Source organism: Drosophila sechellia, chromosome X, assembly GCF_004382195.2.
Source record: "Drosophila sechellia strain sech25 chromosome X, ASM438219v1, whole genome shotgun sequence".
NCBI classification, from domain to species: domain Eukaryota; kingdom Metazoa; phylum Arthropoda; class Insecta; order Diptera; family Drosophilidae; genus Drosophila; species Drosophila sechellia.
Genome location: NC_045954.1, coordinates 74419 through 135722, shown reverse-complemented (window position 1 = coordinate 135722; position 61304 = coordinate 74419). Strand labels below are relative to the sequence as shown.

The window sequence follows — 61304 nt, the reverse complement described above, 5'->3', positions numbered from 1 at the left end:
CAAGAGCGACGCTCTAGATAAAAATCTCAGTGTCTGTCCGTCCCATCAAAAGAAATAATATCTAGATTATATAGACCACCCTCCTAATTTATTCGATTGTAAAAGTCAAAAACGGGCTGATAGACAAATCTCTGTAATGGATTTCCATTATTTTGAGTAAATTAGACGAAAAGTAAACCCCCGTCCTTAAAAATAGCCTTGAACTCCGCAGCCATTTCACTTATGACAGTTCCAGTTAAGATACTCATCAAAATCAGTAGGCTTTTCAAATTATACGTCTGTCTAGATGGAATTTGATTGATTCTGATTGAGTCAGGCAACAACCTCTTCGCATACATTCTGCTAAGAAGATGGGCAGAGAACTTGGTCACCATTAAAGCTAATCAATTTCATCCGCTGGCCGTCCATCAAAATTTGTAACAAGCCCCGCGGGGCGTTTGCACAGTTGATGAAGATCAGGAAAGCCTTGGCTAGTGATTTGATTTGTCGATTGGTTGGCTGATGTTGGCCAGAAAATAAACAGCAGAAGGAAGAGCAGGAGAAGCTGAGCTCAGCCAGTATGATCTTCTTTTGACATGGCCTTATGCTCGACATGATTAACATGTTTTAGTCTTGCTAGCCGGCGAACACGGGTAACCTGAAGTCTAGACCGGCTGACCACTTGTCATGACGAAATCAGTCATTTAAAAAATGAATCAGAAAGGCCCTAGCTTGGATCCTTGGCATACGAAACATACGCGACGACACCAAAAATGCTTAATAGTACAAAAACAATGTCTTCCCCTTACGCATCTTAAATATTATTAGTAGACTTCGGAAGAACCATAACTCGTGAAAAAAAAAGCTTGAGTGGAAAGGAATGATTACCGATATGGTCAAATCATTTTGAAATTGTATCTCGTTGAGTAAAGAATATGTGATTGTCGAAATACTCAACAGGAAGCGTTTTCGGATCAAAAGCCGAGTCGATCCGGCCATGTCCGTCCGTCTGTCCGCATGAACGCCTCGATCTCAGAATTCAGAAACATAGACGCACCACAAGATTGTTTTTAAATGTTGCCAAGCCAACTACAACGTCCACAAACCGCCCAAAACTAACAATGATGTAATGATGTTTTAATTTTTTCTTTTTTTTAGTCTTGTAAATTTCTATCGATTTTTTTTCCGCTTGTGCATTACATCTGTTTGTCATCTCCCATCCTTGACTTTGACTCTGAAACTCCGAACAATTACATACAACTTAGGTTTAATTACCGGGTTCAGGAAGAGGGCCTAAACAAGACTGTGCCGCTATATGCACAATCAAGTAAAACAGAATCAGTGAAGATTCCCCAAGTAATGGGAAAAGAAATGGGAATGCGATATGGATTACGATGAAACGCGGCCACTATCCAAACGTTCCGCATTTAATTTTTCTATCTTACAAATGAAAGTTACCTTGACGAACGACCCATATAGCTACAATACCAAAAAGGGTCAAAGAAAATATGATGGCCCGAGTGCAAAGACCGAAAGCAGTGGGCGGCTGCTCGTTTTCCTTCAATATTAAATTATTGTCTTCCGCTCTTGTTTTCTTTAGTCTGTCTGTCTGTTGGCAATCATCTCTCTATGGTCATAGGGAAAAACACAGCAAAACGGGGAAAAAATTCAGAAAATATAACTGAACTCAAGCTCAAGGGTTATACTCCGTCTAAAGGCAAATCCCGCAAAATTAAAGAATCGGGTAATCAAAAATCAACTGCTTAAATGTCTACGCGGAGAAACCAAGATTTAGGAATCGTTAGAATGGGCGTTTCCAAAATATTTTTGTTTACCGATAGAAATTGACTAGACAAGATTGATCAAGACTTTATATAGTCGCAAATGCTTCCTTCTGCCTGTTACATACTTTTCAACGAATCTTGTGTACCCTTTAACTCTACGAGTAACGTGTATAATTACGCTTTAAATCGTTTAAAATAGACTTAGACCTAAAAATCAGTATTGAACTTATGAATGTTAATCAAATGCTTACTCGATATTATACAAATTATTTTATATAGAGCCCTTAAATATGCCTATTTTTTTCCCCACACTGCCCAAAAGTGAGCAACTCCAAATATCAACACGTTTGTAAATAGGCTCATACTTCTATATTACTAGCATAACATTAATAACATACAGTAATAACTTCAATATTTTAAAAGTATTAGGTTATGAAGCTGGGTTCATAGATAATATTGTCGATTAATTTGAAACGAGGACTTTTAAAGTGACCTTCAACAAAGAAAACGTCAATTTTTTGTACTGGTATTGCAAAAGAAAATGTAAAAATTGTTTCGGCCGTACATTTTATATTCATTCCGTTTTTCTTCTTGGGCTGGATTTTTTTACTTTTCTACCACTTGGTCAGCGTAACCATGGTGTTTCTGGAAAATTGCATCACAAACACGGAGTGGCGTATACAAAGCTACACTCGCTGGCACACTCACTCAATGGCGGCCTGTGACTATACAGTCACATGAAACAGAAAATGTTGATCTGAAATTCGGGGATTAACACATCCAGGGCGCAAAGATACAAAAGAACGGTATAACGACTTAGTTGATGATTAATTGGAACTACATTTGCGATCATATTCCCCAACAAATATCGTTTCGGTTTCACTTTTGGTTTGTTTAGGGAATCTTTCGGTAATCTCAACTATAAATTTCGCAAAACCTTTTCCATAAGCCAACAAAACATATTTTGATGTATTGCATCTCTATTTAATGGAAGTATTTCATATTTGAGTCCCGTTTCGGGCTGAAAGTCTTAGTACCAAGTCCCATAACACGTGAAACAATGATAAATGAAAAAACTTCCAAAAGTTCAAAATATCAAATCGAAAAACTTTTCTATATTTTGAATCTTGAAGGTTTCAAAAATAATATTATTTCTTTAATTGATAATATATTTTAATTCAATATTCAGAATCCCATTTTCTAGCCAATAGCATATGTTTCAAGAAGCGTGTATCTCAGTTTTTCCAATTGATATCGATTTTAGTCCGAATGAATGGAGTTTTGATTATTGCGACAGTTATACCAGGTGCTTGCCACCGTGTAGTCACTATTATTTGGGTACTTTTTATGCCATGCATATGCAAGCGAGTTCTGCCAGTTATCCGATCCGGTTACCCCACTCTTGACCAGGCTTTACTGCAGAGCAATCCAAAATCCAAGCCCAGATCACCTCTCTTTTGCGGCACTGACACAAACTTTCAGCTTTGCTGTTTACAATTGATCATCGTAAGCATTCGTTTGGTTTCATTTGGAGTTGGACGGTTGCAATTGCAGTTGTTAGGTTTTTGCAAGTGCATATAATATGACTACCTCTTGTTTGCTTCATGCCGCTATTTCACACACTTCGGCTGTACGAATCAGAGACTGTGGAAGTCTCTACTCTAATGGTTTAAACATTATATAGCCACGAGTCCGAATCCCAGACCGAGCTGCAACTACCAGAGTTTCCACTCATGGAAGCCAACGTTGGCGGCGCTTGATCAGTTGCGGTTTTTACTTTCATCGGTTCGGTTGTCGTCGTAGTTTGGGCCAAGATATCAGAAAAGATCTGCCTCCCAACGAAACACACTTAGGTTTGCTTTTTCTTTGCATAGGCTTGGTTTCGCTTGAATTGGCCTGACTGACCTGACACAAATGTTTATCCATCCAATTGCCACTTTGTGTTTTTTTTTTTTTTTTCGGTTGCTACCCTTTTTTTTGGAAACATGGAATTGAAATGGCACCAACTAAGAGAAGAATGTGTTGATATGTATACATATTGGGGGCTGACCTACCTTCTAATTGGGAGTTTATCGACACACTCAATGTTATGTTAGTTGTTTTAATACCTAAAGTATCCGAAATAGAAAAGATTGATGATTTATGTGAAACTATAAAAGAGACGCCTACGCTGTGAAAGATTGTTTCAGAATACCCCTCCTAACGCCCACAACCATCAAAACGTGTCAAAAAAACGTCAAAACTGTTGAAAAATTAAAACAAATTGTTTTTTTTTATTAATTGATTTGCCTTTTTATATCCGTATGCCTAAAATCTTTTTGGCACGCTTTAGATTCGCGTTGTTGAGTCAAAACCGAATTGCATAATGTGGTGGAAAGTAAGCAGGTAGTGGCTGTGATCATTGTCACACCATCTTGGCGAAATGATACGCGGAAGTTATATAAACAATGGTACCAATAACCTCCCGCTGCATCGACGCTTTTCCAGTTGGCCACAACCACGACTGGTTGTGGGCACAACACGTTTAACAAGTTTTTCTCTTTTGATTTTCAGGAAGTTGTTGCAGATTTAGCCGGTCTGCAAAAACAAATATAAAAAATATCGAACCATAAATAAGTGAAAACTACGAAAACAAAACTTTTATATTATCCAAGCCCAAGGTGTTTGTTCGCGGTCACCGAAATCCTTGGAGCCCTCATCCAGAATAAGCTATCGTTCAGTCGTATACCACAGTTATGCCAATGAACGAACTGATCAAAATATAATACTGCGACAATGTCAGCGGAGGAATACGAGACAGTATTCAACAGTGCGCAGAACTGCGCTCCACGGATAAACAAAAAATACCTAAAACAATGAAGGGTAGAGACTAGTCAAATATAGCTAGAGAGATACAACATCTACCCGCAGCTTACCACTAGATTTTTGGAAATTAGTTTAAAGTGGCAAAGTGGAAAATTGTGGGGAAAGCAAAACAGTGTCCCTTACCTAGTGGCAAATATGTCATACCTAAGCATAGCCGTATTGGCTGTCCTAATGCTCAACTTCAATTGTATCAGCAAGTGCCTTAATGAGACGAAAAAACTTGAACCTGCGCCCTTGACAGGACATCGGCTTGTAAGCAGGGATGGTAACACCACCATTCTGCATGAAGTGCAGAAAACGGAAGCAGAGTTACCGCTATTTTTAAACACTCACGAGATCCTGCCGCTCAAGCCGCTGAAGAAGAAACCTTATTTGCCCCTGGAGAAGATATTGCCCACCATTGAGTATGTAAAGCCACCGCAACCACTAAAGGAGTTGGAACTGCATCCGGTTACCTTTGACTTCAATTTGGGAGATTTAGAGGATTTGGAACACGAGGTTATTAAGAAGGGGGATCTGAACAATCAGAATCAGCATGTCCTGACCTTGGACACTAGCTACAATCCCTCCAATCCCGATGAGAACGATACTGTGGATGTCCACATCGGCGAGTTTTCCACACAGCCCAACACAGCCACTTTGCCGGGAACGTCGTCTACTCTTTCGGCGATGACCAGCAGTACTTCCAATACTCACATTCTAAAGATCCTGGGTAGTAAGCCGCTAATGGCACCAAAACTGAGTCGCGACCTGCTTAAGCAAAGTGGAGACAATGAAATGCAGCTAAAAACCTTGGGCAGTACCATTAATAGCATTCATCGTTATCTGGGGACGACCGCGAATGGAACAGGAAACGGCAGCGCAGTGGAGCGTCTCTATGGCCAGGCCAACTATTTCCAACTGGTGGCAAATCTCTATGACCACTTCTACTGGCAGATTTCTGAGATTCGAACAAACGTTCGCACAGGCTGCGGGCTCGAAATGCAAGCGTATTTGACGGCACTTCATTCTAGTTACGAGTGGGCCCAAAAGGGTAAGTCACTGCATGAGAATATCCATTGCTAAATTTTTAATTCCATTCCAATCTTAACTCTTCTAGCTTATGATTCATCTGGGCGCTACCGTGGCCAGCTTCTCTTTGGAAACGACAAGTGGCTCGGTCAGCTTTCTTTCTGTTATGAGCTCAATCGCCAGAGTTTGACTGAAGAGCGCCAGCACTTTGATTTGCAGTTCTATGTAGCGGATGTTGCGCTTCATTTGCCCAGTCTAAATCGATCGGTTGGTTCCTGATTTAAATTTCAGATTTCCAACATTTATTAACCACAAATCCCGTTCATTCTTCAGATGCTTTTGAGTCTGGGAGAGTGTTTACCCAAATCTTGTTCTGACATTGATGTCAAATCCATCTTGTCCCTTGATCCATATGCTCAAATGCTGACTGTTTTGGGCGCGCACAATACCTCGATGCAACAACCTCCGCTTCAGATCCTCCATGTTCGAACTGTGCCCGGACTTTATTCCCACTGGCGTCAGTTAAAGTTTCAGGTGTTCATGTAGGTTATCATCTTAAAAACAAATATAAATTTATTCAAATTGTTATCCCACTGTAGCAGCTTTATGCTCACTCTCGTTCTGGTGATTTTGGTTGCTTCCTATTATCAGCTCAAAATCGACGAACGTCGATTAGTTGTGGCACCTATTGCAGCCATTAGTGGCAAATGCGATGGAACCTCTGCCAAAAACGACGTATTTTATGGCAAGTCCTTCGAGCTATTTCAAATGCGCCCCTTGGGCTGCACTAGCTCTTCAACGGAGGGCCCCGAAGTAGATGTGAATGGAAATAGACAAAGGTGTGGGCACTCATCTGACGTGGAAAACGGTGTTCAACAAGAATTCGCTGACCCCAACACTTCCACATCAGTTGGGGAAAAGTCAGAAATGGGCGATTACCAAGTGGAAAGTGGGAGTTGTGCTGGAGGCACTGGAACTTATGAGGCGAAGCAATCTGTTGGTGAGCATTAAACCATACCTGAGCATTCATTTACCTAATACCAGTCACTCTGTCCCTAATCGGCTTTACCCTTCGCAGCTTTCCATCAACAAATACTATTGTGCTTCGCATTGCAAACAAATGCCAAGGCAATTCTAAACATCAACAAGACCAAGGAGGTAAGTTTAGAGGTAAAGTATCTACAATTAATCCATTCATCTGCTACTGCTGGCTTCCCTAAGCAGACCCACACTGCCTGCCTACATGGATTAAGAGTATTCTCCGTGCTTTGGACCATGATGGTGCACACTTATCTTCAGATGTTTGCCATTGGTGAAAATAAAGTAAGTGCTTTGCTATAAAAACCAAATTAATCGAATCGAATTAACAAAGCGAAACATCAGTTTGAAAGGATCATCACAGAGCGCTCTTTTTGGTATCAGGTGATTGGCAATGCCACTTTCTCTGTAGACTCATTCTTTTTTATCAGCGGCCTGCTTGTCACAATGCTCTACCTCAAGCAGGATCGCAAATATCCGACGGAAACATGCCTTTTCATAAAAAGCTGCTTTTCGGAATCGCTTATGATGCTGCTCTATCGCTACCTACGACTAACACCAGTTTATCTGTTTGTAGTTATCTTCAATGACTTTGCCGTAAGGTGAGCTATATTTATTGTATTCTTTTATTATACTTTGTCATAACATGGATTTATTATTGCAGGCAAGGGCTAGACACTTCGGTATTTCAGCCGGCCAAAATAGAGCACAATACTTGCCGCCTGTATTGGTGGCGCAATATTTTGTATATAAACAACTACTTTCCGCAAACCGAAATGTGCATGATGTGGAGCTGGTATATGGCCAACGAAATGCAGTTTTATGTGATGGCTGCTCTGCTTTTAGCTTTGGCCAGAAAGTGGGTGAAAGCTTTTCTAGATTACTTTCCTAGAACTTAAAACTTACCGTTTTCAGGTACTTCAAAGCCGTGGCTATTACACTTTTCGTTTTTCTACTCAGCTCGTGGAGCATTTCTGGTATAATATCCTTGACATATCAGTACACCCACAAAGTTTCTCTGCCCTTCGAGTCTTTCGATTTCTTATATGACAAACCATGGCAACGAGTGGGCCCTTATATAACGGGTGAGAAACAGAATTTTTTTAATAATTTATAATTTACAATTTGTAATGAGGGTACGGAACCCTCATAGATCATCGCGGTTTTAAAAACATTAAAAACGAGATAGAAAGCTTTGCCAAGAGAATGTTTTTATACCCTTCAAGTACTTATGTGTATATATTTAAATAGAATATATAGTAGAATTCATCTTCCAACACTGGAAACTCTTAGTGAAAGCACCTAGCAAACATCATATGTATGGGAAGCAGATCGATAGAAGTGGAGGCAGATTAACTAAGAGAATAAGAACAGTACATAGTGTAAATAAACAAAGGGAAGTTTCGTGATAGGCAGCAAATTTTGAAATTTCTTGAACATTCCTTTTAGGTCCAGGGGAGGCTGCTGCCTTACCCTGGCGACGCCCTTGATACCTGCAATAGAAAGGTGACTTTTCGAAAATTTTGCATGAAGAAAGTTTTAAAACTGAGAGATAAACGGACAGACGGACAAACGTGGCCATATCGATATCGATGGCGCGTTGCAAATTGCTGACTCAAAACCATAAATAATATAAAAACAGTTCAAAGGCATATATTGTATGTTTAAAATCCCTAAAACGTAATAGATTAAATTTGAAAAACAAGTTAATATTTTCAATGAACACATAGCAATAATATAGGTACATATGTACATATATACTTGAAAATGTGAATTTAATTCTTGACTTACCCTAATTATGCACCTCTTCATTTAATTTACAGGAATGTGCACCGGATACGTTTTGTATAAGGTGAAGACTCCGCCGCTAATTTCCAGGCGTTTAAACCTTTTCCTTTGGGCATGCAGTCTTTTCGTACTTCTGATCGTGGTCTTTGGGGTTTGGGAAGGACATTTAGGCACCACCAGCAGTGCCTTTTACGTGGGCGTGGCCCACACAGCCTTCGGATGTGGGCTAGTGTGGATCGTGTTATCCTGCTGTTGGGGCCTTGTACCAACCGTAAATGCAATACTGTCGTATCGTGTTATGTGGCCACTTTCACGACTCACATACTGTGCCTATCTGATCCATCCCATCATAATGTTCATTTGCTCTTCGCACATGAGCGGCACTGTTCACCTAAGCAATCCTCTCATCCTGACCTTGTTTTTAGGCAACGCCGTCGTGTCGTTCGGATCCGCCTTTGTCATATCCGCCTTTTTTGAGGCACCCGTTATACGAATACTTAAAATATGCTTTAAAAAGTGATGGAATCTGAATACCTTCGTACGTCAAAGTCAATTGGTTTTGTAACCTTTTGGCAGTCGAGTTGTGAATTGTTGATTAATATCCCATATATGTATCTTCGAAGTGTACTTGGTTCTTCTTCCTTTTTTTCGTGTCTGCAACGAAGTAATGCACAATCAGATGGTATCTGATGCTTATAAATATCTATACTATAGACTTAAAAATGTTATATATTCTTATAAATGAAGTGAGCTGTCTCACTGGGAGAGAAGCGTTTTTTAATAAAATATACCTTAAACCAAAGATAATCAACATTTAATTTGTATAGAAGTATTCTACATGATATTCGCGGGGTTTCGCATTATATTGGCTTGGAGTTTTCTGTTAAATAAACTTGACTTAGTTCACGACAATATATACATACATAGTCTGTGCGTCAACGTCAACACTATTGTCACATAAATATGTACATATGTATATTTTATACGTAGAAAATGTTCAGTGTTGCTATTCACAACAGTTTCGATGTGTACCATGGTAATCATTGTACTTATGTGCATACATGCAAGAGAAAATGTTCCGTATACCAATAAGTTAAAGGAAATACAGTTCGAAGTACAAATAGTTTTGCAGGAGGAACAGAAAGCTATTGATTCAGTAGCCTCGATGATGCGATTAGACATGACCAGGATAGATTACGGTGCAGAACTAGATAACTTGCATATGTATTGAAAAGGTTGGAGAAACCAGCTTGAATTCCCCCACTCAATGTATCCAAAATGAAAATAAGTCAAATTTGCAAGGCGCATTTTGAAATGTTTAAGTAAAAAATGTTTTAAATATTTTAAATTGCTCCATTTAATCCATTTATAATAAACTGATTGTAAGACAATGTATTTTATTTTTCCTTACATTATTTTGGTATTGAACCCCATGCATACAACGTAATATCTTAGACATATCGATGTTGGTGACCGAGGTACTATCGATAATACTATCGTATTTTTGCAATTCTATTGCACGGCTCTATCATTTCCGTTATTTCAATTCAACTAAATTATAGTCATTGAAGTACCCACAGAAAATGTGTCGAATTTTTGTAAAGCAGCTCTTCGAAAGTGAACTTCACCGAGAAGAACAAGGCGATTAAAGCAAGCAATAGTAAACAACAAGTGTCTCCAGTCCCCGTCGATAAGCGTAATGCGATAATAAAAGTAAACGCATTATCACTTTATCCAGAGAAGATAATATCGAGTTCGGGATGATATTCTTTCGAAAAGTGGCCTAAAGATCTGTTGAAAAGGTGCGCAACTTTTTTTCAGCAATTCGGAGCTGTGCCTGTGGTTAATTTGCAGCTTTGTCAGATGGTATACTATTAAAAATCTGCCGGCAGTCTGTAGTTGATTTGTACGGGATTGGAGGATATTAACGCATTTCGAAAGTATGAAAATGAGATGAAAACAAAATTTTCAAGTTGACATGCAAAAAGATCAAAAATAATCTAACTTTGTTGGACTGGAGAGCCAGTGATTTCGAAAACAGAACAAGCAAACGGAAGAACTGGAAGCTAAAGAAGACACTTCCGAAATCTGGGTAGCATTCACACCGCTTAAATTGCCAAGTTAAATTTTCCTTAAAATCCCATAAAATTAAATTTCCTAACCCAACGGCTTCATTAACTCGACGATTTCCTCAGTGACAGAAATGACGACATGAACTTATAAGAACTTGCAGTTCGCCCAAATTGATAGCAATCCAGCGGATTTAAGCGCAGTGATCTAAAGTAATCCAAAGGTCCCAAAAATATTATTTCAGTTGGTTAACGCTCTGATCATTTTTAGGACTCAAGATAAAAAATTCGAGACGTTTGAGACATATTCGAGTACATTGTGGTCATACCTGTTAAGAAATTTCAATTACTATTTCTAATTCCTAGAGCCTTTGGTGAGCTCCATTCCTTACGTACTCGCATCGTGACTTTGGATTTGTTGACTAAATCTCCAAGAACAGTCCGAAAGCGCGAAACAACCTGGACGTGGAGGAGAATTGCAAGCAGACGGTGATCTAATTCGGCGCCAGTCGGGCATCCCATTCGCCGAAATGAGGGTATAAATCCCTCTTCGTTGTAGAGGGATATGTGCAGCCAAAACAAGAGGACGAGGAAAGGCAATAATATCCAGGCCTAGCTTGAAAATGTATAAAGTTCACAATATAATTTTTAAAATACTAATATAAAAATCATCCCTGCAATATAATTACAATGCCTGAATAATAATCTCGAAGCCCTATAGCAATATCTAAATAGATTATTTTTTATTTTAAGTCATTTTTTATATAAAACGTAAATATTAAAAAAAAAAGTAAAAAAAACGGAATTTTAAAGGCATACATATTTTATATCAATCAGCCGAAAAAACTCGCTACCACTACTTCTGTAAATTAATATATATATAATATTAATATATTATATTAATATTATATTAATATATTATATTAATTATTAATATAATATAATATAATTAATAATTATATAAGCATTTATATGTATATTATATATATAAGCAATAATGCATATATATAATTATATATATTGTAGATATATATATATATATATAAATATGTATATGTATATATATATAAATATGTATATGTATATATATATAAATATGTATATGTATATATATATAAATATGTATATGTATATATATATAAATATGTATATATATATATATATATACATATATAATATAATATTAATATTATTATTACTTGTAAATATATTTATGCATTTTTGATTATTATAATAATTATAACTTAATAAGTAATAATTTATATATATTATAAATATATAGTTAAATATATACCTATGTTTGTAGATATATACGTTAATTATTGAATTATTTAAAATATTTGCCATTTTTCTGCCCTTTTTTTTGCAATTGTTGCGGTAAGCAGAAGTCGCATCCAAATGTACATATCTAGTGAAGTACGTGTATATATGGGAGTAATTTTCAGTAAGCGGAGAAGCAGCGATGTACAAGTGTTAAACACTTGCTAATTCCAGATGTGCGATGTGCATGGATGACCCGACAATGAGCTGATATGTGACATCCCTGGACCCTTACATAGATCCTGGTGTTTCCCTTTTCCTCGTCATATCATCATATTCGGTTTATAATTGCATTTACGAATTCTGGTATATACAGTAGGCAGCAGCAGGATTTTATGGTGTTTTCGGAATTTAATGGCCTTTTCCGTAATTTCAAGGTAGTTGGGCGGTTTTATATATAATATAAGGGGTTGTCATTAAGATCGAGACGTGGCGTATGAGTAGGCTATCCATCAACTTCGTTCGTATTATTACTATTGTTTGTAAAAAAAATATAATTTTTGTACATATATATATATATTTCCATATGTATCTGTGTAAACTGCTCACGAAATCCTAATCCTTCTTGATCCGTGCCTGAAGAAAGCAGTATAGGATTCCTGCCTGAGCCATAACGTCGACTGTGCTGGCTGCCAGTGGATCCTTCTGCTTCACCTGCGTTTGGCCCGGCCTCAGCAAGGTTGGTCCAAACACCATGGCCAGATTGTGCAACGACATCTTGTTATCTGTCTCCTTTTCGTGGACTCTACAATAAGTAGTGACCAAAATAAGTGTATTTTAAACGTCCATGTTGCTATAAAAAACAAACCTTATTAAATGATCTAATATCGAAGTAATGGAGGCTTTGTTGGCCTGTGGCAACTCCTCAAAAACTTTGAGAAGTTCGTTGATTCGTGTGGATTCGTTGTTGTTGCTAAAGGCGCTGAATGTGTCGAAAAATCGTGGATAAAGTTGATCCGTGAAAAGAGCCTCGGGGAGCTCCCTTAAAAAAGTTTTCAGAATGCCAGTGACCGAATGGATGTCCACCTCTCGTAGCAACTGCTCCGCCTCATAGGCATCTGAAGAAAATAAAATTAAGTGCAAATTAGTAATAAGACATGGTTACCCATCAAAGCCATATATTCACCAGACTCAAAGGCCTTCTTCAGCTTCGCCAAATCTGAAGCGGAACCGCTGACGCGGTAGCAGCCAACCTCCAGCATACCACGCCGCTCTACCTCCCGAATGCAGGCGCCTATGATGAACGGAATGTCGCGTTTTTCACGTCTGAATAAACAGAAATATATAATTATTCCTTTTTTAATAATATTTGCACAGAAAGTTTATTAATATATTGAGTTATATCTTGATATCAAGATCTTCACTATTTTCATTTCACGAAAGGTGGTGCTGTTATTTTATATATGGAACTATTATTTACTTTAATACTTGACTCATTTTGGCACCGAAAAGGGCTCCTGGCTTTGTGTTGCCGCGGAAGAGCTCGCCTGGTATAAAACGGAAGCTACAGCCGAGCTCTAAGGTCTCAGTAAGTTTAATTGACTTCGGCTGCGTTGTTTCTGTCAACCAACTTAAACTCAACTATGGAATCAAGCGGAATTATGAATTATTAATGTAAAATTTAATAACAAAGATCAACTATTAACTCCCACCTTAAGTATGTGCTTGGCTTTAAGAACCGGTCGCTCTTTAGCCTCATATAGAAGAATGCGCACATTCTGGCTGCCCTCTAGTTCCAGCATAAAACTTTCGTTCCAGAGCGGCATTTGACTGCGACATATCTTCTTGGTGGTGGCCTTGCGAAAATAGTGGCCATAGGAGTCCACCTCGACGCATATGTACAGGTCGTTCGCTTGCTCCAGTCCTTCCAATCCCTGGACTCCCATGTACAGGTCTCCAACCAGCAGGCTCTCGTCGTTAGTGTTACGCATAAGATATGAACCCATTTCGGTTTTCATGCCCTTCTGCATGGCCACAATGAAAGCGGTAACCTCCAAGGAATTAATAGTATTTGCTCCAGGCAGGTTGCATTTTTGCTACATAAATATGTACGTGATTTATCGCCTTATTAAGCCGATGTAGGTCACAGAAACTAACCTTAAGGGATAAGATTGAGTCCATCCACTGGGTCCTCTCAAAATCCGAGCTAAGAAAGAAGGTTATGGTTTTATTATTTGCCTTGTTCCCCAGGCGCAACACTAAATTGGGCGTTGCCAGCACCAGCTGTGATTCCAGATCCGCCAGCTTACGGCGATACTTATCACCGGAACGAAAGGCTCCACTTCCACTGTTAGCCACCTCCATGGCCAATTGATCTCGAACAGAACGCAAATTGCGTTTTACTTGCGAAATGTTCGCTGGACTAGATTCCTTAAGCTCCACCGCCGGATCTGCTTCCTCGTAAATGGATACGTCCTTTAGCGGAATGAACCACTTGAGCTCATAGTCGATTCGATCACGGCCTAATGCCTTGTATTTGGCACATGCGATGACATCATTAAAAAGAAAGAGATGACGCAGCTTACGATGCCCATCGACAAGTTCCACAATAAACGAATTACGCACCATGCGTCTTAAATTTCGATTTGATTCAATGGGCAGCCGCTGATTGACCACATTGAACTGATTTAGGAACATCTGAATAATCTTTTGCGCCTGCCTTAATGGCTGGTGATCCGGATGCGCATTTGGGGTTTCGCGCAGCAAGTCGTTGAAGACCAACGCGTTAATTTGCACCCTCGCAACTGGTTTGTGCAATAGATCCTCGAGAGTTAGCGATTGTTCCGTCTGCAGATTAAGCACAATAGTGGAGACGATCTTTTTGAACTGGGGGTTATTGGCACTGCACTTTTTCACCGTCTCAATAGCATTTTTGTAGTTGTGCAAAAAGGCACTGTATAAGTCAAACATCTCTGCCAGTCGACGAAACGGCTCACCGATCAGCACATCACCACCCTCGTGAGACACAATAGTCTTTAAATCAGATAAGAAAGCGGTATGCAGATCAAAAAGCTCATCAATTTTGAAGAAAATTGTGTTCTCCTCCTCCTCCCTGATCACAGGCTGCGAAGTAGTTAGGGTTGCGTGGATGGCCTTCTTGTACTGCATTTGGTAAGAATAAGAATTAGCCATATAAGCAATTTTACCTTATCATTAAATCACGTTGTAACTCCGTCACGACCCCCACTTTTTAATACCCTTTTAGAGTATTAATTTCAGTCAGAAGCTTGTGACGCATAAAATAAATTTTTTTAATCAATATCAACAGGAGGTATATAGGTCGGAGCGTGCCGGAACGGGCCGAAACGGACCCATATCATACAACTGCCATAGGATGAATCGAAAAAAAATTTGTTTTTTATTTTATATTGATGCAAATCAGACGACTAATTCATAAAGCTGTCATATGAGCAGTACGAAAATGTATTAATAATAACTTTCTTCATTCCTGCTTTAACTAGTTTTTAGTTTAAAACTGAAATTTAAACAGGATATAATTTATCGTTATTTTTATATTTAATTTTAATATCCTGAGAAAACCGATTTCTATACCTTCCCACAAAACGAAGTTTATAAGATCCGAATTACTTACCTGCATCATTTTATTGAGGCATTCAACGTAGATAGTCTCACTTTGAATAATTGAGCTAAGTATGGATCGTATTTTAGCACCGCGCGCATTTCCACAAACCTGTGAAAAAGCGAATCACTTGGATGAGATGTGTAGTTGTAAGTGGTATAAAAACAAATAAAACGTGTTAGATGAGGTCAAAACTTTCCTAAACCCGCTACAGATGCCTTTTCACAACTATATATTATACATGGTGTCGTCGAGCCGATACAGTTAGTTGTAAAAAAAATATAACATTTTTGCAAGACTACATACACACTGGCTACAAACCCAAATTTGCATGAATGAGACAGAGAAAGGTATACTGTGATTAATGAACAATAGATAGGAGTAACCAGTCAGAAGCGATGTAGGAAAATCGATCATTAGTGTTTGTTGGTTTAATTGTGGGCGAAAGCTTAAGCACAAACTATGGTAAAACTTAACTGAGAAACATGCAAACTATATAAATTAAAAACAAGAAAAAACAATGTACAGATATATCCAAATGTATGAAAAGATCTATAGTAGCCATACTACATTAATAAGCATCTACTGTTGGTAAATTAAAGCTACAAAGTCGAAGTAAGAACCTTTGACTGATTATCCGTATCCGGTACTTACAAGTATCGCCGAAACTAAGTTCTGTTGGGAAAAGAAAACAGAAACGAATAATCTTCGTTAGTTCAGTGTTAGTTATAAAGTTAACTCTTAGAGTGTTGATGGTTATGAATTTCATTAAGGATTTTTAATTGAAATGAAATCTTAATTAAGCGAAACAAAAATAATATTATTATAAACAATAGAGAATGCTATAGTCGAGTTTCCCGATTATCAGATACCTGTTACTTAGCTAGTGTTAGTGCGAACACGAAGTTTCATCATATTTCTGGGATATCGATAGATATTGGGGAATAAAATGAGAAAACGTTTTAAATTTGTTGAAAAGTGGGGCTCGACTGTTTTGGCGGCTTAGGGGCGTTTGAGTGGAAAAAAGTTTTTTGGCAAGTCGATAGAAATTTAAGCGACTAATAACATTATAAAAAATATGCAACAATTTTTCAAAAGTGTGGGCGTGGCAGTTTTAGGGCTTTAGAATGGGCGTGGCAAACATTTTTTTGGGAAATCGATAAAAATTAACAAGACTAATAATAATAAAGCTATTGAACAACATCGAAAAGTTTTTAAAAAATGTGGGCGCGGAAGCTGTGGGCGGTTTTAGGTCGTTGCAATCATTTTTTTTGCAAATTGATGGACGTTTACAAGACTAATACAAATTTGAAAAAAGATCAAGACATTTATTAAATGTGTGGGCGTGGCAGTTTTGTTCGGTTTGTGGGCGTTAGAGTGGGTGTGGCAACATGGATCAACAAACTTGCGCTGCGTCATTGTCTCTAGAATCTGTATGCTAATTCTCAACCTTTTAGCTTTTATAGTTCCTGAGATCTCGACGTTCAGACGGACAGACGGTCATTGACAGATCGACTCGGCTATTGATCCTGATCACGAATATATAAACTTTATTTTACTGTACGAGTAACGGGTATAAAAATATGAATTTTTTGTTCTGAAGCGCTGGATTTCAGGGCACTGTAAATTAGCACATGCATTTTGAAAGCAAAGTCGTCTAAGTCATTTGGGCTGGTAATGCATTAGCCTACTTGTTAGCTTTTAGACACTTTGCTAATATATGTTGACTACGATTGGGAGATGATTAAAAACGCAAAATGACAGAAATAAAAAGGTTTGCTTGGGCACTAAGTAGCCGGATAACGGACACAGAGGACTGGGGCAGGGGCGGTCTTCAATGAACTGACAACGAACCTTGCGAATTGCTCCCGGAGTAGTTTGTGTTGTGGTTTGATTGTCGTGCGAAATGGTGCGTAATATGGGCGGACCCTCGTACTCCCCGTCACTGTCTAGCGAACTGGAGCGCGTCTCATTACTTTGCCTTTAAAATTATTATACAAAATATAAGTATCAATAATTTGATTTGATTTTATCTGAAACTTAAGCTCACTGTAGGAAGAAATCGATGTTGACGTAGTTAGAGGTCCTGCCTGGAGATTCGGGATCCGCTACATTAGCCAAAGGCAAAATGCTGCTGCCAGGCGTCGACAAATCATCGCGACTGGATGAGGATCCGGTGCGACCGGGCTTAATGAAAACGTATTCTCCATCGCCATTGTCGAGGGGTACGCTATCATAGTACGGTTCACACTCCGCTAAAGCTCCGCCGGCTGCCGCTGACTGCTGGGAAGCCACCGCCTTTGCACTTTCCGAACTTAGCGAAGACACGCTTTCGTAGCTCTTGATCTGCTTGTAATAAAAAACCGGCAATCGTTAGATTACTTATAAACAGAGAACTCATATTCCGTACAACGTGTAAATTTGTGGGGGTGTGACCCAATTAAGAAACGATATTTCCTCAAACCTATTAAAGAAAGTCTCAGCTTACCACCTCCGGTATGCCTTGTGATGTCAGCGACTCCTTGGATCCTACACTACGCTGGTTGGCACCCGTTTCCCGCGATTCCGTTCCATTGTCCGCATCGATAGCCTGCAGGCGCGATCTCCTTTCCAGACTGCTAGTGCTGAGCAGTGAGCTGCTGTCCGCCATTGCCATTTTTCCGGTTTTACTTAGACTACCAGTTGGCGAGGCACCGACTCCGGTTCGTCCAGGAGTCAATGATCGCCCGGGCGTGGAGGAAGTGCGTCCTAGGCTACCACCTCCAGAAGGCGAGGAGTCATTCCTCCTCGTTTGTTCCAGGCTGTCTGCCTTGCTTACCATCTTACGACCGAGCTCCTCCATTAATTCAGGATTGTTTACGTTCACAAATTTACTAAGCTCCGGTGTGGTTTTCCGATTTGCCGAGTGCTTGGAATCCAAATTATCAGATGATTTCTGACGCAGTATATCAGACGGCTTGATGTTCCGCTCCAACGAATTGCCCAAACTGTCAATGGAGAGACTGCCGCTTGAACTGCTCGCTATCGTGTTGATCAAATATGTCTCCCTTTTTGGCGAAGACGATAGCTGCTGGCTGGGAATGGTAGGGGGCTCAACTCGCCGAATGTTCTTTGGCGGAGGTCTGGGAAAAAAAGAATAAGAGGCATAAGGAGAATGCAGTATTCCTAGTATAATAGGAACTATAACTTTACTTAATACTTGTCCTTGCGTGATATGCTTAATTTTCTACTTTTTCTCACCTGGGTGGCATTTTCTTCTTGGCATCTACGTGGGCAGCGTACGATGTGAGCGATGGCGAAAGCGGGGGAGCGGTGGCTTCCGAATATCGAGAAAATGTGGATGGTGGAGTGGGTTGCTGCTGCGGTTCACTGATCCCCGATGACGAGGTAGTTCCATCATCGCTTTCTTTGTCTTTGGCCTCTTTGACCTGAATGACTGTAACGTATTGCGACGTCGACTTGCGCAACGGTTTATCGATATCTACATCGTTTCCTAGACGCCCTCCTGCCACGTTATCCGGCTGGGCTTTTATAGACGCCGCCAATTCCGTGATGCACTGCTGCAGGGCCCCATCGGTGTCCTCACTATTACTATCCTTGTCTCTGTCTTCTTCCCGCTTTAAATACAGCTCCCCTGTTCGTTTGCCGTCCGCCGTGATCTGAGTGGAGTGAAGCGGTCCGCTCACCTTTTCCGATCCGCTACAACTCCCACCTATAACGGCATTTGTGTGTGTTGTGTATTTGTTGTCTGGCTTGAGCGACAGGCGATCCTTGTCCTTGGCGCCAGTTAAAGAAGAAGACTCGCGCAGATTTAAACTAGATTTCTGTGAATAAGGAAGGAAGTGAATAGAAGATATTAATTAACTTGATTAGAGAAGTGAATTTCATTGAATTTGCATCTTAAGAAAGATAGATACAGAATGACTTAAGAAATAAGGTAGGCGGTGGTTTGCTATTTTCAAAATAATTTAATGAGGGGGAAAGGGCTCTTTATTTTTAAAAAACGTTCAATATTATACAAAAGGAGGAGTAGCCTGTATGAAAATTCGAATACATACATAAAAACATTACGTGTGGAATTTTCGACTCTGCGAAAATTGACAATAGCCTAAGATATACTTATTTCCTCTAATAATAATTAGGATTGGAGACAATTTTGGTCAGTTTCCTCTGTCCGGATATTATATGGTGGTAAATAAATATTTAATTCCCACAAGAGTACAAACTCCTCTTTGGAACTACATTATTTTACCGGTTACTTGTAGAGTAAGAATTAATACTAAAATTTGGTATTTCGTATTTCGGACCCCAAGAAGTAAATAAAATATGAATCAGGATCACTCTAGCACCCACACACTGCAACATGCTATCACGCCTACAAGTTTAAAAATGTGCTGCTTTTTTAATTGAATTTTTTTTTTTCAAATGTCTTTAAATTTTTAAATTCTTACCACGCGTATTGACTGAGTGAAGGTTGTTTGGTAGTCAAGAAAACTGACTATAGAGTTCTCTCTTCGTCTGTATAATTTTTGTGTTATTTTTTATTTAGACTCCGAGAGCACAGAGCATTTAATTTCATTTAATTTGATTGCTATTCGAGCTTTTCTTTACATTAAATGTGCAAACGCCAACAAACTTGGCTGAATCTCAAACACCGTTGCGTGCGTTGAATCTGCCACATAGTTTTTTCCTCATTATTTGGGTTTAAAAATTACACGGGTGAGCAGCAGAAACAAACCGATAACCAAACAAAAAAAAGTAAATAACTGAGAAAGCAGCAGCCATACAAGGCGCTTACTACCAAGAATTGAAAAATGTCTAACTTAAAATTGTATGGTTACCGGATGGATATCTAAGTGGGTGGTTGGTTAAATGAGAGCAGAGAAATGAAGAAAGCGTGCAATTTAAAGCCCAAAAGGTCGACAGCGCTAGAGCTGTAGAGAAAATTGGAAGCTCTTTTTTTTGGTGGTATTTCTTAATTCTTTGGTTACAAGATAGTATATACACTTATAGATAAAAGAGACCCACATATATATGCACGGATTCTACGTGTATGCGCGTAGTTATAAAGAATTTTGCGATAAGTATTTTATTGATTTCGACTTGTCATAATACAGCTAAAATTGTTGTAGCTTATGTAGCATTTTCCATTTTTAATTTCGCTATGTTGAATATATGTATATTATTGCAGTAGAGATTTCGTTCTTAACCAATTACTCTTACGCACCCCTCTGGACCATAATTTAAACTTCTCCTTAAAGGAAGCCATGCTTTAAATTCAGCGCCACTTTGTTGAGCTATTTTTCCTTTGATATGGTTTAAAAATTGATTGGGTTGGAAGGAAAATTAGAGGTTAACAAAGACGAAGTGTCTATGACTGGGAGGTAGGATTTGATTCAACCGAAAACACGTTAACACACACTTGCGCGGTAATGAAAAACGAAGTACCGAGCTCTTGAACGTACAAAAAATTTTAATAGTTTACGTAATGCCTTGTTATTGTAGCCCTTGTGTTTTTTAATTTAGGCTATTAAACAGGCGGTTGTCCGTAACACAAATATAAATGGAACTTTTTCTTTAACTATATTTACAGATATTTTTAAATTTTATGTATATTATGAATGTATGAATGACGCGTATCCGTATACGTCCGTTCGTCCATCCCGTCACTGTTATTCACCAAAAACTATACTGACGACAATAAATGAAGCGACGCCAGCAGCAACGCTAGAAACCTAAAGAAAATAAAACTCACACACGCCCGACAATCCCGCCCTCTGTATAAAAAAATGCTGGTGTGGGTAGATAAGGGCCTCCATTTGAGATATCAAACCGAGTGCTAAAAGTGGTAGAGCCCATGGACAACGCACACGTAATCGCAATTTTTCTAACTAAATAAATCAAATACTGTACCTCAATAAAATGTTTAAAAGTGTTCTGACTTGAACTCAGCTAAAGTTTGAGTCGTTTTAAAATTAATTAATTAATGACAGTCACGTTATTAGGAAAAACAAGAGAGAATGCTATAGTCGAGTTCCCCTACTAACAGATACCCGTTAGTGGGAATGCGAACGAGAAATTTCATAATTTTTCTGGGATATCGATAAATATTGGTGAATAAAATGGGAAAAAATTAAAAAATTGTTCAAAAGTCTGGGCGTGTCAGTTTTGGCATGTTTCGAGCGTTAGAATAAGAGTGGCAAAAAAGATTTTTAGCAAATCGATAGAAATTTACAATACTAAAAAAATAATGAAAAAATATCGAAACATTTTTCAAAAAAAGTGGGAGTGGGTTTTGGGCGGTTTTAGGGCGTTAGTCGATAGAAATTTACAAGACTAATAAAAATATGAAAAAATATAAAACGCTTTCGCTGCGTCTATGTTTTTCGAATCTGTATGCCTAATCTCAACGTTCTAGCTTTTACAGTTCCTGAGATCGAGACGTTCATACGGACAGACGGACAGGGCCAGATCGACTCGGCTATTGATCCTGATCAAAAATATATATACTTTATATGGTCGGAAACGCTTCCTCTGACCTATTACTCCACAGCTTTTACTTCACGAGTAACGGGTATAAAAATACCCACATCCAAAACTCAACGCGTAAGTAAGAAAATATCTACGTAGAAACGAAACGAACCAGTAGTTTGTGCAAGGGTAACTAGTATATATACACAAACAAGTTAGAATGCTATAGTCGAGTTCCACGACTATCAGATACCCGTTAGTGAACGAGTGGGAGTGAAAAGGTGAAATTACATTTTTTTAAATAAAAAAAGATTAAATGATTTTTACAAATTTAGCGAGTGGCTGCTTTTTGCTTGTGAGTGTTATTGTAACAATTATTGTAAGAAATTAAAACAACATATGATAAAATAAAAAATAAGCAAAAAAGAGAGAGCTATAGTCGAGTTCCTCGATTAGAAGTCGGAATTCCTTCCAATCGGAATTTATTACAGAACTAAAAGATTGCACACCAATCCAACTTTAAATATCTTAATTTCCCAATAGCTTATAAACCCCTGAAGCTAGACTTGTGTATGTCGCTGACAATACATTTAGCACGCTTTACACACTTTTTTGTCCAAATATTCAACATTAACTTACAAAGGAATAATTATGCTTGGTGGCAAAAATGGATATCAGAACATTTACTTGTTGAATTGGTGGACACTAGCTTCTTGCTTCGTTAAAAAGTATTTTATTTCATTTAATAAGTACTTAAATAATTTATTTTGTTTAATAGGTATCTAAATAATTTATTTTGTTTCTAAATAAGTTTTAATTAATATATATATATATACTCACAAAATCTTTGTCAAAATTAGTGTTGCTTTCTTCTTGTGGAGCTCCATTGCTGCTGCTGCTACAATTGCTGTTATTGCTGTTATTGCAACTACCGCTAGCAGCCTCAAAGAGTGCCTTTGGATCCCCGCCAGAATCGCGATACCGTTCCACGTCGGACAGCAGTCGCTCTAGATACTCCACATAGAGCGTCTCCTGCTCAAGCTCCTTGCTCAGCTCAATAATGCGCACCTTGTGCCGCTCGAGACTAGCCCGAACATCCTGTTCCCATGCATCGGATAGAGAGCTTTGCGGAAATCGCTGCATCCACAGACGCTGGAAGTCATCGAAAACACTCATGTTGGTGCAAGCGCCTCCTTCAGGTGCTTGCTCTTATAATAACCGTTTTCTTTATTAATTCAAAAGATGCGGATGATGATTATTCAAGATGATGACGCGGAGAGGCCGTTGTTGCCTTTTATGTAACAACAAGCACCAGCTGTGCGTTGTCGCCTTTTTCCCCTGCAAAAAAATGTTTAAGTTAAGTAAAGGTGTCCGTATTTCAATTTCCACAGTAGAAATCTTAAATATACTCTCAAATAAGCAGACACATACAACCACAGGAAGAGTACCTTTATGAGTTCCATTGAATAACTGTGAATAACTTACCAATAATTAAGGTGTCATAAAAACCGTGTGTCAAGCACACTATATTGATTTAAGCATCGAAACATCGTTAGAATAAGATTATTTCTCGGGCTTTTATATAAATGTTTAAAGTACTTCATGAACCACAAATTATTTGTAATACCTTTAAAGCGGCAATGAGAATTTAAGTTTGTATCCTACCCTGAACTGCGTTTCTTTGTACATGTTACTATTAAAGCAATAAGCAACCTAAATTTATCCTACTACCTGTGTAAGGGGTATCTGACAGTCAAAGAACTCGAAATCTAGTTTTGGTCTTTGCTTGATGTTATGAAATTTAATTATCCGAGGCATAAGTCGTTCGATGGTGTATAATATTTAAATATTTTTGGATCATTACAATACTAACAATAAAAGATATATATATTTTGATTTTATCAAGACGTATGTATTTAACATGGGAAAGACAGATAAATATATTCTTAGTAGTTTTAAAAAATATATATTAAAATAATGTTTGATCAGAATAGGTAAATATTAAGATTTCCAATTCAAAAATGGGATGAGTTTTGAGAATCTAAAATGTAAGATTTTAATTATAATGGGATTAAAAGGTAGTTAACGCTCTCTAGTTTGGGTTAGAAATAAGTGGTCTTAAAATTGTATCAGTTTGCACTTGCACTTGTTTATTTTTTTTATTATTTTGTCTTATTTTTTGTTATTGTTGTCCAGTTGCAGATGCAATAGTAGTACTGTTGCTTTTCTGAACCCTTGACAATCCTATCGTGTTTCGCTCCCTTGTATTTGTTTTTATTTGTATTCCTTATATCTAGATAGTTTTCTCCTTGATATTTATACAAATGGTTTACGCGTGCAGTCACATGAGTTTAGGAGATATTCTCCGTTTTTGTTATTTATCAAAACTACAACAAAAGCGTAACACAAACATATAGCGCACAGACGCACAGAAAATAAGTGATTCCTTTGATAAATGTTGTTTTTCTTTTGTGGTTTATATTTAACCTACTCCTTATTACACTTGTCTTCTTTTGTCTTTTCTCTTTTTAGAAACAAAATCAGTGGGCGTTGCAGCCGCAAAAAATTTATTTTATACACGTTCCACTTAAAAAAAGTTGTGCTTTAATACACGCAAAGATGTATTTTTGTCTTCTATTCCGTTTTATATACAATTAAATTCCGCTCAGAACAAATTTGGATACACAACTTTATTTAATTTACTTCAAAGCGAACACACAAATACATTTACATATATACAGCATAAGCGGTTTTGGCATTGGTGTGCGTAAAACTCGGCTTTGCTTTTCCTTTGGAATTTCTTGTTTTCCAAATCGCCACTTACGTTTCATTTTCGAACACGAGTTTTATTCACCATTCTCACAATTTACTTTTACATTGATTGGACTTTAACAATTAGACAAAACAGAAATATTTTCGCAGATTACCAGCGAAGCCGATTTTACAAAAAATATCGCTTATCGATTGCATGTGTATACTAGAGGTGGACTAGCAACTATCGCCAGTATCGATGTGTGCTAGAAAAAATACTAAAACACCGGAATATTTATAACATAAATGGAAAAAAATTTTCCCTTATAACCATTGCTTAATTTTAGGTTTAGTATTTAACTAATCCTAAAAGTTCTTGCTTGATTACCAATTAATGATAAGCTCTTTATGGCATTAATATTAATTAAAGTTGCCAGAATTCGAACAGATTTTTAACTAAATAATATAATAAGTAAAATTAATTATATGTAATTAAACAATCTAAATACAAGGTTAAAGTCCAGCAGACATCATTGGTCATTTATGTAAATCGGTTTTACCCTTGCGGTTCCCTATTTTTAGCCAAGAAAACGTTTCAAATCGACCTTAAGTCGGCTTATCACCAGCTGCCAGATAAAATAATACGCTATACAATTAAGTCGCTACTTCTGACTTTACTTCTTTAGTTCTTGCCGGCCTCTTAGTCACACCAAACTTTCTATTTCTGACGCTTCACAGTTTTGGATATGGATTCTAACGGCTTACATTAAGGCGATGGATGGACTCTTGTCTTATCTCCAAATAAAAACTAGATAACGGGATGGATATATAAAGCGCCCTATACCGCGCAATTTTCATTTAATTAATTCTTCTCTTGGTATTCTTATAATTTTTAGCTTGTTCCAATTTAAGTTCCTAGTTTAAGGATCCACACAATAAATGTCGTAAGTTCCTAATGGTATGAATAAAAAAAAAGCTGTAAATTATTATTAAGTATACTGCGAGAGGATTAAAATATAAAGTACATATTTTTTTTGACTTAATTCTTTTGCCAAAACGCGTAAATCTTATTATTTTAAGGTGTCTATAATATATATGTACGGAATGGGCCTTTCGATCGCAGTACCCGATGGAAGGTGAGCCCGGAAGCTGTCAGAGTTCACTTAAACATGTTTTATGGGGAACTATTTGACGCCTTTGGTGACCTATTTGTCGGGTACGATGGCAAGTGTCCTCCCGAAATAAATCGCACTTACCAACTTAAGTATTCTATATTTGGGAACACTAATGCATACCGTCAATCCGCAATCTAATTCTAGGTGCTGCAAGAAGTACGCCGTATGCTGGATTATCCTGGTGGTGACCGCATTGGGTGTGACCTTGGGTCTGGTTTTTGGACTCCGGAGCAAAGCGGAAGAACCACGTCGCATTGGCGCCGTGGCATCGAATGGCGTGGGATGTGCAGAGGTTGGAGGCTCCATTCTGGATATCGGAGGATCTGCTGCAGATGCGGCTATAGCCACCATGTTGTGCGAAGGCGTAATGCTGCCCCACAGCTTGGGCGTGGGCGGTGGGTTTGTTGCTACCATTTACTCAAGAGAGACAGAATTTAGTGAGGTTCTAATTGCCCGAGAAACCGCTCCAGCTGCGGCCACGCAGGACATGTTTGTCAAAACAGAAATCACCGGCGCATTGTCCTGTGCCGTTCCCGCCGAAATTTATGGATACTCCGAGCTGCACGATAAATATGGCCGCCTGCCCTGGAAAACGCTTTTCCAGCCCACCATTGATCTCTGCCGCCGTGGCATCCTGGTCTCCAGGTATCTCTCCGGAGTCCTTCAGCGCGAAGAAGAGCGTATCAGAAACGAACCCTCCATGGCCGAGATTTTTATTAATCCGAAAACGGATGAGGTCTACAAGCAGGGCGAGGTCATGTACCGTCACACTTTGGCCGAAACTCTGGAAATCATAGCGGATGAGGGCGCCAAAGTTATTTATGGCGGCGGCAGGGTAGGGAGAAAACTGGTGGAGGATATCCAGGCTATGGGTGGCATTGTTACCGAAGAGGATCTGCAAAGTTACAAGTGAGTATGGAGTGAATACCTTAATTAGCTGATATTGAATATCAATTTGAATACCAGTCAACTTAATTGATATATGACTTTGTAGTGTTCGCTGGGAAATGCCGCTCCACTCCCACTTCAGTGGTGGCTACAAGTTACTCACCTCGACACTGCCCACGAGCGGGGCCGTGTTAACCTTTATGCTGAATGTAATGGAACCGCTGTATACGAGCAATACGGACAAGTACTGGCAGCGTTTAATCGAGACTTTTAAGCACGCTTACGGGCATCGTACCAATTTGGGCGACATCCACTATGAACCAGATGTGCAGGAGATGTACGAAAACCTTATCGATCCGGCCTTTGCCGCAGAGATCCGTAAACTTATTTTAGACGACAGGACCTTCGAGGACATGTCGTACTACGGAGCCAATTTTGCTAATGAGGAGGATCATGGTACAGCACACATATCCGTTTTGGCACCAAATGGCGATGCCATTTCAGTGACCAGTACAATAAACAGCCATTTGGGAGCCAAAGTAAGATCTCGCCAAACAGGCTTTATACTCAACGACGAAATGGACGACTTTAGTACGCCCGGAAAGGTAAATGCCTATGGCATACCCGCCAGTCCCGCAAACTTTATCAAACCAGGCAAACGGCCAATGTCCTCAACTTGTCCCAGCATCGTTTTAGACACCCATGGGAATGTTAAATTGATTGTGGGTGGTGCCGGTGGGTCAAAAATTACCACCTCTGTTGCGCAGACTATTCTAAGGTACTTTGTACTCCACGAACCTATTGAGAAGGCGGTGAATTCAGGACGATTGCATCACCAACTGGCGCCAATGCACATTGACATGGAACCAAATGTTCCCAGGCATACTGTCGCCTATTTAAGTGCTATTGGACACGACATCAGATTTCTGGAAGATGATAAGGCATATTCCGCACAGACGGCCATTGGAATCTTGGGCACTGAACCACACCCCGTCTGCGATCGTAGAAGAGTGGGGAGCGCGGTGGTAGTCGAACCAGATAGATTAGAATAGATGTATGGGATGTTCATTTCATCTTAAGTTTTAGGAAAGCCCGTTAGAATATTTTTGTGGTGTTCATCTGAATTAAATAAATGTAGGGGAAGATCTTTTCTAGATGCTTTCTTTTATAATACACCGTTTTTATACCCGTTACTCGTAAAGTGAAAGGGTATACTAGATTCGTTAAAAAGAATGTAACAGGCAGAAGGAATCGTTGCCGACTATATAAAGTATATGTCGAATTATCTTCGTCTCCCATTAGAGCGTAGCGCGTTTCTAACTATTCACAGGCGATCACTCAAGCATACTGTCCCGCTCGTCTTTTAACAGCCTATACGAACACTCGAACCACACTCGGCTGCAACGTCGCGACGCATCGTTGTGCAACTAAACAGGCGACGCGTCGTTGTCGCCCCGCTCCAACGGTACTTGCAGAAAAACGACGGACAACCACAATGCAAAGACGCAAAACATAATATGATGAAATAATTCGAGTTCAGGCGTAATCTTCTACTACTAATACTACTACTACTCCGACACGGCCATCCTGACTCTAACACGACATCGTGTTCCATTCAATTGTGTTTTTATAAACAAAAGATTTAATATTTCCATTTCAATTCGTACAAACTTATCAAGTTAATTTCACAAAACAGTATCAAGCCTTCTTAACCAATATCTTGACATAATTCTTACTATAATGTAATTTTTAACAAAATCAAATATTCTTCTTCATTCAACATTACAAATTCAATGCCCCACACGCCATGATCAAAACAAACATCAGTTTGTTTTGCACTTGTGCTTGCATTATTTATCTGGTCTTGTTACTCTGTCATTTTCTTTGGCCAGCAGTAAATCTTTCATCACCTTTATTGGTGTGCTTCACTTTCTTCAGTGGCTTCAACATTTTCATTTTCGCTCTCTTCATCATCCATTGTTTCCACGAAACTCCACCAACAACAACAACAACAGGCGCCATGCTCATTTGATACACATATTACAAATTCAATTCAAATTCAAATTCATTACAAATTCAATGCCCCACACGCCATGATCAAAACAAACATCAGTTTGTTTTGCACTTGTGCTTGCATTATTTATCTGGTCTTGTTACTCTGTCATTTTCTTTGGCCAGCAGTAAATCTTTCATCACCTTTATTGGTGTGCTTCACTTTCTTCAGTGGCTTCAACATTTTCATTTTCGCTCTCTTCATCATCCATTGTTTCCACGAAACTCCACCAACAACAACAACAACAGGCGCCATGCTCATTTGATACACATACAAATGATGCCCACTCAATAACGGAACGCTTTCCGTGAATTTCATTATTCGCTGCTCCTTCTTAACACAACGGATCAACCAAAGACACTAGAATAACAAGATGCGTAACGCCATACGAATTTTTGGCACACGATTTTTTGGCCGTGGCTCTAGAGGTGTCTCCAGGCTCTGTCGAGTTTTTGTTCGAGAGCGAGAGAGCGGATGGCGCTACAGCGAACAGCTCTTTTCTGCGCATACAGTGATAGCAGACAACTGTATGTGGGCACACGTATGCTCATGCATCGTAAACAAGATATGCCCTTCCCCTTAAAAGTTCTTAGACTTTAAATCTATATTATTTTTGATCAATTGCCTTAACGTTATTATTATTCAAATATAGCTTAGAAATAGTAATAGCCGAATCTATGTACATAATATACCAAAATAAATTTCACAAATGACTTTATATATTGGAATATTTGTCATTAGAGTATTCAGCTTGCGACGTGAGAAAAATTAATAAGCCAATGATTGTTGAGTGCTTGTGTCCGCACTTCGTGCCTCATGATATGACTTTTGCAACAAACTGTTTTCATATTTTTATTTATTTTATAAATTTTTAATACTTTGGAAATCTAAAGGCACCATCTGATATTTTTTTTAATATTTGTAAAATACACATTAAATTTTTTGAAATATTTTTAAAAATAATAAAAAACAAATGTGTATAAAATAATTTATTGTTGAGCATTAAATGCACAAATAAATGTAGTGCTTTCTCATTATGGTTTTATTTAAATAATTAATGACCAGGGCAATACCACAGCAAACGATTCTTTTGGCTCTCTTTGTGAGTGTTGCACTTGTTTAAAAAGTTCAGAAAAATTTCGATTTTGCGACTCCAAAATTGTCAGCAAACCATTTTCCCTGTTCAAAGTAGGTATAGGCGATCCCACTTCTGATGTCGAATTATCTACGTCTCCCATTAGAACGTAGTTTCGAACTTTTCACAGGCGATCACAATTTTGGGCGATTTGTTTTCGGTATACCGATAGAAATTGACACGACTAATAATAATACCAAAAAATCCAACCAAATCAAAATAATCAAAACATTTTTCACAAGTGTAAGCGTGGGAGTTATGGGTTTGTGGGCGATAGATTAGGGTAGCAATATTTGAAAACAAACATGCGCTGTGGATATGAATCTGGAATCTGCCACCTTAATCTCAACAACTACCTGGTATAGTTTGTAGAATCGAGGCGTTCATACAGACAGACGGACGAATAGATGGACTCGGCTAGCGATCCTGATCAAGAATATTTGATATATGCTTATAGGGTCAGAAGCTCTTGTTTTTACCTGGTACATACTTTTTAACGAGTAACGGGTATAAAAAGGTTTGGTTGTCAAGGCCTCTACGTAAAATCACTTTCATAAGTAAAAAATTAATTTCATTCTACATGGTTTGAGTCTACGAAACAATTGTAAGATGGTTTAAGTACGCGCAATACTAAAATTTCAGTAGCTTTAACACATTTTTAGTAGTATTTATACACGTTACTCGTAGAGTAAAAGGATATACTTGATTCCAAAGAAAGCGTTTCTCAGAATATAAAGTATATGTATTATTGATCAGGATCAATAGCCGAGTCGATCTAAACATGTCCGTTTGTCCGTATGAACGTCGATATCTCAGGAACTATACAAGTTAAAAGGTTGAGATTCAGCATACAGATTCTGGAGACAAAGACGTAGCGCAAGTTTGTTGAACCATGTTGCTACGCCCCCAAGCCGCAAAGCACTACCACGTCCACACTTTTGAAAAATGTGTTGATATTTTTTTCACATTTTTATTAGTTTTGTAAATTTCTATCGATTTTCAAAAAAACTTTTGGCACGTCCACTCTAACGCCTCTAACTGTTGAAATTACGTTATAATTTAAATAAGCTTTATATGTTTTGATCTGGCAACGCTCAATTATAGCTTAAGAAGTCATTGTGAAATGCCTATTACTCAGTTTCAATTAAACTGTCAACTATACCACTACGTTCTTATGTTTATTTGCTCGGTCGGTCTAGAAGCACATAACGGTTGTCCTGATCGTACGGTAAACAACTAACAGTTGGATATGGGCCTTCAGCAAGCTAAGTTTTCGGTTTGAATAATTCAAAGTAATTAAATAGACTAACACGCGTCCGGTTGAAACTCGAAATAAATAAAAACTAATTTGCGGAATTCGACAAAATGAGTGTGTCAATTCAAATAGAAAAATTAGGCGACGACAATTACGACGTATGGAGTATTTTAATGCGTAGTGTGCTTATAACAGCAGATCTATGGAAAGTCGTTTGTGGCCAATATGTAAAGCCAGAAGATGGCTCTGAAGATTCCGAAAGATGGAATATGCTCGATCAAAAGGCCCTGGCAAGTTTGTTTTTAAATTTAAAAGCAACGCAGTTAATGCATATAAAGGCATGCACAACAGCAGCAGACGCATGGAAAAAATTGTGTGATGTACATTTGCGAGGTGGCCCGATCAGAAAAGTGCAGTTATATCAAAAACTATCAAGGCTGAGAATGCTTGAAGGGGATAACGTTGTTCAATATGTCAATCAATTTGCTGAAACAGTCAACAAATTAGCTGAGATGGACATAAAAATTAATGATGAATTAAAAAGCATCATGTTGTTATCCAGTTTACCAAATTCGTGGGAAAATTTCGTTGTAGCGATCGAAACACGCGACACGCTGCCGACGTTCGAAACGGTAAAAGTGAAGCTTCTGGAAGAAGGAGCGCGCAAGCAAGAGAGGGACGATCGCGAAGGTTCTGTCCAAGCCGTGTATGTACATACAAAATTACATGGAACTGCAAAGCAAAAACAACGCGAAGAAAATAACCTTGAAAAACATAGTTTCAAGGGCAAATGCTACATTTGCGAGAAATTCGGTCACCGAGCACGAGAATGCCCGCACAAAGAGAGGCATAAAAAACTAGGGGAAAGCAAGGAGAAATCAAACAGCTTGATGCATATTAGTGCTACCACTCAAAGGAAAAACATATAGTGTGTTGATAGTGGTGCCACGTCGCATATGTGGTGTGACAAGGGATTGTTTACATCTTTCATTAATAAGGAAACATCGATTATGCTAGCATCTGATAAGTTCGTGAAATCGAGCGGCATCGGGACTGTTATGCTTAAATCACAAAATGTAAACATTGAATTACGAGATGTAATTTACGTTCCATCATTGCATATGAATTTTTTATCAGTGAGCAAGTCCGCGGAGTACGAAAACATAACTACTTTTGATAAAAAGGCGGCGGTGATAAAAAACAAACAAGGTAAAGTGATGATGAGAGCAATGCAAGAAGACAATTTATATTTATTTACAAGTAGCTCTAAAAACGGTGCGGTTCATTTGTTGAATGATTCTTCTCGCATGGCAACATGGCACAATCGGTTTGGTCATTTAATTTTTCAATGTTTAAAAGAAATCAAGGAAAAAGAGCTAGTAATTGGCATGGACGTTAAAAATATGTCGGTGAATATTAATTGCGACACATGCAATATGGCAAAAATACACGTAATGCCATTCCCACAGAATAGCGAGAGAGCTACGCAAAGTGTACTGGAACTAGTTCACAGTGACGTGTGCGGGCCAGTGAATGTTAGTTCTTTAGGCGGCAACAAGTATTTCGTCACGTTCATAGACGACTATTCAAGGAAAATATTTATATATTTTATGCATGCGAAGAACGAAGTGTTTGATAAATTCAAATTGTTCAAATCATATGTCGAGTGCCAAACGGGCAAGAAAATAAAAGCTTTGCGAAGTTACAACGGGACAGAATATTTAAACCGGCAGTTTACAGAGTATTTGAACACCTGCGGCATAAAAAGGCAATTAACGGTTCCGTATACACCACAACAAAACGGCGTCGCGGAACGCGCTAATCGAACGATCGTCGAGATGGCCAAAAGTATGCTGATTCATGCGAAATTAGAGGAGTTTTTGTGGGCCGAGGTCGTGTCCACAGCTTCATATTTGCGTAACAGGTGCCCTTCCAAAGCACTCATGGGCGCTACACCCTTCGAAATATGGCAAAATAGGAAGCCATCCGTTAAACATTTGCGAGTGTTCGGATCTCGCGCGTTTGCACTGGATAAGACAAGAAAAAGCAAGTTCCAGGCGAAAGGAAAAGAGTATATATTTGTAGGATACTCTTCAACAGCTAAAGCTTACCGTTTATACGATCGGGAAAAACGTATCATTGTTGCACCTCGTGATGTCAAATTTGTAGAGGGTGAGTTTGATAACACTGAATCTGAAAAATGCACTATTTCGGAACAAAATAATGACTTCGCTACAAACATCATTCACCTTGAGTCAAACATCCAAGTACCAGAGCAGCAGCGGCAGGCTATGCCCATGGTGGTCGAGCAGAGCAGTAATTCTTACGACAACTATGACTCCGGTGAAGAGGAGGAGGAGTTTGCAAGCGCAAGCGATGAAAAGCAAATTCTCACTGAGGAGGAGATCGTACCAGACGTACAAGAGCAAGAAAGCAACGCACCTCGACGTGGACCCGGCAGACCAAAAATTATTCGCAGTGGTAAGTTCGGTAGACCCAGAAAACAATACAACAGCCTCAATTACATTGAAAACATTGAAACGCCACAGTGCGTTGGAGACGCTTTACGGGGCGAGCATGCCCAAGACTGGAAGACGTCAATGCAGAAAGAATATGATGCTCTCATTTCAAATAACACATGGACATTGTGTGATTTACCTCCAGGACAGAAGGCCATAGGATCCAAGTGGGTCTTTCGCGTCAAAAAGGATAAAGAGGGAAATATACAAAAGTTTAAATCAAGACTTGTTGCTCAAGGTTGTGGGCAAAAGATAGGCGTCAACTATTCGGAAACGTTTTCTCCAGTAATCCGCTACGAAACCATCAGAATGCTATTCGCTATAGCAGCAGAAAAACAGCTATGCATGCACCAGGTTGACATATCAAACGCATATTTAAACGGCAGACTTCAAGAAGAAGTGTATATGAGGCAACCACAAAACTTCATTGATGAGAAGCACCCAAACAAAGTATTAAAGCTTCAAAAGGCGATCTACGGACTTAAACAGTCTGGGCGTGTCTGGAATGAAACATTGGACGAAGTTTTAAAGAGCATTGGTTTCAAGCGCAGCAAAAATGAGGCGTGCCTGTACACAAAGCAGCAGCAGCAACAACACAGCTACATTGCAGTATATGTCGACGATCTAATCATCATCAGCTATGACGAGAACGAAATCAGCGCGATTAAGAGGAAGATCGCAAATAAATTCGACATACATGATGGCGGCCAACTAAATTATTTCCTTGGCATAGAAATCCAACGAGAATGTACAAGAGGGTCGATTTCGCTATGCCAGAAGCAGTTCATCATAAACCTATTGGATGAATATGGCATGCAAAATTGTCGTCCCGCAGCTACGCCGCTAGACCCTGGTTATAAGATGGGTTGTAGAAATGAGTATTGTGTCAAGGTAAATATAACACAATTTCAATCATTAATCGGTTCCCTTATGTATTTAGCAGTCTTGAGCCGACCAGACATTTTGCATACAGTGAGCAAACTGTCTCAAAGAAATACTGATCCACACAGTGAAGACGAGACTGCAGCGAAACATGTTTTGAGATACCTTTCAGCCACGGTTGATCTCAAAATCACATACAGCAAGTCCGGCGAACAGGTAATGGGCTTCGCCGACGCAGACTGGGCAAACGACCTGTCAGATCGCAAATCATACAGTGGGTATGCATTCTTCCTTGGAGGCAGTGCGTTTTCATGGACTTCAGCTAAGCAGAGCGTCGTCGCCATGAGCAGCACAGAAGCAGAGTACGTTGCTTTATCCACGGCTGCAAAAGAAGCGGTGTATCTTCGCCGTTTGCTTTTAGAGATTGGATGGTCATTAGATGGACCAATAACCATATGTGGCGACAACATAAGTTCTCATCATATTGCGAAGAATCCAGTACACCATAAACGCACTAAGCACATAAATATTAAGTATCATTTTGTTCGTGAAAAAGTAGAATGTAATGAAATAATTCTTGAATATGTACCCACTGATAAAAATGTTGCAGATGTACTAACGAAAGGCTTGTGTAAGCAAACGCAACAGAATTTTGCTAAGTTGCTTGGATTAAATTAATTTTCGTTTTACATCACATATATATAGCTTAAGAGGAAGTGTTGAAATTACGTTATAATTTAAATAAGCTTTATATGTTTTGATCTGGCAACGCTCAATTATAGCTTAAGAAGTCATTGTGAAATTCCTATTACTCAGTTTCAATTAAACTGTCAACTACACCACTACGTTCTTGTGTTTATTTGCTCGGTCGGTCTAGAAGCACATAACGGTTGTCCTAATCGTACGGTAAAAAACTAACACTAACACTCTAACGCTAAATGTGTTGATATTTTTTTCATATTTTTGTTAGTTTTGTCAATTTCTATCGATTTTCAAAAAAAACTTTTGGCACGCCCACTCTAACGCCCTAAAACCGCCCAAAACTGCCATACCCACCTTTTTGAAAAACTCTTGGATGTATTTAAATAATTTAATTAGTCTTGTAAATTACTTTCGATTTGCCAAAAAAAAAAAAATTGACACGCCCACTAAACGCCCTAAAACCGCCCAAAACTGCCAGGGTCTCGCAGTTGCTCAGGTATTGGATTTTCGAACGAGAAATTTCAACATTTTCTGTAATACCGGTAGAAATAGGGAAAAACAATAGAGAACGCTTCAGTTAGCTAGTGGAAATGCGAACGCGAAATACTACTATTTGTTTGGCATATATCACAGATATTGGGGAAAAAATGAGAAAATTTTAAACAAATTTTTTAAATTATAATCTGTTTTTCAAAATTTTAATCTGTTACTATTTTTGGCAGCCAAAAAGGTGAATATTGACAGCTATTAAGAAATTTTTAATGTTCTCTAGTTCTTCTTCCGATTTACAGAAAAATTGTTGCCAAAAAGAGGAGCCCTTCTTTTTACTACTATTGGTCCGCACCTGAAAATGGAGGCGGCCGAAAAATAAAAATATTTAATTTGCGTCTCATCCTTTAGTTCCATATTGCGACCCTAAGTAGTCGCTAAGGAGAAAGGAGTGGCCTAGATATTGCTCTCACCAAATCGAAGCGCACAATATGTTGGCACTCCTCTCGCATACGCGATCATTTTTGGTGCCTATAATATGGGAGAAAAAAATGAGAGGCAATCTGAATATCTCTCTTGCTCTCCTTGTCGTGCGTTGTCATTTTGTGCCCGCGGTAATATAAGACAGAATGAGAGGCAAGCATTATTAATTCAACCCTATTTTGAGCGGCCATTTTGTGCTGCATTTAACGTTGCCATGAATTTCTTTCTGATTAGCGGCAATTCGAATATACTGTCATCTCGTTCGTCCGCGTTATTTTGGGTTGCCCGCGGTAATATTAGACAGAATGAGAGGCAAGCATTATTAATTCAACCCTATTTTGAGCGGCCATTTTGTGCTGCATTTAACGTTGCGATGAATTTCTTTCTGATTAGCGGCAATTCGAATATACTGTCATCTCGTTCGTCCGCCGTTATTTTGGGTTGCCAAAAATGCAAAGAGGATAATATGTTGGCACTCCTCTCGCATACACGATCATTCTTGGTAATATGGAAGAGAAAATGAGAGGCACTCTAAATATCTCTATTGCTCTCGCTGTCGAGTATTGGCATTTTGGGTTTGCGGTTTTTTTTTTAATTTTCAGCGCCTATTGACGCTGGCATTTTATTGTTCTTTTTTTTTTTTAATATATGGATACAATTTATGGCACATAATAATGTTGGATTTCTGGGCGGCAGTTATGCGCGCCATAGTTTCGAGTAACAATTTAAGATTTAAAATTTAAATTAAAATAGAGCATTTTCTTGCTGCGTTCCTGTTGTTTTAAATTTTAATAGCTGCTGTGTATGCGCCTCTTCCGGATTTATCAACCCGATGACGCAGCTGGTAATCGATAAGCTAGTAATTTTCACGCCAGCTTGTTATCGAAATGTTGCGCGTTTTTGGGCGAGGTTAATCGGTTTTTGATTTGCTAGTATTTTGGTAATATGGAAGAGAAAATGAGAGGCACTCTAAATATCTCTATTGCTCTCGCTGTCGAGTATTGGCATTTTGGGTTTGCGGTTTTTTTTTTAATTTTCAGCGCCTATTGACGCTGGCATTTTATTGTTCTTTTTTTTTTTAATATATGGATACAATTTATGGCACATAATAATGTTGGATTTCTGGGCGGCAGTTATGCGCGCCATAGTTTCGAGTAACAATTTAAGATTTAAAATTTAAATTAAAATAGAGCATTTTCTTGCTGCGTTCCTGTTGTTTTAATTTTTAATAGCTGCTGTGTATGCGCCTCTTCCGGATTTATCAACCCGATGACGCAGCTGGTAATCGATATGCTAGTAATTTTCCCGCCAGCTTGTTATCGAAATGTTGCGCGTTTTTGGGCGAGGTTAATCGGTTTTTGATTTGCTAGTATTTTTCCGACATCTTGTTATCGGTTTTTGGTATAAATACTCGCGTTAGTCGGTATCGTTGGTAATTCTGAAAAGCTGGTCTCTCCACTCCGAGGAGGCACTATATAAGCGCGGCCGCTACAACTGATAGATCACTCTGCAAGAGGCAGTCGTTCAGTGCAGAGTCACTTTGGTAAACTGCCTGGGAGTGAAAGGTGCGTCATAATTGCACCAGAATTAAGGACAGTTCCGTATGCGAGTATCTAGGGGTACGGGCTAACATGGCGTTTAGAAAGCTGGAGATCGGCCGCCAGAATACAGATAAAGCTCCGCGGCGACACCGTCTGGTATCCAAAGGGAGAACGAGGACGCCTAGTGGCCTAGTTATTGCTCTCACCTCGTACGCCGCCATTTTGGGTTGCCAACAAATCGAAGGGCACAATATGTAGGCACTCCTCTCGCATAAGCGATCATTTTTGGTGCCTATAATATGGTAGAAAAAAAATGAGAGACAATCTGAATATCTCTCTTGCTCTCCTTGTCGTGCGTTGTCATTTTGTGCTTGCGGTAATATAAGACAGAATGAGAGGTAGGCATTATTAATTCAACCCTATTTTGAGCGGCCATTTTGTGCTGCATTTAACGTTGCGATGAATTTCTTTCTGATTAGCGGCAATTCGAATATACTGTCATCTCGTTCGTCCGCCGTTATTTTGGGTTGCCAAAAATGCAAAGAGGATAATATGTTGGCACTCCTCTCGCATCCACGATCATTCTTGGTAATATGGAAGAGAAAATGAGAGGCACTTTAAATATATCTATTGCTCTCGCTGTCGAGTATTGGCATTTTGGGTTTGCGGTTTTTTTTTTTAATTTTCAGCGCCTATTGACGCTGGCATTTTATTGTTCTTTTTTTTTTTTAATATATGGATACAATTTATGGCACATAATAATGTTGGATTTCTGGGCGGCAGTTATGCGCGCCATAGTTTCGAGTAACAATTTAAGATTTAAAATTTAAATTAAAATAGAGCATTTTCTTGCTGCGTTCCTGTTGTTTTAATTTTTAATAGCTGCTGTGTATGCGCCTCTTCCGGATTTATCAACCCGATGACGCAGCTGGTAATCGATATGCTAGTAATTTTCCCGCCAGCTTGTTATCGAAATGTTGCGCGTTTTTGGGCGAGGTTAATCGGTTTTTGATTTGCTAGTATTTTTCCGCCATCTTGTTATCGGCTTTAGGTATAAATACTCGCGTTAGTCGGTATCGTTGGTAATTCTGAAAAGCTGGTCTCTCCACTCCGAGGAGGCACTATATAAGCGCGGCCGCTACAACTGATAGATCACTCTGCAAGAGGCAGTCGTTCAGTGCAGAGTCACTTTGGTAAACTGCCTGGGAGTGAAAGGTGCGTCATAATTGCACCAGAATTAAGGACATTCCGGATGCGAGTATCTAGGGGTACGGGCTAACATGGCGTTTAGAAAGCTGGAGATCGGCCGCCAGAATACAGATAAAGCTCCGCGGCGACACCGTCTGGTATCCAAAGGGAGAACGAGGACGCCTAGTGGCCTAGTTATTGCTCTCACCTCGTACGCCGCCATTTTGGGTTGCCAACAAATCGAAGGGCACAATATGTAGGCACTCCTCTCGCATAAGCGATCATTTTTGGTGCCTATAATATGGTAGAAAAAAAATGAGAGACAATCTGAATATCTCTCTTGCTCTCCTTGTCGTGCGTTGTCATTTTGTGCTTGCGGTAATATAAGACAGAATGAGAGGTAGGCATTATTAATTCAACCCTATTTTGAGCGGCCATTTTGTGCTGCATTTAACGTTGCGATGAATTTCTTTCTGATTAGCGGCAATTCGAATATACTGTCATCTCGTTCGTCCGCCGTTATTTTGGGTTGCCAAAAATGCAAAGAGGATAATATGTTGGCACTCCTCTCGCATCCACGATCATTCTTGGTAATATGGAAGAGAAAATGAGAGGCACTTTAAATATATCTATTGCTCTCGCTGTCGAGTATTGGCATTTTGGGTTTGCGGTTTTTTTTTTAATTTTCAGCGCCTATTGACGCTGGCATTTTATTGTTCTTTTTTTTTTTTAATATATGGATACAATTTATGGCACATAATAATGTTGGATTTCTGGGCGGCAGTTATGCGCGCCATAGTTTCGAGTAACAATTTAAGATTTAAAATTTAAATTAAAATAGAGCATTTTCTTGCTGCGTTCCTGTTGTTTTAATTTTTAATAGCTGCTGTGTATGCGCCTCTTCCGGATTTATCAACCCGATGACGCAGCTGGTAATCGATATGCTAGTAATTTTCCCGCCAGCTTGTTATCGAAATGTTGCGCGTTTTTGGGCGAGGTTAATCGGTTTTTGATTTGCTAGTATTTTTCCGACATCTTGTTATCGGTTTTTGGTATAAATACTCGCGTTAGTCGGTATCGTTGGTAATTCTGAAAAGCTGGTCTCTCCACTCCGAGGAGGCACTATATAAGCGCGGCCGCTACAACTGATAGATCACTCTGCAAGAGGCAGTCGTTCAGTGCAGAGTCACTTTGGTAAACTGCCTGGGAGTGAAAGGTGCGTCATAATTGCACCAGAATTAAGGACAGTTCCGGATGCGAGTATCTAGGGGTACGGGCTAACATGGCGTTTAGAAAGCTGGAGATCGGCCGCCAGAATACAGATAAAGCTCCGCGGCGACACCGTCTGGTATCCAAAGGGAGAACGACGACGCCTAGTGGCCTAGTTATTGCTCTCACCTCGTACGCCGCCATTTTGGGTTGCCAACAAATCGAAGGGCACAATATGTAGGCACTCCTCTCGCATACGCGATCATTTTTGGTGCCTATAATATGGTAGAAAAAAAATGAGAGACAATCTGAATATCTCTCTTGCTCTCCTTGTCGTGCGTTGTCATTTTGTGCTTGCGGTAATATAAGACAGAATGAGAGGTAGGCATTATTAATTCAACCCTATTTTGAGCGGCCATTTTGTGCTGCATTTAACGTTGCGATGAATTTCTTTCTGATTAGCGGCAATTCGAATATACTGTCATCTCGTTCGTCCGCCGTTATTTTGGGTTGCCAAAAATGCAAAGAGGATAATATGTTGGCACTCCTCTCGCATCCACGATCATTCTTGGTAATATGGAAGAGAAAATGAGAGGCACTTTAAATATATCTATTGCTCTCGCTGTCGAGTATTGGCATTTTGGGTTTGCGGTTTTTTTTTTTAATTTTCAGCGCCTATTGACGCTGGCATTTTATTGTTCTTTTTTTTTTTTAATATATGGATACAATTTATGGCACATAATAATGTTGGATTTCTGGGCGGCAGTTATGCGCGCCATAGTTTCGAGTAACAATTTAAGATTTAAAATTTAAATTAAAATAGAGCATTTTCTTGCTGCGTTCCTGTTGTTTTAATTTATAATAGCTGCTGTGTATGCGCCTCTTCCGGATTTATCAACCCGATGACGCAGCTGGTAATCGATATGCTAGTAATTTTCCCGCCAGCTTGTTATCGAAATGTTGCGCGTTTTTGGGCGAGGTTAATCGGTTTTTGATTTGCTAGTATTTTTCCGCCATCTTGTTATCGGCTTTAGGTATAAATACTCGCGTTAGTCGGTATCGTTGGTAATTCTGAAAAGCTGGTCTCTCCACTCCGAGGAGGCACTATATAAGCGCGGCCGCTACAACTGATAGATCACTCTGCAAGAGGCAGTCGTTCAGTGCAGAGTCACTTTGGTAAACTGCCTGGGAGTGAAAGGTGCGTCATAATTGCACCAGAATTAAGGACATTCCGGATGCGAGTATCTAGGGGTACGGGCTAACATGGCGTTTAGAAAGCTGGAGATCGGCCGCCAGAATACAGATAAAGCTCCGCGGCGACACCGTCTGGTATCCAAAGGGAGAACGAGGACGCCTAGTGGCCTAGTTATTGCTCTCACCTCGTACGCCGCCATTTTGGGTTGCCAACAAATCGAAGGGCACAATATGTAGGCACTCCTCTCGCATACGCGATCATTTTTGGTGCCTATAATATGGTAGAAAAAAAATGAGAGACAATCTGAATATCTCTCTTGCTCTCCTTGTCGTGCGTTGTCATTTTGTGCTTGCGGTAATATAAGACAGAATGAGAGGTAGGCATTATTAATTCAACCCTATTTTGAGCGGCCATTTTGTGCTGCATTTAACGTTGCGATGAATTTCTTTCTGATTAGCGGCAATTCGAATATACTGTCATCTCGTTCGTCCGCCGTTATTTTGGGTTGCCAAAAATGCAAAGAGGATAATATGTTGGCACTCCTCTCGCATCCACGATCATTCTTGGTAATATGGAAGAGAAAATGAGAGGCACTTTAAATATATCTATTGCTCTCGCTGTCGAGTATTGGCATTTTGGGTTTGCGGTTTTTTTTTTAATTTTCAGCGCCTATTGACGCTGGCATTTTATTGTTCTTTTTTTTTTTTAATATATGGATACAATTTATGGCACATAATAATGTTGGATTTCTGGGCGGCAGTTATGCGCGCCATAGTTTCGAGTAACAATTTAAGATTTAAAATTTAAATTAAAATAGAGCATTTTCTTGCTGCGTTCCTGTTGTTTTAATTTTTAATAGCTGCTGTGTATGCGCCTCTTCCGGATTTATCAACCCGATGACGCAGCTGGTAATCGATATGCTAGTAATTTTCCCGCCAGCTTGTTATCGAAATGTTGCGCGTTTTTGGGCGAGGTTAATCGGTTTTTGATTTGCTAGTATTTTTCCGACATCTTGTTATCGGTTTTTGGTATAAATACTCGCGTTAGTCGGTATCGTTGGTAATTCTGAAAAGCTGGTCTCTCCACTCCGAGGAGGCACTATATAAGCGCGGCCGCTACAACTGATAGATCACTCTGCAAGAGGCAGTCGTTCAGTGCAGAGTCACTTTGGTAAACTGCCTGGGAGTGAAAGGTGCGTCATAATTGCACCAGAATTAAGGACAGTTCCGGATGCGAGTATCTAGGGGTACGGGCTAACATGGCGTTTAGAAAGCTGGAGATCGGCCGCCAGAATACAGATAAAGCTCCGCGGCGACACCGTCTGGTATCCAAAGGGAGAACGACGACGCCTAGTGGCCTAGTTATTGCTCTCACCTCGTACGCCGCCATTTTGGGTTGCCAACAAATCGAAGGGCACAATATGTAGGCACTCCTCTCGCATACGCGATCATTTTTGGTGCCTATAATATGGTAGAAAAAAAATGAGAGACAATCTGAATATCTCTCTTGCTCTCCTTGTCGTGCGTTGTCATTTTGTGCTTGCGGTAATATAAGACAGAATGAGAGGTAGGCATTATTAATTCAACCCTATTTTGAGCGGCCATTTTGTGCTGCATTTAACGTTGCGATGAATTTCTTTCTGATTAGCGGCAATTCGAATATACTGTCATCTCGTTCGTCCGCCGTTATTTTGGGTTGCCAAAAATGCAAAGAGGATAATATGTTGGCACTCCTCTCGCATCCACGATCATTCTTGGTAATATGGAAGAGAAAATGAGAGGCACTTTAAATATATCTATTGCTCTCGCTGTCGAGTATTGGCATTTTGGGTTTGCGGTTTTTTTTTTAATTTTCAGCGCCTATTGACGCTGGCATTTTATTGTTCTTTTTTTTTTTTAATATATGGATACAATTTATGGCACATAATAATGTTGGATTTCTGGGCGGCAGTTATGCGCGCCATAGTTTCGAGTAACAATTTAAGATTTAAAATTTAAATTAAAATAGAGCATTTTCTTGCTGCGTTCCTGTTGTTTTAATTTTTAATAGCTGCTGTGTATGCGCCTCTTCCGGATTTATCAACCCGATGACGCAGCTGGTAATCGATATGCTAGTAATTTTCCCGCCAGCTTGTTATCGAAATGTTGCGCGTTTTTGGGCGAGGTTAATCGGTTTTTGATTTGCTAGTATTTTTCCGCCATCTTGTTATCGGCTTTAGGTATAAATACTCGCGTTAGTCGGTATCGTTGGTAATTCTGAAAAGCTGGTCTCTCCACTCCGAGGAGGCACTATATAAGCGCGGCCGCTACAACTGATAGATCACTCTGCAAGAGGCAGTCGTTCAGTGCAGAGTCACTTTGGTAAACTGCCTGGGAGTGAAAGGTGCGTCATAATTGCACCAGAATTAAGGACATTCCGGATGCGAGTATCTAGGGGTACGGGCTAACATGGCGTTTAGAAAGCTGGAGATCGGCCGCCAGAATACAGATAAAGCTCCGCGGCGACACCGTCTGGTATCCAAAGGGAGAACGAGGACGCCTAGTGGCCTAGTTATTGCTCTCACCTCGTACGCCGCCATTTTGGGTTGCCAACAAATCGAAGGGCACAATATGTAGGCACTCCTCTCGCATAAGCGATCATTTTTGGTGCCTATAATATGGTAGAAAAAAAAATGAGAGACAATCTGAATATCTCTCTTGCTCTCCTTGTCGTGCGTTGTCATTTTGTGCTTGCGGTAATATAAGACAGAATGAGAGGTAGGCATTATTAATTCAACCCTATTTTGAGCGGCCATTTTGTGCTGCATTTAACGTTGCGATGAATTTCTTTCTGATTAGCGGCAATTCGAATATACTGTCATCTCGTTCGTCCGCCGTTATTTTTTTTTTTACATTTCAGGTGGAGGTACGGAGACAGAATGAATTCTGTTCCGCATCCACTACTTTATTTTGCCTTTGATTACATTTTATGCAATATATAGGTACAATAATTTGAATTTTGGAGTTTAACATAGCTTGGGGTGAGTTTGGGGCTTGGACATAAGTAGTATTAAGTTATAGTTAGTATTTTTATAGACTTGGATTTCAGACAATGACATGGATTGGTAACATTATTGACTTGCATGTTTTGTTTACATTTTTAAAATGAAATTATTTTACAATAAACATTAAAATTTTAGGCTAAGATTGTTTTATTTATTTCTTTTCAGGTACCCCCGCCAGAAGGACGGAAGCACCGAGTCGCTGGGAAGTCTCAGGAGTCATCACAGGTAAGATTTGTTGGATTTTTGCAGTGGTCTGTTGCGGCCGCTGGAAGTGGGCCACTTGCAACAAATATGTCCGGCCGGTGTTGCAGGTTATTTGTACTCGGTTTCAGCATCCCTCGCCGCGGTCGTTTAGTTTAGTGAAGGTAAGTTGTATCGTCAGTGGCATGAATATAATCCCACGCAGCTGTCATTGCGTTTTTGTAGAGCTGCTGGCATTATGATGGTGGAGTTCGTCTCGTGAAGTCGTCAGTGAGGATTGTAGCTCAGTCTATCACCGAGAGAAGCCATATGCGCCGCATCTTGTGGCCGTATCGCCAGGAGTGGCAGCTTGGGGCCGCCGGTTCGAGGTTTGTTGCAGAGGGCCGCCGCAACGAAATAGGCATGGAAATGGATGCAAAAATAGTATTTGGTAAGTATTATATATGTTATTTGTTTTTTATGATTGCATTAATTTTTTTTGTAGTTTCAGGTACATTGAGTGGGATTTAATTTAAGGTAAGTACTATATTGGTGTATATTTGTTTATATAGTAGCGTTTATTATTGTTTTTCAGGTACTTTAGGAGGAAACTAGTCTTGGGAGTATTTATTGCTTTTATAATTGCGTTGATTTTTTGATTTTCAGGTACGTTTTGTGAGGGCTAAGTTGGAGGCCCTTGTTATTGTGTTATTGCAGCTGGAATGCCGCAATTTTGGAGTCAACAAGTTTGCAATTAGATAAGTATTACATTTTAAATATAAATTTCCCAGTAATAGCTTGTGTTCCTTTGTTTCAATAGTTGGAATCTTTGAAGCTGGAGCTGCGTGCTTGTCATCAGCAGGATGGAGCTGTCCACTAGCATCTGCTACTTTGTCTGTCCGGTTTGTTATTATTTATGTGTCCTTGATTAGTTTATGTATTGCATTCTTATTTGTTTTCCTTTCATTACAGGTTAGGAAGGAATTCTTTGAAGATACACCCTGAGGAAAATTATGCAATTTGGGGACAGATTTTGAAGCTTTTAAATGTGGTGTCTGCTCCGCGCTAGTGATCCTAATTAGTGCAATGGCATCAGGAGGTGGAGACGGCGTCTTAGGATTATTAATTTTTAGTGTTTATAGTCGCGAAAAGTGGCGATTTCATTATGTTTTTGCGAAGCCCGCCTCCTCTTGTCGGTTGCGTTAGATGTGGATCAGCAGTTGGCTGTGGTCAAGTAGGTAAGTGCATTTGATTGTTGTTTAATTTGTTAATGATTAATTGTTTTTTATTTTTAGGTTTTAGCGTCAGTTCTTGTAGGCGCTCGTCAGTCTGAGTTTTGAGAGAGTTTGGAGGCAGACAGAAGTGCGCTTTTTCATCAGATAAAGATGTCGTTTTAATAGATATAAGTATTTGTAATTTAATTGGATGTATCCATGTCAAGATTGTTGTCTCTTCCTTGAGTAATTAATGCCAATAAAATGTCGATTTTCTTTTCTAAATTGTCGACTCTATTTGCTAAGTTTCTTGTGGGATCGTCCGATAATCCTTTTTGTAGGAAATGATTGGAGTTTCTTGGCGATGGTGTGGCTACATCAATAACTCTTGGTTTAAAACTAGCTCTGGCAGCTCTGCTGGTGGTCGGAGGGCTGTCATTGCTAGCTTGGCTGGGATTTGAGTTACCTTTTTCAGGTTCCTGGTCATTTTCTTCACTCCTTTGTTTTCGGAGCATGTCCTGGTAATTTTCCAGATGCCTTTGCGCTGGATTGCTTGTCTTGGATACCAGTCTTGGCTTTGCATTGTTTTTTGAAGTTTTCCTACCCTTTTTGGGTATATTGTTTGAGTTTCGGCGCCATTTATTCAGACGCATCTGAATGGCAGTGTCATGCGAGGAAAATCGTGGCCTTCTGTCGTTAATATTTTGTCGGAAAGGATTTGACATTGACTTTCTGGCTGCCTCCTGGCGAGCTTCAGCGATTGATCTGTTCAGGATCGCTGAGCTGTGTGGCAGCCGTGGGGTATTATTGCGTGGAGGAGGGCCTTGACGTCTATAGAAGTTGTTAGTTGCGTCTTTAATTGTGCGTATTTTGTTTGTGTCAATGTTGTTGGCCGCAAGCTTTTGTTTTTCTGCCTTGTAAACGGGGCATCCCTTGTATGCACTAATGTGCTCTCCAGAGCAGTTGACGCAGGTAGCAGGGGTGGTTCTTGGCTTGGTGCAACAGGATGACAGGTGGTCGCCAGCGCATTTCATGCATTTTGGTGGTCTCATGCACGAGTTTTTGGCATGCCTGTAGCCCTGGCATCTGTAGCATTGGACCGGCTCCCGTGTTCTGTTTTTCCTTTCAATATCCACTCTTTGCCCACCGATTTGTTTGAGTGAGATGATTTTGTCATGACTGCCGTCCTTGGCCGTGACGATCTCCACTTCAAACATGCGCATGGGGCCACCTGTAGCCGGGTTCGTCATATTTCTGACGAAGCGCGCTGAGAATCCGAGCGTCAGCAACTCCTTGACAATCCACGAGCATGGAGTGGAGTGGTGGAGATGTCTGATTACTACTCGGAAGCCCCTCTCGGACTTTGGCTGGTTAGTGAATAGAGGAAAGCCGTTTGCTATAAGGACATCTTTGATTTTGTGGTAGGCGATCATGTCCTTAGCCTGGATCCTGACCCCGTTCCCTTTTTTTTTTTTTTTTTTTTTTTAAATATTCTCAGCGCCTGTTGGTGCTGTCATTTTATTGTACTCTGATTTTGTTTTAAAATATATAGTTACAATTTATGGCATTTTACAGTTTTGGATCGGCGGCGATTGTGCGCACCATGGTTATGAGAGCTATTTAAGAATTTCAATTTCGAGGAAAATTTTTGATTTGCTTGGCGGCAGTTATACGCGCCATGATTTAAATTGGAATCTAAGATTTAGGATTTTACGTTAAGTTAGCCTTAGCTTATGGTAGTTACAATTTTTATAGGTACTAGTAGTTTAGGTAGTAGTTTTAAGTTTAAGTAATATAGTAAGAAGAAAAATTTGTGGTATTATGGGGAAAGATTTTAGGTGGATGTATATTCTAAAGCTAAAATATTGTGGCATAGGATTCCAGCGATGAGACTCTAGCAGATGGCGGCGACGACGAGCAGTTGCTATCATCCGAGGAGATAGATAGCACTGTTGCCCATCCTTCACTTTGGTCTCCATTATGTCCGTCCATTTTGTATGCTGCGTTACGTCTTGTTCACTTTGGTTAGCTGTTTCACTGGTGCCTCTGCCGGATTTTCAATCACCACTGACGCGCCGTTTTGGTCGGGAAGCCTAGGCGGGCTATTGGACTTCGATAAATCGGAGGAAAAAAGCACGGCTAGTAATCGGTGTTCTGGCGATTTTCCCGTCAGAATGGTTACCGATATATCGCTTCGCGTTGGCCGATGTCATTGGTCATTATCAGTAGCTGGTCTCACTACTCCTGGGCTTCGATAAATCGGAGGTAAAAGCAGCCTAGCTGGTAATCGATGTTCTGGCATTTTTCCCGCCAGAAACGTTATCGATACCCTGCTTCGCGTTAGCCGGTATTCCAGGTCATTCTCGGTAGCTGGTCTCACTACTACTTGGAAAAGGGAAAAAGAAATCATATGTTACCTTTCCTGATGTAAATTGTGATGTAGTTCCTTCTCCTCGGAGATGCCATCATGTACCAGGCATCGGCCAATCTGGCCCGTCAGACCTGATGCAAGCGTCCAGTAAATCATAATATTAGACATCCAGAAAGAAGTATTTGTCCACCGGATAATCGTCGTACGGCAAAACGATTGGCAAGGAATGCGACTACGGCAAAAACCATTCCCTGCTACTGCTGTCGCTACCGACCGCTGCTGTTGTTGCATTATGGTGATGGCTGCGTCGCCGCCGCTGTTGCTGCTGGTGGTGAGTACGTAGCTGTTGTTGTTGTTGCTGGTGGTGACTACGTCACTGCTGTTGCTGCTGATGGTGGTGGCTGCGTCGCTGCTGTTTCCGCTGCTGGTGGCGACCGCGTCGCTGCTGTTTTTGCTGCTGGTGGTGACTGCATCGCTGCTGGTGGTTTTTTTTTTTTTTTTTTTAATATTTTCAGCTCCTGTTGGTGCTGTCATTTTATTGTACTCTGATTTTTGTTTTAAAAATATATAGTTACAATTTATGGCATTTTACATTTTTGGATCGGCGGCAGTTGTGCGCGCCTTGGCTATAATAGTTATTTAAGAATTACAATTTCGAGGACAATTTTGATTTGCTTGGCAGCAGTTATCCGCGCCCTGATTTAAGTTAAGATTTTACGTTAAGTAGCCTTAGCTTACGGTAGTTAAAAATATTTATAAGTAGTAGTAGTTTTAAGTTTAAGTAATTTTATGAGAGAAAATTTGTAGTATTTTTTTTTTTTTTTTTTTTAATATTTTCAGCTCCTGTTGGTGCTGTCATTTTATTGTACTCTGATTTTTGTTTTAAAAATATATAGTTACAATTTATGGCATTTTACATTTTTGGATCGGCGGCAGTTGTGCGCGCCTTGGCTATAATAGTTATTTAAGAATTACAATTTCGAGGACAATTTTGATTTGCTTGGCAGCAGTTATCCGCGCCCTGATTTAAGTTAAGATTTTACGTTAAGTAGCCTTAGCTTACGGTAGTTAAAAATATTTATAAGTAGTAGTAGTTTTAAGTTTAAGTAATTTTATGAGAGAAAATTTGTAGTATTAGTGGGAAACAGTTTTGGGTGGATGTATATTCTAAATTAAATTGTTGTGGCATAGGATTCCAGCGATGAGACTCTGGCTGATGGCGGCGACGACGAGCAGTTGCTATCGTCCGAGGAGATAGATAGCACAGTTGCCCATCCTTCACTTTGGTTTCCATTGTGTCCGTCCATTTTGTATGCCGTTCCGTCTTGTTCACTTTGGGTAGCTGTTGCACTGGTGCCTCTGTCGGATTTTTAATCACCACTGACGCGCCGTTTTGGTCGGGAAGCCTAGGCGGGCTATTGGACTTCGATAAATCGGAGGGAAAAAACACGGCTAGTAATCGGCGTTCTGGCGATTTTCCCGTCAGAATGGTAACCGATATATCGCTTCGCGTTGGCCGATGTCATTGGTCATTGTCAGTAGCTGGTCTCACTACTCCTGGGCTTCGATAAATCGGGGGTAAAAGCAATATAGCTGGTAATCGATGTTCTGGCATTTTTCCCGCCAGAATCTTTATCGATACCCTGCTTCGCGTTAGCCGGTATTCCAGGTCATTCTCGGTAGCTGGTCTCACTACTACTTGGAAAAGGGAAAGGAAAACATATGTTACCTTTGTTGATGTAAATTGTGATGTAGTTTTCTCCTTTTTTGTACCGCAAACTAAATATTATTATTTCTTTCAGCGTCGCTGCTCATCGCGCCACCGCGGAGATGCCATCGTGTACCAGGCATCGGCCCATCTGGCCCGTCAGGCCTGATGCAAGCGTCCATTCTGTGGCGGGTGGAAAAATGCGCCGCAGTCCAGCGTCGTCTGATGGAAACGCTCCGGTTTGTCAGGGATGCAGTTACATACAAATCTGAAGGAAACAAACTGATCCAGATTTCTTTCTTCCAGATTTGAATCGCCGGTGATTGTTGTCCAGGATGATTGTCCAGTGGTCAGGTATGGAGTCGGAAAAACAATGATCAGCTGGCTCGCCAAAATATTCAGGCATCCGGAAGGAAGGATTTGTCCGCAGGATAATCGACGTCTCATACTTCGTAAGTCCAACCGATTGGCAAGGTATGCGACTGAGGCCGAAACCATTCCCTGCTACTGCTGTCGCTGCCGCCGCTGCTGTTGTTGCTTATGGTGGTGGTTGCGTCGCCGCCGCTGTTGCTGTTGGTGGTGAAAGCGTCGCTGCTGTTGTTGTTGCTGAAGGTGACTACGTAGCTGCTGCTGCTGCTGGTGGTGGTGGCTGCGTCGCTGCTGGTGGCGTCCGCGTCGCTGCTGTTGTTGCTGTTGGTGGTGGCTGCGTCGCTGCTGGTGGTGCCTGCGTCACTGCTGGTGGTGCCTGCGTCGCTGCTGGTGGTGCCTGCGTCGCTGCTGGTGGTGGCTGCGTCGCTGCTGGTGGTGGCTGCGTCGCTGCTATTGCCGCTGCCGGTGGCGGCTGCGTCGTTGCTGTTGTTGCTGCTGGTATTTTATTTTTTTTTTCCCTTTGTATTTTTCAGGTGCCTAGGCTGGACGGTTTTTGGAGGTAAGTATTATATTTGTATTTGTTTATTTATATAGTTGCATTATTTGTTGTTTTTCAGGTATATTTTTCAGGTCGGCTATTCTGAAGGTGGGTATTATGTTTGTTTTAAATTGCATTAAATTAAGTTTGTTGTTATAATTGAATTAATATTTGTTTTTGTTTTCAGGTACATTTGTTGCAGCTCAGATTGAGGCCGACGCTGCTGGGATCCCTTGGTTTTGATTTCTTTACGTTTGCGATTATTCTGGAGGTAAGTATTACGTTTGTTGTTTTAATTGCTTTTATATTTGTTTAATTTTCCAGGTACGTTTGTAGCAGCTGATATTTAGGCCGACGCAACTGGGATGCCAAGAACATTTTTACATTTCAGGTGGAGGTACGGAGACAGAATGAATTCTGTTCCGCATCCACTACTTTATTTTGCCTTTGATTACATTTTATGCAATATATAGGTACAATAATTTGAATTTTGGAGTTTAACATAGCTTGGGGTGAGTTTGGGGCTTGGACATAAGTAGTATTAAGTTATAGTTAGTATTTTTATAGACTTGGATTTCAGACAATGACATGGATTGGTAACATTATTGACTTGCATGTTTTGTTTACATTTTTAAAATGAAATTATTTTACAATAAACATTAAAATTTTAGGCTAAGATTGTTTTATTTATTTCTTTTCAGGTACCCCCGCCAGAAGGACGGAAGCACCGAGTCGCTGGGAAGTCTCAGGAGTCATCACAGGTAAGATTTGTTGGATTTTTGCAGTGGTCTGTTGCGGCCGCTGGAAGTGGGCCACTTGCAACAAATATGTCCGGCCGGTGTTGCAGGTTATTTGTACTCGGTTTCAGCATCCCTCGCCGCGGTCGTTTAGTTTAGTGAAGGTAAGTTGTATCGTCAGTGGCATGAATATAATCCCACGCAGCTGTCATTGCGTTTTTGTAGAGCTGCTGGCATTATGATGGTGGAGTTCGTCTCGTGAAGTCGTCAGTGAGGATTGTAGCTCGGTCTATCACCGAGAGAAGCCATATGCGCCGCATCTTGTGGCCGTATCGCCAGGAGTGGCAGCTTGGGGCCGCCGGTTCGAGGTTTGTTGCAGAGGGCCGCCGCAACGAAATAGGCATGGAAATGGATGCAAAAATAGTATTTGGTAAGTATTATATATGTTATTTGTTTTTTATGATTGCATTAATTTTTTTTGTAGTTTCAGGTACATTGAGTGGGATTTAATTTAAGGTAAGTACTATATTGGTGTATATTTGTTTATATAGTAGCGTTTATTATTGTTTTTCAGGTACTTTAGGAGGAAACTAGTCTTGGGAGTATTTATTGCTTTTATAATTGCGTTGATTTTTTGATTTTCAGGTACGTTTTGTGAGGGCTAAGTTGGAGGCCCTTGTTATTGTGTTATTGCAGCTGGAATGCCGCAATTTTGGAGTCAACAAGTTTGCAATTAGATAAGTATTACATTTTAAATATAAATTTCCCAGTAATAGCTTGTGTTCCTTTGTTTCAATAGTTGGAATCTTTGAAGCTGGAGCTGCGTGCTTGTCATCAGCAGGATGGAGCTGTCCACTAGCATCTGCTACTTTGTCTGTCCGGTTTGTTATTATTTATGTGTCCTTGATTAGTTTATGTATTGCATTCTTATTTGTTTTCCTTTCATTACAGGTTAGGAAGGAATTCTTTGAAGATACACCCTGAGGAAAATTATGCAATTTGGGGACAGATTTTGAAGCTTTTAAATGTGGTGTCTGCTCCGCGCTAGTGATCCTAATTAGTGCAATGGCATCAGGAGGTGGAGACGGCGTCTTAGGATTATTAATTTTTAGTGTTTATAGTCGCGAAAAGTGGCGATTTCATTATGTTTTTGCGAAGCCCGCCTCCTCTTGTCGGTTGCGTTAGATGTGGATCAGCAGTTGGCTGTGGTCAAGTAGGTAAGTGCATTTGATTGTTGTTTAATTTGTTAATGATTAATTGTTTTTTATTTTTAGGTTTTAGCGTCAGTTCTTGTAGGCGCTCGTCAGTCTGAGTTTTGAGAGAGTTTGGAGGCAGACAGAAGTGCGCTTTTTCATCAGATAAAGATGTCGTTTTAATAGATATAAGTATTTGTAATTTAATTGGATGTATCCATGTCAAGATTGTTGTCTCTTCCTTGAGTAATTAATGCCAATAAAATGTCGATTTTCTTTTCTAAATTGTCGACTCTATTTGCTAAGTTTCTTGTGGGATCGTCCGATAATCCTTTTTGTAGGAAATGATTGGAGTTTCTTGGCGATGGTGTGGCTACATCAATAACTCTTGGTTTAAAACTAGCTCTGGCAGCTCTGCTGGTGGTCGGAGGGCTGTCATTGCTAGCTTGGCTGGGATTTGAGTTACCTTTTTCAGGTTCCTGGTAATTTTCTTCACTCCTTTGTTTTCGGAGCATGTCCTGGTAATTTTCCAGATGCCTTTGCGCTGGATTGCTTGTCTTGGATACCAGTCTTGGCTTTGCATTGTTTTTTGAAGTTTTCCTACCCTTTTTGGGTATATTGTTTGAGTTTCGGCGCCATTTATTCAGACGCATCTGAATGGCAGTGTCATGCGAGGAAAATCGTGGCCTTCTGTCGTTAATATTTTGTCGGAAAGGATTTGACATTGACTTTCTGGCTGCCTCCTGGCGAGCTTCAGCGATTGATCTGTTCAGGATCGCTGAGCTGTGTGGCAGCCGTGGGGTATTATTGCGTGGTTTTTTTTTCAACTTTACTGGTGGAGGTACGGAGACAGAATGACTTCTGTTCCGCATCCACAATTTATTTTGCCTTTGATTACATTTTGTGCAATATATAGGTACAATTATTTGAATTTAGAATTTAACATTGCATGAGGTGAGTTGGGGATTTGGACATAGTTAGTATTTAATATTTAGTTAGTATTTTTTTTTTTTTTGCTTTAGGCTTAGATTATAGACAGAAACATGGACTGGTAACATTATCATCTTATATGTTTTGTTTACATTAATAATTTGTAGTAATTTTACAAAAAACATTGAAATTAGGTACTAATATTATACATTTTATTTCTTTTCAGGTACCCCCGCCAGAAGGACGGAAGCACCGAGTTGCTGGAGGCCTCAAGAGTCATTGGAGGTGAGTATTAGTTGTTACTTTGTAGGTGGAGGTACGGAGACAGAATGAATTCCGTTCCGCATCCACAAATTTATTTTGCCTTTGATTACATTTTATGCAATATGTAGGTACAATTATTTGAATTTAGAGTTTAACATTGCATGAGGTGAGTTTGGGGCTTGGACATAGTTAGTATTTAATAATAAGTTAGTATTTTTTTTCGTAGGCTTTAGATTATAGACAGAGACATGGACTGGTTACATTATCGTCTTGCATGTTTTGTTTACATTAATAAATTGTAGTGATTTTACAAAAAACATTGAAATTAGAGACTAACATTATACAATTTGTTTCTTTTCAGGTACTCCCGCCAGAAGGACGGAAGCATCGAGTCGCTGAGGAGCATTAGTTGTCATTACAGGTGAGTTTTTGTTGTAAGTTGGCTGTAATCTGTTGCGGTCGCTGAGAGTGGGCCACTTGCAATAAGTGTGTCCGGCCGGCGTAGCAGGTGCTTTGTTCTCGGTTGCAACATCCAGCGCAGCCGTCATTTGGTTATCGTCAGTGGCAAGATGAATCCCGCGCAGCTGTCATTGCGTATTTATAGAGCTGCTGTTCGTCTTGTTGTGGCAGAGAAGTCGTCAGTGCGGATTGTAGCTCGGTCTGTCACCGAGAGAAGCCAGGTGCGCCGCGTCTTGTGGCCATAGCGTCAGGATTGGCAGCTTGGGGCCGCCGGTTCGAGATTTGTTGCAGAGGGCCGCCGCAACGGAATAGCCATGGAAGTGAATGCAAAAATAGTATTTGGTAAGTATTATATATGCTATTTGTTTTTTATGATTGCATAAATTTATGTTGTTTCAGGTACGTTGAGTGGAATTTAATTTAAGGTAAGTCTTATATTGATGTATATTTGTTTATATAGTTGCGTTTATTATTATTTTTCAGGTACTTGAGGAGCAAGCTAGTCTGGGGTAAGTATTGTGTTGCTTTAATAATTGCGTTGATTTTTTTTTTGCTTTTCAGGTACGTTTTGTAAGGGCTAAATTTGAGGCCCTTGTTATTGTGTTATTGCAGCTGGAATGCCGCGATTTTGGAGTCTTCAAATTGTCAATTAGATAAGTATTATATTATAAAAATATTTTTCCCAGTAATAGCTTGTGTTCCCTTATTTCAATAGTTGAGGTCTTTGAAGCTGGAGCTGTGTGCTTGTCGTCAGCAGGATGGAGCCGTCAACTAGCGTCAGCTACCTTTTCTGTCCGGTTTGTTATTATTTAATTGTCCTTGAGTAATTTTTGTATACATTCGTATTTATTTTCCTTTTATTACAGGTTAAGAGAGAATTCGTCGATGATGCAGAACTGAGGAGAAATATACAATTTGAGGACAAATTTTGCAGCATATTGATGTGGCATCTGTGCCACGCAAGTGGTCCTTATTTGTGCAATGGCGTCAGGAGATGGAGACGGCATCATAAAATTGTCAACTTTTTGTGTTTATAATCGCGAAAATTGGCGATTTATTTTGCTTTTGTGGTGCCAGTCTCTTGTTGTCGGTTGCGTTGAAGGATTTGCGTGCGTGGCGTCAGGATGATGGAATCGCATATCTGTATCTGCTTGTTTGCCTGGCAAGTTTTAAGTTTTTCTGTGTGTCCTTTATTAATTACGCATCATATTCTTATTGATTTTCATTTCTTTACAGGTTATCGGAAGATAATTGGGCATAAGATACTGAGGAAAATGATGCAATTTGGGGACGGATTTTGAAGCTTTTAAAAGTGATGTCAGCTCCGCGCTAGTGATCCTTATTAATGCAGTGGCATCAGGAAGTGGAGACGGCGTCTTAGGATTTTTAATTTTTTGTGTTTATAATCGCGAAAATTGGCGATTTCGTTCTGTTTTTGCGAAGCCCGCCTCCTCCTGTCGGTTGCGTTAGATGTTGATCAGCAGTTGGCTGTGGTCAAGTAGGTAAGTGCATTTGATTGTTTTGTTTAATTTGTTAATGATTAATTGTTTTATTTTTAGGTTTTAGCGTCAGTTCTTGTAGGCGTTTTTTTCTTTGTAGGTGGAGGTACGGAGACAGAATGAATTCTGTTCCGCATCCACAATTTTATTTTGCCTTTGATTACAATAAATGCAATATGTAGGTACAATAATTTGAATTTTTAGAGTATAACATAGCATGGGGTGAGTTTGGGGCTGGACATAGATTAGTATTTAATGTTAAGTTAGTATTTTTCTTTGTAGGCTTTAGATTATAACAGTGACATGGGCTGGTAACATTTTTAACTTTACTGGTGGAGGTACGGAGACAGAATGAGTTCTGTTCCGCATCCACAATTTATTTTGCCTTTGATTACAGTGTGTGTAATATATAGAACAATTATTTGAAATTTCGAATTTTACATTGCATGGGGTGAGTTTGGGGCTTGGACATAGTTAGTATTTAATGTTAAGTTAGTATTTTTTTTTGTAGGCTTTAGATTATAGTCAAAGACATGGACTGGTTACATTATCGTCTTGCATGTTTTGTTTACATTAATAAAATGTAATGATTTTACGAAAAACATTGAAATTTAGGACTAACATTGTATAATTTGTTTCTTTTCAGATACCCCCGCCAGAAGGACGGAAGCATCGAGTCGCTGTGGAGCCTTAGGAGTCATTACAGGTGAGTTTTTGTTGCATTTTGGCAGTCGTCTATTGCGGCCGTTGGAAGTGGGCCGCTGGCAACAAGTGTGTCCGGCCGGAGTTGCAGGTGATTTGTTCTCGGTTTCAGCATCCCTCGCCGCCGTCATTTGGTGAGTATCAATTGTATCGTCAGTGGCAGTTTTATGCAATTGTTTGAGTATGTTGCAGATAGAATTGCCGTTCATCAGGAAGAGGAGTTGCGATGTGTTGCCCCACGCAGCTGTCATTGCATTTTTTGAGAGCTGCTGGCTATATGGTGGAGGAGTCGTCTCGTGGCAAAGAAGTCGTCAGAGAGGATTGTGGCTCGGTCTATCACCGAGAGAAGCCAGGTGCGCCGCATCTTGTGGCCCTGTCGCCAGGTGTGGCAGCTTGGGGCCGCCGGTTCGAGATTTGTTGCAGAGGGCCGCCGCGAAGAAATAGGCATGGAAATGGATGCAAAAATAGTGTTTGGTAAGTATTATATATGTTATCAGTTTTTTATGATTGCATTAATTTTTGTTTTTTCAGGTACGTTGAGTGGATTTTAATTTAAGGTAAGTATTATATTTGGGTATAAATGTTTATATAATTGCGTTTATTATTGTTTTTCAGGTACTTAAAGGAAGCTTGTCTGGGGTGAGTATTGAGTAGCTTTTATAATTGCGTTGATTTTGTTTTTGCTTTTCAGGTACGTTTTGTAGGAGCTGACTTGGATGATCTTTGTTATTGTGCAAATTGCAGCTGGAATGCCACGGTTTTGGAGTCATCAAGTTGTCAATTAGATAAGTATTATATTATAAATATATTTATCCCAGTAATAGCTTGTGTTCCCTTGTTTCAATAGTTGGAGTCCTAGAAGCTGGAGCTGCGTGCTTGTCGTCAGCAGGATGGAGCCGTTCACTAGCCTCTGCTACTTTGTCTGTCCGGTTTGTTATTATTTCTGTGTCCTTGAGTAATTTTTGTATCGCATTCTTATTTATTTTCCTTTCATTGCAGGTTAGGAGAGAATTAGTCGAGGATACAAAACTGAGGAGAAATATACAATTTAAGGACAAATTTTTTAGCATATTGATGTGGCATCTGTGCCACGCAAATGATCCTTATTTGTGCAATGGCGTCAGGAGATGGAGACGGCATCATAAAATTGTCAACTTTTTGTGTTTATAATCGCGAAAATTGGCGATTTTATTTTGCTTTTGCGGTGCCTGTCTCTTGTTGTCGGTTGCGTTGAAGGATTTACGTGCGTGGCGTCAGGATGATGGAATCGCATATCTGTATCTGCTTGTTTACCTCGCAAGTTTTACGTTTTTCTGTGAGTCCTTTATTAATTTTGCATCATATTCTTATTGATTTTCCTTTCTTTACAGGTTATCGGAAAATAATTGAACGTACCATACTGCGGAAAATTATGCATTTTAGAGACGGATTTTGAGACTTTTTAAAAAGTGGTGTCAGCTCCGCGCTAGTGATCCTTAAACGTGCAGTGGCATCAAGAGGTGGAGACGGCGTCGTAAAGTTGTCAATTTTTTGGGTTTATAATCGCGATAGCTGCCGGTTTTGTTTTTCTATTGTGGAGACCGCCTCTTTTTTTTTTTTAACTTTACTGGTGGAGGTACGGAGACAGAATGAGTTCTGTTCCGCATCCACAATTTATTTTGCCTTTGATTACAGTGTGTGTAATATATAGAACAATTATTTGAAATTTCGAATTTTACATTGCATGGGGTGAGTTTGGGGCTTGGACATAGTTAGTATTTAATGTTAAGTTAGTATTTTTTTTTGTAGGCTTTAGATTATAGTCAAAGACATGGACTGGTTACATTATCGTCTTGCATGTTTTGTTTACATTAATAAAATGTAATGATTTTACGAAAAACATTGAAATTTAGGACTAACATTGTATAATTTGTTTCTTTTCAGATACCCCCGCCAGAAGGACGGAAGCATCGAGTCGCTGTGGAGCCTTAGGAGTCATTACAGGTGAGTTTTTGTTGCATTTTGGCAGTCGTCTATTGCGGCCGTTGGAAGTGGGCCGCTGGCAACAAGTGTGTCCGGCCGGAGTTGCAGGTGATTTGTTCTCGGTTTCAGCATCCCTCGCCGCCGTCATTTGGTGAGTATCAATTGTATCGTCAGTGGCAGTTTTATGCAATTGTTTGAGTATGTTGCAGATAGAATTGCCGTTCATCAGGAAGAGGAGTTGCGATGTGTTGCCCCACGCAGCTGTCATTGCATTTTTTGAGAGCTGCTGGCTATATGGTGGAGGAGTCGTCTCGTGGCAAAGAAGTCGTCAGAGAGGATTGTGGCTCGGTCTATCACCGAGAGAAGCCAGGTGCGCCGCATCTTGTGGCCCTGTCGCCAGGTGTGGCAGCTTGGGGCCGCCGGTTCGAGATTTGTTGCAGAGGGCCGCCGCGAAGAAATAGGCATGGAAATGGATGCAAAAATAGTGTTTGGTAAGTATTATATATGTTATCAGTTTTTTATGATTGCATTAATTTTTGTTTTTTCAGGTACGTTGAGTGGATTTTAATTTAAGGTAAGTATTATATTTGGGTATAAATGTTTATATAATTGCGTTTATTATTGTTTTTCAGGTACTTAAAGGAAGCTTGTCTGGGGTGAGTATTGAGTAGCTTTTATAATTGCGTTGATTTTGTTTTTGCTTTTCAGGTACGTTTTGTAGGAGCTGACTTGGATGATCTTTGTTATTGTGCAAATTGCAGCTGGAATGCCACGGTTTTGGAGTCATCAAGTTGTCAATTAGATAAGTATTATATTATAAATATATTTATCCCAGTAATAGCTTGTGTTCCCTTGTTTCAATAGTTGGAGTCCTAGAAGCTGGAGCTGCGTGCTTGTCGTCAGCAGGATGGAGCCGTTCACTAGCCTCTGCTACTTTGTCTGTCCGGTTTGTTATTATTTCTGTGTCCTTGAGTAATTTTTGTATCGCATTCTTATTTATTTTCCTTTCATTGCAGGTTAGGAGAGAATTAGTCGAGGATACAAAACTGAGGAGAAATATACAATTTAAGGACAAATTTTTCAGCATATTGATGTGGCATCTGTGCCACGCAAATGATCCTTATTTGTGCAATGGCGTCAGGAGATGGAGACGGCATCATAAAATTGTCAACTTTTTGTGTTTATAATCGCGAAAATTGGCGATTTTATTTTGCTTTTGCGGTGCCTGTCTCTTGTTGTCGGTTGCGTTGAAGGATTTACGTGCGTGGCGTCAGGATGATGGAATCGCATATCTGTATCTGCTTGTTTACCTCGCAAGTTTTACGTTTTTCTGTGAGTCCTTTATTAATTTTGCATCATATTCTTATTGATTTTCCTTTCTTTACAGGTTATCGGAAAATAATTGAACGTACCATACTGCGGAAAATTATGCATTTTAGAGACGGATTTTGAGACTTTTTAAAAAATGGTGTCAGCTCCGCGCTAGTGATCCTTAAACGTGCAGTGGCATCAAGAGGTGGAGACGGCGTCGTAAAGTTGTCAATTTTTTGGGTTTATAATCGCGATAGCTGCCGGTTTTGTTTTTCTATTGTGGAGACCGCCTCTTCTTGTAGGTTGCATTGGATCACCATTAGGCTGTGGTCAAGGAGGTAAGAGCAATATTTGATTGTTTTGTTTAATTTTTTATTGGTTAATTGTTTTGTTTTCAGGTTTTAGCGTCAATTAATGTAGGCGCTCGTCGTTCTGGGATCGGCCCGTCTATTGCAGCGCAGCATGCAAGTAGGTTGTATCGGTGATAAGAGATACTACCAGGGACTGTGTGGCAAGAAGATTCAGGTAAGTGACGTTGTGCATAAATTGCTGCGGCGAGTCGCCTCTTATTCATCATGTTTCTGCCACACTAATCCTTTTCATATCGATCTACCGATTCGTCGATTATGTCCTGGTTGATTTTCCCCGCATCGTTTCGTCAGGTTCAGCTAGAGTGCGTTGTCTTAGGCTTGTTCATCCGGATGCGTTGAGGTGAGAGTATTGTTTATGTTTTATTGCGATTATCTAATTGAATTTATATTCCAGGAAAGTTAGGCTGGGTCGAGGAAGGTGATGACCTTGCATGAGTTTGGGAGCAGACTGACGTGCGCTTTTCATCGGATATAGATGTCGTTAGAATAGATATAAAGAGATGTGGGTTTAAATGGATGTTTCCATGTCAAGATTGTAATCTCTTCCTTGTATGATTAAGGCCAATAAACTGTCAATTTTCTTCTCTAAATTGTCGACTCTTTTTGCTAGGTTTGAAGTGTGGTCGTCCGAGAAGCCTTTTTGTGAGTTAGGATTGGAGTTCCTTGGCGATTGCATGGCTTCATCTATGAGTCTTGACTTGAAGCTGGCTCTAGCAGCCCTGCTGGTGGTAGGAGGGCTGTCGTTGCTAAAATGTATGGGGTTTGGAGTACCTTTTTCAGGTTCCTGGTCATTTTCTTCGCTCCTTTGTTTTCGGAGCATGTCCTGATAATTTTCTAGGTGTCTTTGCGCTGGGTTGCTTGTCTTGGGTACTATTCTTGGCTTTGCATTGTTTTTTGAAGTTGTCCTACCCTTTTTGGGTATCTTGTTAGTGTTTCGTCGCCATTTATTCAGCCGCGTCTGAATGGCAGTGTCATGGGAGGAAAAACGTGGCCTTCTGTCATTCATATTTTGTCGGAAAGGATTAAACACCGACTTTCTGGCAGCCTCCTGGCGTGCTTCAGCAATTGATTTGCTCAGGATTG

At 39.8% G+C, this 61304-nt stretch overlaps 3 protein-coding genes and 5 long non-coding RNA genes across 17 annotated transcripts; 5 read left to right on the top strand and 3 right to left on the bottom strand.

The window, feature by feature from the left end:
• The first annotated feature begins 3302 nt into the window (after positions 1–3302).
• LOC6620587 lies at positions 3303–9006 on the top strand. 2 transcript variants are annotated; one of them, XM_032726344.1, is made up of 11 exons: positions 3303–3616; positions 4317–5661; positions 5728–5906; positions 5973–6181; positions 6239–6639; positions 6718–6809; positions 6864–6962; positions 7023–7279; positions 7342–7536; positions 7593–7762; positions 8501–9006. In XM_032726344.1, the coding sequence occupies exons 2-11, from the start codon at positions 4764–4766 to the stop codon at positions 8983–8985; spliced, it is 2985 nt and encodes a 994-aa protein (XP_032582235.1). In that variant the 5' UTR covers positions 3303–3616; positions 4317–4763; the 3' UTR covers positions 8986–9006. The 2 variants fall into 2 exon arrangements, with proteins under 2 accessions (XP_032582235.1, XP_002044790.1); XM_002044754.2 differs by having other exon boundaries at positions 6718–6797; positions 8501–8985.
• On the bottom strand, positions 3957–8557 carry LOC116802296. The gene is made up of 3 exons (XR_004362671.1): positions 8469–8557; positions 7584–7750; positions 3957–4340 (listed from the first exon to the last, which is right to left on the bottom strand). It is a non-coding gene; the product is annotated as an uncharacterized LOC116802296 (long non-coding RNA).
• On the bottom strand, positions 8847–9509 carry LOC116802295. 2 transcript variants are annotated; one of them, XR_004362669.1, is made up of 3 exons: positions 9389–9509; positions 9000–9119; positions 8847–8933 (listed from the first exon to the last, which is right to left on the bottom strand). It is a non-coding gene; the product is annotated as an uncharacterized LOC116802295 (long non-coding RNA). The 2 variants fall into 2 exon arrangements; XR_004362670.1 differs by lacking the exon at positions 9389–9509 and adding an exon at positions 9257–9382.
• Positions 9510–12165: 2656 nt separating this feature from the next.
• On the bottom strand, positions 12166–24865 carry LOC6620586 (active breakpoint cluster region-related protein). 6 transcript variants are annotated; one of them, XM_032726340.1, is made up of 15 exons: positions 24730–24863; positions 22746–23243; positions 18675–19258; positions 17923–18556; positions 17485–17783; positions 17289–17415; positions 16089–16109; positions 15447–15545; positions 13952–14956; positions 13507–13890; positions 13275–13435; positions 12981–13120; positions 12663–12912; positions 12404–12599; positions 12166–12327 (listed from the first exon to the last, which is right to left on the bottom strand). In XM_032726340.1, exons 2-14 carry the CDS (start codon positions 23079–23081, stop codon positions 12410–12412), a joined length of 4230 nt encoding a protein of 1409 aa, XP_032582231.1. In that variant the 5' UTR covers positions 23082–23243; positions 24730–24863; the 3' UTR covers positions 12166–12327; positions 12404–12409. The 6 variants fall into 6 exon arrangements, with proteins under 6 accessions (XP_032582231.1, XP_032582230.1, XP_002044789.1 ...); XM_032726339.1 differs by having other exon boundaries at positions 12186–12599; positions 24730–24862; XM_002044753.2 differs by having other exon boundaries at positions 12186–12599; positions 17485–17780; positions 24730–24862.
• Positions 24866–25490: 625 nt separating this feature from the next.
• On the top strand, positions 25491–28916 carry LOC6620588 (scoloptoxin SSD14). The gene is made up of 3 exons (XM_032726347.1): positions 25491–25600; positions 25976–26740; positions 26826–28916. The coding sequence occupies exons 1-3, from the start codon at positions 25596–25598 to the stop codon at positions 27769–27771; spliced, it is 1716 nt and encodes a 571-aa protein (XP_032582238.1). The 5' UTR covers positions 25491–25595; the 3' UTR covers positions 27772–28916.
• Positions 28917–54234: 25318 nt separating this feature from the next.
• LOC116802257 lies at positions 54235–54877 on the top strand. The gene is made up of 3 exons (XR_004362624.1): positions 54235–54718; positions 54776–54801; positions 54860–54877. It is a non-coding gene; the product is annotated as an uncharacterized LOC116802257 (long non-coding RNA).
• LOC116802256 lies at positions 54874–55977 on the top strand. Of its 2 annotated transcripts, none has more exons than XR_004362622.1 (3): positions 54874–55173; positions 55243–55878; positions 55936–55977. It is a non-coding gene; the product is annotated as an uncharacterized LOC116802256 (long non-coding RNA). The 2 variants fall into 2 exon arrangements; XR_004362623.1 differs by having other exon boundaries at positions 55243–55874; positions 55936–55975.
• A 3708-nt stretch (positions 55978–59685) lies between these two features.
• LOC116802206 lies at positions 59686–60811 on the top strand. 2 transcript variants are annotated; one of them, XR_004362565.1, is made up of 3 exons: positions 59686–60375; positions 60513–60561; positions 60616–60811. It is a non-coding gene; the product is annotated as an uncharacterized LOC116802206 (long non-coding RNA). The 2 variants fall into 2 exon arrangements; XR_004362564.1 differs by having other exon boundaries at positions 59686–60561.
• Positions 60812–61304: the final 493 nt, after the last annotated feature.

Bases quoted from the DNA above. Each gene is read 5' to 3' on its own strand.
- LOC6620587 (XM_032726344.1), top strand. From the start codon at position 4,764: ATGTCATACCTAAGCATAGCCGTATTGGCTGTCCTAATGCTCAACTTC. The intron at 6,182-6,238 runs GTAGGTTATCAT...ATCCCACTGTAG, and splicing joins TTAAAGTTTCAGGTGTTCAT to CAGCTTTATGCTCACTCTCG. The intron at 6,963-7,022 runs GTAAGTGCTTTG...GCGAAACATCAG, and splicing joins TTGCCATTGGTGAAAATAAA to TTTGAAAGGATCATCACAGA.
- LOC6620586 (XM_032726340.1), bottom strand. From the start codon at position 23,081: ATGAGTGTTTTCGATGACTTCCAGCGTCTGTGGATGCAGCGATTTCCG. The intron at 15,546-16,088 runs GTAAGTACCGGA...GCTTTTTCACAG, and splicing joins ACTTAGTTTCGGCGATACTT to GTTTGTGGAAATGCGCGCGG. The intron at 14,957-15,446 runs GTAAGTAATTCG...TACCAAATGCAG, and splicing joins GCCTCAATAAAATGATGCAG to TACAAGAAGGCCATCCACGC.
- LOC6620588 (XM_032726347.1), top strand. The intron at 26,741-26,825 runs GTGAGTATGGAG...ATGACTTTGTAG, and splicing joins GAGGATCTGCAAAGTTACAA to TGTTCGCTGGGAAATGCCGC.